Source organism: Ochotona curzoniae, unplaced genomic scaffold (genome assembly GCF_017591425.1).
Source record: "Ochotona curzoniae isolate NIBS_2020 unplaced genomic scaffold, NIBS_Ocur_1.0 contig_3819, whole genome shotgun sequence".
Taxonomy (NCBI): Eukaryota; Metazoa; Chordata; class Mammalia; order Lagomorpha; family Ochotonidae; genus Ochotona; species Ochotona curzoniae.
Window position 1 is genome coordinate 54,651,562 of NW_024466004.1, and position 60,948 is coordinate 54,712,509.

Here is a 60,948-nt window from a genome sequence, read left to right on the forward strand (position 1 = left end):
AGCAAAAACTGTAAATGTGGTGTGACCTAAGGATAATTTCTATTTTCTTCATTGCACTTATTTTGAATTATTTTTTAAAAAATAAGTGTTTTATTGGAAAGGCAGGTTCACAAAAAGGAGAGATAGAGAAAGATTTTCTGTCCACTGGTTCACTCCTCAAGTGGCCGTAATGGCCAGAGCTGAACTGATGATCCAAAGCCAGGATCTAGAAGCTTCTTCTAGGTTCTCCCATGTGGGTGTAAGGCCCCCAAGGACTTGGATCATCCTCTACTGCTTTCCCAGGTCATAAACAGGGAGCTGGAAAGAAATTGGCAAACAGGGCGTAAACTGGTACCCCAATGGGATTCTGGTGATTGAAGCGGGATGAATAGCCAATAAAAATATGTATTTCTTTGTAGTTTCCTTTTTCATTCCTCATCTCTTGTTCAGAGTGTGCTGAGTGTTTCACAAACATTTCATTTGACTTTTGAGACAACCCAGAGGACAAGCATTTCAGGAACAGGGTCTGGGGGGATCATTTGGGAAGCCAACTATGCCCAGTGAGAGGCTCTTGTGTTCCTGGGAGAAAGCTGCTCTCAGGACATGTGATGAAGTCTGTCCCCCTAGCCCACGGCTGCTCTAGTAGACACCATTGTTTCGATCTTGTTTCCTATGAAAAGGGCCAGATAAGAAGCAGTTGAGATATTCAAATATATGCACCGTGTTTCAGGTAAGAATGATGTTACAGGAGGGATGGTGCTGTGTTACATCAGGTGATCCACAGGTGTTCACTGTAACTAATTGTGTGTCCTCTATACAATATGATCTAAAAGAAAACAGTTAAAGGTGCCTGAGAAATCCATTCTTACTGGAAATTACAGGCATCTTAGAACTGTCCACAGAAAATGTGCATTGTGGAAAAACTATGTGAGAATTTCAAAATCTTTTGCATGAAATCAAGCTTACTTGTGAATTCCCCCCCCCTTTTTTTCTGCACATTTTCATAGTACCCTCTTATGCTTGTGACTCAATTGAAGGGCAGTCCTTGGTCTTTTAGTGCCTAGATCCTGAGACTCTGATGGTTTATTATATTTTAAGGTATTTACCAGCATGTGCTGTTACACAGATCATTCTTTTAAAATTGCATAAAGAACATGCCTTTTGTGTTTGGTTCTACATGAATTAAAAGGGTGTTTTTTTGACTACTTCACACTGAGCACATTTTAATTTTCCACTTCAGCTACACTTTATAACCAGGCAGGAATTTCATGATGCTAATTAGGATATGCATGCAATCCAGGAAGTAGAATAAGAAATATTGTATGCTATGAATTTCAAATTCCTTCTGGTTTTATCTTAATGGCCTTTTATGCACAAGGGAAAAAAAAAAAACCAACTCAGGGTTAGTTATCTCAACTGTAAAGCCAATTAATTCAACCTGATTGTTATCTTTATAAGAAGATAAAAATGTTAGGGGATTGGCCAGTTTACATCTAGAGAAGCATCCTGGTTATTCATTACTCATAACTGGGTGCACAACTAAATATTGGTCAGGAAATAAGGAGCATGCTTGACTTGGGTGATTGGGGAAAGTAGTAAGGACTGTTTTCAGGTAGGAGCAAGATTTTAGGGACCAAGAGGCAATAAGAAAGTTTAAACTTCAGTGTCCTTTACTCCCGTGGCTTATTCTAAACCTCTAATCCAGAAGTTTGCATTCCTTTTCAGAAGGAAACCTCTCAAATCACTGTACCCAAAGCTTAGCCAAGGCTAGGAAGCACTGCCCAGCTGCCATCCGTAGAGATCTTTCCCCATTCTGGACCCCAGGGGCAAGAGGAGGAAACTGTTACAGGAACCTGGAGGCAGGTCAGATTACAGCTACAAGAAATCCTGGTCAAATCCAGCACCCCCAGCCCGGGGTCCCATCTCTGGGAGAGCGAGAGAACAGCGTAAACATGTTGCACACACTCCTACCGCTCCTGTGTCCTGCTAGCACCTCTCACTGCTGATCATAATCTGAACCCAAGAGTCCAAGTGATAGCAGTATGTTCATTCCTACATGGCTGGTGGCCTGGGGCACCAGCAGCACAGAGGCAGCAGGAGCTAGCAGAAACGACCCATTTGTCAAGTTACCCGAATTTCAAAGCCAGTGTTCCATGTTAACTTTATGTTCCATCATTATTGATGGAATGAATGAGTAAATGATCCTATTATTCAGACATCCCACAATCTTATCTTCCTTTCCTTTGTGAAAAAAAAAATTACGTATTTTGAAAGAGTTACAGAGAAAGAGGGTGAGACAGAGTTAACAAGACCTTCCATCCTCTAGTTCTCTCCCCAGATGACCACAGCAGCCAGTGCTGGCACAGACCAAAGCCAGGAGCCAAGTTCTTGCAGATTTCCCATGATGGCAGGGGCACAAACACTTGTGCCATCTTCTGTTCTTTCTCAGGCACATTATTGGAGAGCTGGGATTGGAAGTGGCACAGACATGCATCAGTGCCTATAAGGGTTGCCAGTGTCATAGGGTTGCACCAGGCCCTTTTATCTTCCTTTTTGATTGATCATCAATCAACAATGGTTTTGATTTCATTCTCTATCAAAATATAAACAACCTAAAGATAACCGTTACCTGAAACTGGGAATCTTTTTTTAAAAAAAAAAAAAAAAAGAAGCTCTGAAATAATGAAAATGTATCCTTTTCTGAACAGCGGCTTTCGTATTCAATTACGCCTCTTTTTCAGGACACTGATAAAGCTTAAAAAAAAGTCTGTCACTGTCTTTCCACCCAATAAAATACCTTGGATTTTACACAACAGGGTAATACTGTTTAGCTTGAACTGGCAACCTGCATGTGTACCTGTGCACGCATGCACACACATAAACTCTAAGGCACTGTACAAAAGTATATGTTACAAGATGTTGAGAGAGTGATGGCACTTGTGGTGACAGATATTAGCAACAACACAAGGACAGCCAGGTTCATTCCCCCTGGGGAAACAACGGGGAGAGAGTAGAGACTGCAGCCTGTTCCAAACGAAGGCTGCACTCTCGGGGTCCCGCCTCTGCAGCCTACGTTGCACCTGTGTGCCTCAGTCTGGGGCTTCCGCTAATGAGATGCTGTTCAGCCATATGCTGAAAGCAGATGTAATTTTAACTTTAAAGTCTTCAGAATGAACATCCCACAAGTTCTAAGAGAGATGCCACCTTATGAAAGTCTTGTTTTTTGTGCTTTTCTGCATCCCGTTTCCTACCCAGCTAAAACTATTCCTCCCTACCCCTAATTTGTTCTGTGTTAAGCTGTCACATGGTTCTAAATGATACCTTGCTTTTATCAAACCATATCTTCTTTACAGTAGATTTTCCTTTTCACAACTGCAGTATGAAGTAGCTAAAATTCCTATATATTTTTCTCTTTACAGTTGAATTTAAGTTTAATTTAGCGCATGGATTTATATTTGTCTTTTACATGTAAAGGATTTGTTCTCTTGATTTTAATCCAAAACACTTGAGGGCATTTTGTTTCTACTCTATATCTTTCTGTTAACTCCCTCTTTTGTTTTATTTAAGATCTATTTATTTTATTTGAAAATGGGAGAAACAGAGGCAGAGTCAACAGAAATTTGCCACCTATTGTTTCATTTCTTAAATGACTGCAATAGCTGGAGCTGGACCAGTCTGAATACAGGAGACAGGAGCTTCTCCTGGGTCTGCCACATGGGTGCAGGGGCCCAAGGACTTGGGCCATCCTCTTCTTGTAGCTTTGCCAGGTTACAAGCGGGGAGCTGGATCAAAAGTGGAACAGCCGGGACTTGAACCAGTCCTGATAAAGGAAGCTAGCTTTGCAGGCAGACTTTGCAGCTTTAGCCTACTATGCTATGGCACCAGCCCCAAGTACCTGTTTCTAAAGCTACACAACTAGAATTATTTAAAAAGAAATCTATTCAGAAAAAGTTCCATCACAGGCACATACCTCTTTTGTCAACTGAAGGTATTATCAAAGTTAACCCAGCCTATCCTCTCTTCTCATGGTGCAACTTCAGTTTAAAACGAAGATAGCCTTCAGAAGGAGGCACAGGTGGAGACATGCAGAAGATCCTCATCTGGTTTCCTGAGGCGGCTTCGGGCTAGAAGCGAGCAGTAAACCAGCAATTGTAGTGTGTGTGCCAGCAGCCGTGTCCATGTGCAGAATCCCTATATGGGAAGAAACAGCAAATGCTTGACCGCAAGATGTTGGGTAGAAATGATTTCCATGGTGTTTTGTTTAGAGCTAACTATGATTCTAACTATCTACGAGAATGTTGATTATTCCCTTTTCCTTGAGAGACCAAGGCAGAGACAGAGAGATTCCTGTTTGTTGGTTTGCTCCCCAGTTGCCCGAAAAGGCTGGGGTTGGGCCAGGCTGGATCCGGAAACTCAGAAAGCAACCCAAGCTCCCACTTGGGTCATCAGCAGGTACCTCTGAGGGCCTGTGGTGATGGGGTCCTGGGAATGAAACGCCAGCACTCCAGTGTGGGACGTGGAAGGCTTAATGACCTAGTGATCCCTCCTCCAATAACTCCCTTTTCAACAAGAAAAAGGGGTGCTACTAATTCTTCAGTAGGAACAGGCACTGTGTTCACTCTTGCTGTAGTCCCATTGGGAATGTAGAAAGGGCAGTTTTTCCTCTACTTTCATGAGACTTAGATTCCATAGGGAGGAAATGGTAGGAAGAAAATATTGGAAAGACTTATTTTTAGACAGGTTGTTACATTTTCAAATAATACACCCAATATTTTCCTTCATTCTCTAAGCATGATTTCAGGTGAAATACTTCTAAATTTGAAGCAATGATTTCCTAGTTATCTGAAAAAATTTCCAATAAACACACCGTTTTGCCAGTGTATCCAGACAATTGGGCATATTATAAGATATTAACAACTTATCCTGTAAGTCCTTGTCTTTAGTTGAGATAGCATAAAAGCTCTGAAATTATGTGTCACAGTACTGGTGGCAGTCAGTAGGTGGCACCTATTAGTGATGCCACTGGGTTCAGAATCCTAGAACAACATAGCAGTCAGCTGCTGGAATGATGATCTACTTTCTGTCATGTATTGAGTTGCTTATGCACATTACCTCATGAGCCACATTGACTAGCTGGCCAACAACAATACCATAAGCAAGTCTCTGCACATCACCCGTGGATCATCTCCAAAACTGTTCCGTGGTGGACAGCTCACACCCCAGCAAGGCATGGGGGGATGGGAGGACTGCCAGCACAGGTTCTGCACCCTGAGCATGCTGGGTGCTTTAAGAAAGGTGAGCAGGCAACCAGGTAGGCACCATGGAGCTCCAGGAAGTGTCGGGGCTCAGAGAGTCAGGGTGAGAGAGAAGAAGGAAGGATGGGGGAGCATGTAGAACTTAGATAGGCCTGGTGGCCTCTCTGGACTATACCACCATCCTAAGGGATGATCAAGAGAAGAAGGCATTAGGTCTGTGGTCTTCCATGCTAGTTTTAAGACTCCCAACCCAAAGCTCATACCCAAGCAGGTGATTTTTTTTTTAAGATCTTTTAAAAATTGTATTTGAGAGGCAGAGAAGAGTGGAAGTAAGGAAACAGATCTTCCGTTCACTGTTTCACTTCCCAAATGGCTACAGTGACCAGAGGTGGCCAAATGCAGAAGCCAGGAGTTTCCCCTGGATCTCCCATGTTAGTGCAGGGACCCAAGCACATGGGTCATCCTCCACTTTTCCTTGGCAGGGAGTGGGTCGAAAGTGGAGCAGCCAGAACTTGAACAGGTACCCATAAGGATGCCAGCATTGTAGGTGGCAGCTAAACCTGATGTACCACAGCACCAGACTTCCCTCCCCGCCTTCCACTTCCCTCCCCACTCCAACGTAGGTGCTTTTCTAGAAGGTAGCTACAGCTGAAAATGAGGGGTATGGATGCCTGTATGAAGGCAACAGATGAACACTGCTGAGGCTTCTCTCTGACAGCTCTCAGCCATCTGGGGTTTCATTCTCCATCTATGTGATTTCATCACTGACTCAGTAGAAAGAACTCCTGACTGAAAAGCAACGTAAATCTTGCTTAGGTACAGGCATTCTTCACAAATGTGACTGAGAACTTTATTTGAGTGGTTGGGCATTCCTAGCTCTGGACAAGAGTGTGTTTGGTGAGGCAATCGCTGCATACCCATGGAAATGAGAGCCCATCCTTGTGAGTGAGCCTGTAGCAACTGTGAAGTGGTACCCAAGGCACGGTGCCATGCTCACATTGTGTTTTTCTGCTCTATTTTACTGGGATGGGGAGGGATCTCTATTTTTTTTTTAAGTTTTATTTAGTTTTATTTGGAAAGTCAGATATACAGAGAGGAGGAGAGACAGAAAGGAAGATCTTCTGTCCAGTGGTTCACTCCCCAGGCAACTGCAATGGCTGGAGCTGAGCCAATCCAAAGCCAGGAGCCAGGAGCTGCTTCCGAGTCTCCCATACCTGTGCAGGTTCCCAAGATTTGGGCTATCCTTGACTACTTTCCCAGGCTTCAGGCAGGAAGCTGGATGGGAAGCGGGTTGACTGGGATTAGATCCGCCGACCATATGGGATCCTGACGCATTCAAGGCGAAAACTTTAGCCTCTACGCCATCGTGCTGGGCCCCGGAAATCTCTGTTTTAAAAACAACTGTATGAAGATCAAATCTACATGTAACAAACTACAGTACAGGTATTTTAAGCATCTGGGTTGATGCATTTTATAACCACCACAAATATCAAGACAAGGAATATTTCCATTACACCCGGAAATTAGCTTGAGCCTCTTCCCAGTTATTCCTCTCTTCCACCTGTTGCCCCTGGTCCCTGTGGCAATCTGATCTGCTGCCAATCAGTATAGATTAGCTGTTCTACAATGACATAGAAATGCAGCCACGCTGTGTATATCTTTGTGTCTGCCTTCTTCCATTTAGAAAATGCCTTTGAGCTTCATCCACATGGCTGCCTGTCTCAGAAGTTTCTCCTTGTCCTCGAGTAGCAGGCTGTTGTGTTGACTACCATGATTTGTTTATGCACTTATCAACTGATAGACATTTGTGTTGTTTCCAGTTTTCTTTCTCTCTCTTTTTTTAATTTTGCCTATAATGAAGTTGTGAAGAATATTTGTGTTAAACAAACAGAACTCTGGAGTTCTCGGGAATTCAATAGGGCAGTCTGGCTGGCCCGGGATAGATTGCCTATCTTTAGGGCAAACAGATGGGGGGTGAGTTTAGTTGATGAACCAACTTGAAGTAGCTGGGTCTGTAAAAAGCAGTATTAAAAAAGATTTATTTATTTTTATTGAAAGGCAAATACAGAGAGGACAGAAAGATCTTCCATCCACTGATTCACTTTCCAAGCAACTGCAGTGGCCGGTGCTGAGCTGATCTGAAGCTAGGAGCCAGGAGCCAGGAGCCAGGAAGCAGGAACCAGGAACCTCCTCCACGTCTCCCACATAGGTGCAGGGTCCCAAAGCCTTAGGCCATCCTCTACTGCTTTCCCAGGCCACAAGCAGGGAGCTGGATGGGAAGCATAGCAGCTGGGATATGAACCAGCACCCGTGTAGGATCCTGGCCCATGCAGGGCAAGTACTTTAGCCACTTGGCCATCGTGCCAGGACCTGTAAAAAATAGCTTTAGCCAAGAAAGAAAAAAAAAAATTAGACCTAAGTTTACAAATGACTGCTGACCAGGCATCTTTCCCACATGGGAAAAACCGGTTGTAGCATCCGCAGGAGGGCAGAATAATGTACACAGTTGGCTGGTTTATTTTGACAAGAGCTGGAATAGAGCCAATGGACAAACCTAGGTTCCAACAACTGTGTCTTCAGGATGAGTTTGAAAGCCTGTCCAGGCAGTCGAAACAAAGAGCTCTGTATCCACAGTCAGGTAGACGTTACTGGCTTTGGGGCCTTGCACCCAGATGAGTGATCTTGGCGTACATTAAAGACTCTGGGGAGGGTAAAATGAAGACCATGGAAGTCACTCTGCAAGGGCCAGTGAACAGGCTCAGTGAGGATGGCTATCTGCCACAGTGGCTACCCGGTGGCTTGGGATGCTGGTTCCAGGCTCCCTAGTCCTGCTTCCTGCTACTGTGCCACTTGCTTAGCCCAAGTGGTTGGGGCCCTACTATCCTTGTGGGAAATTGGGATTAAGTCCCTTCTCCCCCTGCTTCAGCCTCTGCAGCTCCAGCTGCTGTGGGTGTTTGGGGAATAAAGTAGTGAATGAGAGATTTCTCTCCTTCCATGCCTCTCAAGAAAACAAATACACAATGTAAAAAGGCAGGAGGGTTCAGCCAGCACCTGGGTTTGGAACCTGAGAGTTAGCTCCTAAGGGACAGTGGCCACTCGCTTGAGCCTGGTTTCATCGGGGGTCCTAAACCTGGGGCACACCTTCCCTCCTTCCCTGGCCCACTTCCCAGCACAGCCGCGCCCATCAGCTCTTTTGCTTTTATTGATTTGTCCTGAGCTGGCTCCAGGCTTCCAGCGTCAGCCACCTGGAGCCGGCCGTTTTGCTCCAGGCGAGGAGAAGCGCAGGTTTTTTCCCTTTCCGGAGTCTCACGCTCCTCCCATGGGTGGCCCGGCACCCTGGGCTCACGCCTGTGCACGCAGCGTGCGGCGAACAGCCCGCTTCGAAAGTGGCATCTCCATTAGCCCGTGCCTTCTGGGCCCGGAGCAGGGAGGCGGTGGCCCCTCGGACTTGGCCGCCTTTTCCTACGCACGGCCGGAGGCGGGTAACCTCCAGGTGCACCCAGAAATGGCGCGATGGGCCGGCGGGTTCGAAGCCCGCGCGCTTCTCCCATTGGAGGAGCGGGGCCGCCGCCCTGTCGCGGGAGGGGCTAGAGGCGGGGCGCAGGTGCGCGGTCCCTCCGAGTTTGGGTTTTGCCCGCGTGTAGGAGCCAGCTGGCTTCTCCATGTTTTCCTGGGCGGGAAGGCTGCCAGTGTTGTTCCTTTATCCCTTTTCTCTCCTCCAAGAAAGTCATGGCGGTGTCTAAAAAAAAAAAAAAAAGAAAAGAAAAAAGACATGTTGTTTGCTGTTCTGTCACTCATGGCCGCTTTGGAATTAAGTCTTTATTGAAGAAAAAGGTAAAACAAAACAAAAAAAAATCACAAAACCAAGACTCAATAGAATTGGGCATTGTTTTTGTACAAGATTATCGGGACCTTTCGAGTATTCCTAAAAAAACAAAAAAATGCAGTATATATATATTTAGGAATGCCCAGATTCAAAGTGTTTGATACATATTCAGAGTAAAAGCATAGTTTATCGTTGTCGGATGTAACAGACACAGATTTATTTTTCAATTAGAAACTCAGGTTTTGTCATCTTTGTTTTTATTAATATACTGCTACTGTGAGGGAGAAACTCGGCTTTTCATGGTTTTTTTATTCCCCCAAATCCTTTCTATTTTTCAGTCCAGAGCGCAACCGCCAGAAGAGAACAGAAGGAAGCCCGTACTGGGAAAACTTGGCACGCTATTCACGGCAGGGAGGAAAAGAAGCACCAGCTCAGACGCCAAATCGGTTTCTCCCAAGGATGGAGCAACTTCGAAGCTGCCGGAACGAGAGGGTGGGAAGAGTCCCTGTCAAGGCAGCCAACCAAAACCGACTGCGGACGCCAGCCCGGAGGGCTGCGCGCTGGAGGCGGCGGGCGAGCGCTCGGAAGGCTGCGGTGCGGCGGCTGCCGCGGGGCGCCCGGGCCACGAAAGTGAATCACCCCAATTAGAACCTCCGCAGGCAAGGGGAGAGACTTTCCCAGATGCCACCGCTGCTGCCAAGCAGCCGCATTCCTCACCAGGGAATTCCTCCGGGCTAGAGAGCTCAGAGACGCCCGCCCACAGTCCGGGGGAGCGCGCGGCGCCCGGCGCTGGCGGCGAACCTGAGCTCGCCCCGGGTGCGCGAGGTGTCCCGGGGTCGCCCACCCGCGAGCGGCCCGCGGGAGGACTAGGCGAGGTCCTGCACCGAGCCCCCGGCGCGTGTGCCGAGGGCGTCTCTCCCGGGTCCCCAAGAGCGCGCAACCAGTCCCGCGAGGACGCATCTGCTCCGCCAGGTGAACCTATCGCAGAGCGCGCTGGGAACAGGGGTGGCCCCGGGCAGGAGGGCAGCGCAGCGCGGCCGGGAGAGCGCGCCCACCCCGCCAAGGTGCTGACTTTGGACATCTACTTGAGCAAGACTGAGGTGGCGCAGGTGGACGAGCAGGACGTCCCAGCACCCGAGGCAGAGGACGGCAGCGACTGCGACGACATGGAGAAGAGATCGGGCGGCCGCAGATCGGGCCGGCGGAGAAGGTCGCAGAAATCTACCGACTCCCCGGGCGCCGACGTCGCGATGCCAGAGAGCGCAGGCCGGGACGACGCGGTGTTCGACGACGAGGTGGCGCCAAACGGGGCCGCCGAGAGCCAATCTGCGGAAAAGAAAGTGAAATCTCCGCGGGCTGCCCCCGACGGGGGCGTTGCCTCGGCAGGGAGCCCGGAGTCCAAAGCCAGCCCCAGTCCCAAAGGGCAGCTCCGAGGAGAGCCGGACCGGAGCAAACAGCCGCTCCCTGCCTCGTCTCCCACCAAGAGGAAGGGCAGGAGCCGCGCCCCCGAGTCCGTGCCCACCGCGCCGGGCAGTGTTCTGCGCGCAGCCGCCAAGGAGTCGGTACCCAAGAAGTCGCCCACGTTGGACCCCAGCCCCGCCGCCAAGGGCGCGGCGGCCGAGAACTCGGAGGAGGCGACCCGGGTCATCCCCCGCGAGCTCACGGTCAAGAGCAGCTCGCTGCTGCCGGAGATCAAGCCGGAGCACAAACGAGGTCCGCTTCCCAATCACTTGGACAGCCGGAGCCGGGAGTCGGCCGGCAGGCAGGCCGGAGCTGCGGACGCCGAGGGCTTGAAGGCCCGGAGCCACCTTGGTGCGGGCAGGTCGACGGTGACAACCAAAGTGACCCTGTAAGTAGCCGCGGAGCGGTTTGCAAAATTCGGGGTCTCTGCATTGATGGAATAGTCCTTGCACTGCTCCCCTTCCCCCACACACGTACACTCCCAGTGCTGAAAGGAGCAGTTTGTAAAAGGCACCGTTTGTTGAAGCCTGTGATGAGTCGTTTGTGGATTAATTCCAGAAAATAGGCTAGCCCTCGAGGCTCATAAAAATTCAGGGCTTGAATGATTTTCTTACTTATTTCAAACGTGGAAGACCAGTCCAGGTTTTCTAGAAACAACAGGTGTGTTAAGAAGGTGCGGGGCGGGGGTGGAGCGGATGACTTACAGCGGGGAGGATTGGCAAAGCTTGCCTGAACAGTGTGACTTCAGTAGCTTTAACGTGAGTGCGTTGGTAGAGAATATACAGGCTCTGGTGCGTGGTTGGTCTAATTGGGGGAAAAAAGAGCCCTAATACAGGTGTTCAGTTGGCTTCCTCCCCTTTATCCTGTTAGGAAGTCTGGTTCAAAAGTAGCTTACTGTGATTCAAAGGAATCACCGGGGATCTCCCTGAGGAGGGTTGCTTGCTAAATCAATGCACAACAAAATACTGGCCCTGGCTCTACACTTGCTGTGAAGTGTATTAATTCTTGGGGAATGTGTATTGAGCAGTGGGCACAGATGTTCCAGGACTGTGATTCAGCATGTAGCCCTGGCACCGGAAAAGCGCATGAGTCAACTGCGTGAGGCCCCATCTGATCAAACAGCCAGAGAGGGAAGAACTGGAGTCCCAGGGGGAGCTCGTTGGAGGATGGGACACCTGTGCCTTGGTGAGAAGTGGGATTGGTGGAAATGCTGGGCCCTGTGGAAAGGTTAAAGCCCTGGCTTCCCACGCTGCGGGGTCCCTCCCCCACCCGCCACGCCCCAGGTTACACAGGTGAGAAATGAGTATGGAAGGGATGCAGCCTCGCCCGCATTCACCCTTCCTCAAAGAGCTGGGGTGCTCACAGACAGGGGACGGGGGCGTGTTTCTGATCTCGTGGGGAATCAAGCACTGGAGTTAAAACTCTTCTATTTCGCGAACACTGTGCCGTGGTGTGGTGGAGGTTTGGGGCTGGGGCGTTGAGCTTCGTAAATCACCTGGGCACTGCCCCAGCTGCCAGCCTTTGATGTAACGGGCTGTTTGTTCTGTAATGGTAGTGTAGGAGAAGGAGCCCCTGTGAATGGTGCCCTTTATTTGCAGAGGACTGGGGTAACTGCACGCTGAGACCTGCTCCCTTGGGAGCCCCTGACTGGCGTGGCTGTGGAGGAGGCTTCCCTTGGCTTCCAATCAGAAGGCGCCAGTGGAAAAACCAGAAGAATTGCACTATGAAAGGCGAGAGTAAACAGGCAGCAGGAGCCCCGTGTCACCATGAAACACTTAGTCACGTGCTGTTTCCTGTACTAGAGCTCAGCCTCCGTCTGTTTCTGGGCACTGGTTGTTTCCTATCTCAGTATTTTCTTGGCCACCCAGTTTAATGTTTTTGCACAGTGCCTTGGCGCACCACAAATTGGCAAACCAGTGGGACAGAACATAAATTTAGTGCTTTTGACCCATTTCTGTCTGGTTAATGGTTTTTTGTTAAAACCTTTTATCCTATGAACTAATCTCTTCAAGTAAAGGGATTAACCAGATTAAAGAAAACAAAAACTCCAACGCTGAGAAAGTTTCCAAAATTTGTGTGTTCCCTGGAAAAGCGTGACTTTGAAGCAACGTGCCTCTTTATGCTTTTAAAGTATTCGTATTCACAAGCTGGCCGTTGAAATCCATCAAGTGGTGGGTCTGAAAGAGCATTTTTCACAGATGCAGTAGCTAAGACTTTTGAGGCTCCCAGGTCTCCCCTCTCCCATTATGATGAGGGCATTACAACATGAATTATAGGAACCTACCTTGTAATCAGCCTGAACTAGGTTAATTGCAGCGACTCTTGGTAGCAGGACTTAATAACACAGAAAGTTGGGTCGTAAAACATATCTTGATCTTCGTGAGGATCTTTCAAGTACACTTGTGTGTTTCCTGACCCAGGCCTAGCTTGTGGGGCCAATCTGTAGCGTTTTTCCATTTATATCGTAAGATGCACTTTGATGAAGACCTTGAGCTATCTGAGAATTCTTGTCATGTATGTCTCTGGTATGTGAGCATCCCACATCAACTTGATAGGACTGGTAATGGTTATCCACTGATTTTAGAATTTAATCTTTAAGGAGTTAGGCGTACAAGTTTGCTTTAAAATTTACAGTATCAGCTTGTAGTCAGGGAAGACCAGGTTTCTAAAGGAGATGTTGGGGAAAGCAAGGGCCCATCTCAAACTTGGCATTTCCATACAATGCATAGGAATGAAAATATAAGTGCTGAGTTGTGCATCTGGGGCAGACATGATGGGGTCCAGCCCAATCTGCTCACTGCATCCAGAAGGATGAGCCGTCTCACTCACAGTCATTAGGCCTGCACCTTCTAGCAGCTCTTCACACACCTGCCGCGTGAAGGCCAAGTCTGTGAAGGAGACAGAACTGACAGTCTCTGTGTGTGTGTGTCACGAGCAGGAATATCTGGAGGCTGGTTGACCATGTGGATCTCATGATAGTTCTGAGGGTTAATGAACAGCAGAGCTGGCAGGAAGCAGAGGCCCACTCTCTGGCGAGCGTAGTCTGACCCTGCCTGGAGTAGCGGCGCAGGGTGCAGTGGTCGGGAGTGTGGCGCTTCTGAAACCAGAGCTCCTGGCTTTTTGTTGTGCTCCCCATTTCCCCACCCCCACCTTGTGGCTGTGTGCCCTCAGGCAAGTTATTTACCTTCAACTTCCTCAACTTCAATAGAATGCACCAGGACCATGCTGTACTTGAACACTTTGCAAGAGCTTGGCACCAAGCCCTTGGTGGCGATTGTTTTTCTCACTCCCATTCTTTACAAGCCACTAGACCACTGGTTTAATTTTTATTTTTGTTTTAGCTTTGGAACCTTTTTTCTTTGTGTGTGTGTGTATAGGTTTATTTATTTTTATTGGAAAGATAAATTTACAGAAAAGGAGAGACAGAGAAGGATTTTCTATCTACTAGGTCACTCCCCAAATAGCTGTAACAGCCAGAGCTGAGCTGATCTGAAACCAGGAGCTGGGAGCTTCTTCCGGGTCTCCCATGTGGGAACAGGGTCCCAAGGCTTTGGGCCATCCTCTACTGCTTTCCCAGGCCACAGGCAGGGATCTGAATGGGAAGTGGAGCAGCTGGGACACTTTTTTCTAAGAAAGTTTATATAGAAGAGAGGTACAAACAAGGATGTGATTGTGGTTGAAAGGACTGACAGTTCCATTCCTTTATCCCTGTCCTTTTCAGGGTCTCAGGATTCTGTGTCTGCTGTGAATCACCCAGGGTTCCCCTCCCCCCCGCCCTCTCCCAGCCCACAGTAACTTTACCAAGTGCATGTGGATAATGAGAGTCAGGACCAGAGCAGGGAGTGCCATTCAGAACGCCCATTAAGGCAGAATATTCCCCAAACTGTAACAGAGAGGACAGTTTCTCTGGTGACAGAAGTCCTCATTGGGGGGTTGCTAGGTAGATTATGGTATCTTTACATGATGGACTTTTACGCAGGCATTAAGAACTTGTAAACAAATTCTGATAACCTGGAAGTTGACTGTAAGGTTAGGTAATGTTAAAGAAAAAAAAAAAAAAAAAGAAGAAGAAGAAGAAGAGAGAAAACACACAAGAAAAAAAAAAAAAAGGCACCTGTGGGCAAGCTGTTCTGTCCTTACATTGGAGTGTCTGGGCTCAGCTCCTGCCTGACCCTAGCTGCTAACTCAAGCTTTCTCACAGGGCAGGGCCCTGCTTCTGCCTCATGTGGGCATTTAGGAGGAAACCAGTGTGTGTCTGCCTATTAAAGACACTAAACTGGGCCCAGCATGATAGCCTAGTGACTCAAGTCCTCACCTTGCACACGCTGGGATGTGATATGGGTGCTGGTTCTAATCCCAGCACCCCCGCTTCCCATCCAGCTCCCTGCTTGTACCTAGGAAAGCAGTCGAAGATGGTCCAAAGCCTTGGGACCCTGCACCTGTGTGGGAGACCTGGAAGAGACTCTGGGCTCCTGGCTTCCGATTGGTAAATCTCTGGCCTTTGCGGCTGCTAGGGGAATGAATTGATCGATGGAAGGTCTTCCTCTCTGTCTCTCCTCCGCTCTGTATATCTGGCCTTCCAATAAAAATAAAGTAAATCTTAAAAAAAAGACACTAAACTTTGTGCAGAATAATTTTGATTCTTTTAAATCAGTTTATGCTCATAAAAAGATTAGAAATGCACTAAAGTGTTAGCAGGAATGTTTCTGGTGGTCAGATTGTGAATGATTATTAAATATTTTCCAATTTTTTTGGACTCCACCCTACTCGGAAAAATATTATGGCTTAAAGGTGAAGGGAATGAAATATCCAGAAATCCATAATGAATATTTGTATATAGTCCAGCAATTTTGAGATAACTTCTAAAAGCTGTGATAAGAGGAAACATCTACGCTTGCAGAAGTCGCACATGGAAGTAGAGGTACACTAAGCATTGCAGTCTGTTCCAGGGGTCTCAGGCCCTTCGATGTCTTCACATGAGTGCTTTACACCGTGAGCGCATGTAAGCACATCCTGACCCTGCCCTAGACATTCTTAGCTGTGCTGCCTTCTGCTATGCAAGCAGAACAGCCCTGAAAATTGATGATCATGTCCTTACGATTGCTCAAAAACAGGTGTCTTAAATGATAGTGTATGCCCAGCACAATGGCTCAAATGGCTGATTCTCCCCTTGCAAAGGCTGAGATCCCATAAGGGCACAGGTCTGTGTCCTGACCACTCCACTTCCCATTTAACCCCCTGCTGTGATCTGGGAAAGCAGTTGAAGACAGCCCTAAGCCTTGAGAGACCGAGAAGAAGCTCCCGACTCCTGGCTTCAGATGGGCTTGGCTCCGGCTGTTGTGGCCATTTGGGGGAATGAACCAGTGGATGGAAGATCTTTGTCTCTCCCTCTCTCTGTAAATCTGCCTTCCAATATAAATACACTTAAAAATAGCAGATCCATGTGCAATTTCCCTTAAAAAAGATATTGTATGACATAAATAGAGCAGTTTTTCATGGTTTCGTGATGTGCTTGTTTGTGAGGTTGTGTTTTTCCAGCTGGGTCAGTAACTTCCCACTCTTTTCTCACAGCCCTGCCAGACCCAAACATGTGGAACTAAATCTTAAAACACCCAAGAACTCTGATGGTTTGGGAAATGAGCATAATCCATTTAGCCATCCAGTTCATAAAGGAAACACCGCCACGAAAATCTCCCTATTTGAAAACAAACGGGCCAGCAATAGTAGCCCGAGACACACTGAGGCTCGAGCCCCACGGAACATTCCTGCCTCAAGCAAGACATTCGTCGGGAGAGCGAAGCTGAACTTAGCCAAAAAGGCCAAGGAGATGGAACACCCGGAAAAGAAAGGGGCACCCACCAGTTCCCAGAATGGAGTGCCTGAGAAGGAAATGCCAACAGAACCCCTGGTCTCTGTCCCTGGAGAGGAGAAGGTGCCAGGGGAGCCTCGCCTTGGTGGCAAGACAGTTAACCACCCCTCGGAACCATCACCACCTCCTGCCAAGGATCAGGGGCCCCCAAGTGAGGAAGCTCCGCAGGCTGCTGACAGCCAGACGGCCGAGTTGGACAGGACGTCTGGTACAACTCAAGGCAGCCCTGCCATGCTTGACACCAAGGATTTGCCTTCAACCACCGTACCAGGGCCGCAGGATGAAGCTTCTGCCTTACAGCCCCCAGCCGAGTCATCTCATGGCCCTTCTCTCCCCAGTGACACCTGTTCTCAAGTCCCCCTGACCAATTCGCTGCACACCGAGCTGGAAGTGACAGAAAGCCGGGATGGGGGAACTGTGCCTGTGTCTCATCGTAATGGTGACAAAGTGCCACCCCCTGAACTTGGAGGTGGAGAAGCAAACCCCCGTCTGTCCCCAGAGCCAGAGGGAAAGGGAGGACCATCCAGAGTCCTGGTGCGGTCTTTTGTGCTACCTGTGGATAGCGCGCGAGACGTCAGCTCCCATCTCCTGTCGGGAAGCTCGGAGGTCCGAGAAGTACAGTTGCCAAGCTGTCACAATAATGAACCTGAAGTGGTTTCCGTCACAAGCTGCAACCCACAGCAAGAGGAAATACCAAACAATGAGAGCCCATCACCCACACAGACTCCCTGCAGAGGAGAACATGTGGCAGAATCAGACCCACAAGTCTCACTGCCCAACTCAGAGACGGCCGTACCTGCTCTCCAGGCCCAAAGTCAGGGTGAAAGGACCCCTGTGAGGTTGGAAGCCAGCCCTGCCCCAAGGCCTGGCGGTGAGGCCATGAATGGTCAGGATTCCCCTGCCAAACTTTTGAATGTTTCTGCTGATAGTGATGACAGCGTGTTTGACTCTTCCTCTGATATGGAGAAATTCACCGAGATCATCAAGAACTTGGACAGCACGGTTTGTCTGCCCCAGAAGAAGAAGAAGGGGAGGCCACCGCACTCGCCAGCCCCTCGCTTTGCCATGCCGCCCATCCACGAGGACAACTTGGAGAAGGTCTTCGACCCTAGCGTGTTTACCTTTGGCCTGGGGAAGAAGAAGGAGAGCCAGGCTGAGATGTCCCCTGCTCTGCACCTGATGCAGAACCTGGATGCCAAATCCAAGCTGAGACCCAAGCGCGCATCTACTGAACAAAGTGTCCTCTTCAAGTCCTTGCACGCCACTGCCAATGGCACACGGGAGTCTGGGGCTGGGTCAGATGTCACTGACAGAGAGGCCAAGGAAGTCCCCAGTGGGGGTGGGATCAAGAGATCGCGACTCGAAAAAAGCGCCCTTTTCTCCAGCATCCTGTCATCACTGCCGCAAGACAAGGTCTTTTCTCCCTCCGTGACGTCAGTCAACAGCATGACCACAACATTCAGCACGACCCAGAACGGTCCTTTGTCTCAGTCTGCAGGGCCTCAGCCTGCCACAGAAGGGGCCCCACCCCATGGCTCACTCCAAGAGCCGCCACCGCCCAGCACCTCTCTGCAAGTCTTCAACTTCAACTCGAATCCGTCTCAGGCAGGCTTGAAAAGCTCAAACGCCCTGGAGAAGCGCTTACCGAAAGAGGAAACCAAAGAAGATCTGACTTCACGGGGCACCTTGCACTTGCCGGAAGCCAGACTGTCTGAACTTTCAAAGCTGAAGAATCACGAGGATACGGAGAGGACCAACCATCCCGACAGTGTTCTGAAACCCAACGTGGGCAGCTACAGCGCTGGCGGCAGCGGGGACACCGACTTCATGGAGCTTTTCAAATCTGGCCGGTACGACCCCAGCACAGCCTTATCTGGAATGTCGCTGTCAGACTCAATGGTGAGCAGCAACCTGTTATTCATTTGGGGTAGAGTGGGGCTTATAAAGCGAGATGTGGTTGGGAGTCATTGTGAAGCAGTTTCTGTTACTCTCGGGGGAAATGGCGATAGCTGTGTGAGGGAGTTTCCCATTCACTCATACACCACGTACATGCAAATTTAAAAGGAGCTCTCTGTATAAGGGACAGTTCGGGTCCAAGGACAAAGGTACAAGGATTCTGGTGTGTAACCAAGAGAGAAAGTTTTCAAAGCATGTGAGAACCTACCCCTTTGTGTTATGGTAAGGCTGGATAGGAAAGGTGCGTGGAGAGGATGCAAGCAGACGAGGAGCTGTGGCATGGCCGTTCTGGGTGGAAGTGCTCTGTGCTCTACTTAGAATTTTGATTTGTGAAGCTGCTTCCTCTATTTGGAAAAGTCCCCCACCCCGCCCAGGAAACTTTTTCTTCTTCCCTTCTCTCAGAGCTATGAGGTTCACCCTTTCTTCCCCTATAATACTTTTGGATCCCATGCAGTTGGGACTGAAGTTTCTGGCTCCTAGGCGTTCATTCTCACCATGGGAATTTCTTTTTGCTCCTTCAGGAGTGTGAAGAAGGAAGGTGCTGGTTTAGGCTGGGTTTTTTTGTTTGATACTAGAGAGGACACCAAGATATGACATGGGGGAGCAATTGTGATTTTGTCATCTTATCTGATGGCTGGAAGTTGCTTTCTTTGCTTCATTTTGTTTTTAACATGAACATGTGCCATTTTGGTGAACAAGCTGGCCACTCATCTGGAGGCAGGCCACTGAGTGAGTAAGGCAGAAAAACAAGTTTAGAGACCAGCTCTGCTGGCCTAGAAACCTGAGCGGAGCTTGCATTTCCATGGCCCAGTTTGTAAGCCAGGCTTCCTGGCGAGAGCAGACTCTGACCCAAGGCAGTTAACCAAGGCAAGGGTACTTTGCACCCTTCTTGGTGGCATTCAGGGCATGGCAGTGTGTTCCACTGTGTGACACTGGGGTCTGCTATATGCCTATTACTGAAGGTGGGTGTGACAGCTCTCTGTAAAGGTGTGGTTGGGTTTCTAACAGCAGAATAAATCTTTTTTTTTTTAAATGATGAATGCTTTATATTCATTTGAAAGGCACACACACACACACACACACACACACACACACACACACACACACACACATCTATTAATTCACTCCTGAAATTCGTGTATCAGCCAGAGCTGGACCAGGCTTAAGGCAGGAGCTGGGAACTCTCTTACAGGTGGTAGGGACTCAAGTACTGCTGCCATTACCTGCTGCCTCCCGTAGTGCACCTTAGCAGGCATCTGGAGCCAGAGCAGAGCTGGGATTCAAACCCAAGCACTCTGATAAAGGATGCTGGGATCTTAAACCTACATGAAACTCATGTGCCCAGATTCCCCTCTTTCATGTGATTTTTGTAAGCCTGTGAGTTTCAATTCTGTTTTTCTTTGGATACTTTTACATGTAAAAATTAGAATCCCAAAGAGCTCTGTAGTTGAGGTGTTGGTTATCCCTATTAATATTTACTGTATTAGAAATTAACACTGAGAGGTCCCCGGTGTGATGGTTCAATGGCTAAATCCTCACCTTGCAGGTACCAGGATCCCATATGGATTTGTGTCCAGGCTGCACCATTTCCCATCCAGCTCCCTGCTTATGGCCTGGGAAAGCAGTGGGCAATGGCCCAAGTATTTGGGCTCCTACCAATCATGTGAGAGACCCGAAAGAGGTTCTTAGCTCCTAGCATGGCCTTACCTATCCCTGGCCGTTGTGACCACGTCAGGAGTAAACCAGTGGATAAAAGATCATTCTTTTCTTCTCCCTCTCTGTAACTTTTACTTTTGCGTAAAAATCTTTTTAAAAAGTGAAAAGAAACACATAGTTAACCCCAACCCTGGAGGAATCTTGGTTTACCTGGAGGGGTCCCTGGACCTCACCTGGAAAACCCTGCTGTGCACAGGTAAGACTGAGTCATCCTCAGGCTCAGAAGGGTCTATGATTTTAAACCACTGCTCCATGGCCCAGGAGGAATCCCCATGAGGCTACCCTCCTCTCACCATGGCCTGTTATTTGTGGCTGTGTGTTTCTGTATTACAATACTACAGTTTCCCTAAGAAAACCAAGCAGTTGGAGTAAGTTTGAGGGAGTGAGTCTTCATATATATTTTTTGAGATTTTCTTAGGATTGAAAGTTACTGTTATTATTATAATTTTTTTTGCCTTTAAGTCTTGGCTTTCTTGACTACAAATGCTTTCTAATATTCCAGCTGAATTTTGACTTGATATTTATGCTCTTTCTTTATTTGATCTGTGAATGTGTGTGAATGGGTTTGTAGAGGGGTGCATCTCTGTTTCTCAAATTGAATGTATAAAATTTTTTAAAAGTCAAATCTAAAAAAAGTTATAAATTCACAAAAAATTGGTGTCATGAAAAAAGGTGTGGATTTAAATTTTTTTGTTTTCAATATTATTTATTCATTTGAAAGGCAGAGTTACAGCGAAAGAGACAGAAGAAAGAAAGATAAATTTTTGATCTATTGGTTCACTCCCCAAATGGCCACTACAGCTGAGGCTGAGCTGGGCTGTAAGCAGGAACTTCTTCTGGATCTCCCACATGAGGGCAGAGGTCCAAGCACATGGACTACTCTCCCAAGCCATAAGCAGGGAGGTGGATTAGAAGTGGAGCAGCTGGGACTCTAATAGGGTGTTAGCTCTGCAAGTGCTATCACTTAGTATGCTGTGCCACAACATTGGCCCCAATTTTAAAAAATGCACCCAAAGAAACTTACCTTTTAATTTTCTTTCCCTATGGTGGAATTATGGCATTGTCTGTTATGGTGCAAGAGCCATTAGATCAAAGACAGTTCTTAGACTAGGCATCCTGGTCAGCTTTGGAAGTCGTCCACGTTTTGTAATGTTTTTACACACATAATTACTATTTTTATTAGGCATTTCTGGTTTTACCTGTCTTGTTGGACAGTCTTGAAAATGATTTGTTTTGGAGGCATGTACAATAATATTTTGTCCACCACAAAAAAGGGGTTTAAATATATCATGTTCAGTGTACACTCTGAAAAGCCAGCATTTTCATTTTAGTAGTTAATATGTGAGGGTAGATACTTCTATTAGTATTACAGTATGGCTAGCATTGTGGTATGGTTAAACTGCAGCCTACAGTGCCAGCATCCCATGTGGTCATTGGTTCGAGTCCTGGCTGCGCCACTTCCAGTCCAGGTCCCTGCTAATGCACCTGGGAACGCAGCAACAGATGGTCCAGGTGCTGGGGCTGCTGCCACCCAGCTGTGAGACCTGGGACAAGTTCCAGGCTCCTGGCTGCAGTGTAGCTCAGTCCTGGCTGTTGTGGCCATCTGGAAAGTGAACCAGAGGATGGGAGATCTCTTTATCCCCTTCTATCTCTGTAAGTGTGACTTTCAAGTAAGTAAATACCATTTTTAAAAGCATTAAAGATATAAATAGCCTGTGTAGTTTCAAAAAGAGTATATAGGGACACATAAAATTGACTCGGTTCTTTCTACATAAGTAGTTAGTACATTCGCTTTTATTTTATATGTTGGAGATTATAGTGAAATTATGGAAATTATAATTCCTTCTGTAGGTTCTTGTTCTTTGAACTTGGTATGTAGATCTGACTTTGGGAGCCTGCATTTCCTGACATTGGTGGGAATAGCCTAGACATTTAAGTTTCAAATTCAGCTAGTTCAGTAGAACAATCTCAACGAGTTTTAACACAGCTTAGGCATGGGACTGGGTGGTGCAGTTCGGTGCCTAGGGAAGAGCATCCAATGTTCCTTCCGGGACCCTGGGTGGAGCCAGGAAGGCTGATTGGTGCAGCTATAACTGTGTGTTACGTTTCTGTATATCTGATTCCAGGCGCTGAGAGGAGGTGTCCAAAATAAACTCAATCCCCGCCCGGGCAAGGTGAGCCTGTTTTTGGTCTTTGGTCTGGGTTGTGTTTGGAGGTGCTGGAATACCCCTCAGCCTACCGCCCACCTCCCATTTTGTAGGTGGTGATCTACAGTGAGCCTGACATCTCGGACAAATGCCTGGAGGTGTTCAGCGATGTCCCGGACTGCAGCTCTTGGAGCCTGTCCCCAGTGATCCTCATCAAAGTTGTCAGAGGATGGTGAGAACGATGCCTTCCCTCCCTGATCGCGGTATCTGTAATGGGCATTCCTCATGATGTCCTCAGTGGTCCTCACTGCTAGCTCACAAATGTCTTGGGCAATGCCAAGCTCAGAAAATACTGACTATAGTAAGATAAGGTTTCATATCTAAGGAATATGGCTTTGATTCGAGTTTCTGATTATAGGAGTGACTCATCTGTAGTAGAGCTATGAGAGTGAAGTAGAACAAACTTCTCTTTCGCATATCTCCCAATGCTTTCTTTGGGATGACTGAAGCATCAGAGCCCATGACATGCTTTTGGTTGATGTATTTTTTAAAGGCGGGTTTGTCAAGAATTGCACTTGTCATGTTGACCAGCCAAATGTGACTTAAAGAAATCTATGAAGAAATGTATTTTTGCTAATTTTTAAATGATAGTTCAGTGAAAGACCAGCCTAAAATTCAGTTGACTTTCCAATGTTGCTGTCAAAAGATAGTTTTGATTAAGTAGAAAAACTGGTAAAAATGGAAGTACTGTGACAATTTCTGGCTTGTTTTGCCAGCGTCAGTACCTTTTAAAAATACACAGGAAGCTAAGTATAGAAATACAACTTTAAAAAAAAAAATCACTGGTCTGGCATTAATACTTACCTTTGGTATTTAAGAAACTTGCTTGAAACAAAGAAGGTGGAGTTCCAGACCTTTATTTTTTTAGGAAATTATAAAATGTCCCTTTTGGTTTCTATTTGACTAGGCATAGCAGATTTACTGTTAGCTGCTTAAATATCTTAAGATATCTTTGGGCCCGGCGCTGTGGCCTAGTGGCTAAGAAAAAAGTCCTCGCCTTGAAAGCACAGGGATTCCATTTGGGCGCCGGTTCTAATCCCGGCAGCTACACTTACCGTCCAGCTCCCTGCTTGTGGCCTGGGAAAGCATTAGAGGATGGCCCAAAGCCTTGGGACCCTGCACCCATGTGGGAGACCCAGAAGAGAATCTGGGCTCCTGGCTTTGGATCGACACAACACTGGCTGCTGCAATCGTTTAGGGTGTGAATCATCAGACAGAGGATCTTCCCCGTCTGTCTCTCCTCCTTGTACATCTGATTTTACAATAAAAATAAATAAATCTGTAAAAAAAAACTATTTTCTAGGTAGTTAATATATTATCTAGAAAAAAGAATTTGCTTTATTCATAAATTGAAAGACTGAAAATTGAATTGAAATGTATCACAATTCTATGTTAGATTTTTATTTAGTCTTATTTGAGAGGCAGAGAGAAGGAGAGGGTGACAGAGTGGACTGGAGAGAGAGTAGGGGGAGAGAGAGAGAGAAATCTTACTTTTCCTGGTTCTCTCCCCAAATGTGTATAAAAACTGAGGACAGGCCAGGTTGAAATCAGGAGCCAGGAGCTTCATCCACATCTCTCATGTGGATGTAAATGCCCAAAGACTTGGACCCTCTGCTGCTTTCCCAAGGGAGAGTGTTAGTAGGGAGCTGGAGCAGAAGTGGAGCAGAATGCTGGTGTCACAGGTGGCAGTTTGCCCCACTGTGCTACAAGGCTGGTCCTGCAATTTTGTCTTTTGTGACTTTACTTTGTTTTCTTGGAAGCATAAATTGTTAGTACACCTGTATTGACTTGAGGTCTTGTCTTAGTACTTATCTTAATATCTTATTATTTGGCTGTTTGGGGGTGTGTATTTTTTTAAAATGCTTTCCATGTAGTCCTTCATAGTAATGTCCATTGATAGGATTCTGCCATGTAAGTTAAAATCCTTCAAAGAGAAATATTCTCTGCACACATGTAGGGGTGTGTAGGGAGAAGCACTTTGACATAGCCTGATTTGTCTACTGCATTCCCACTCACAGGTCTCCACCCATGATTATGCCTGGAACACCCACAGCACTACAGTGTTCATTTTGATCACTTGAATGTTCTCTAAGATCCTAATGTAATTTTTGGATTTTCAGACGCTTCCTTAGACTCAGTAATATTTTAGTCTTAGGGAGAGTGTGATTGTCTTAATTGCTGGAGAGTCTGTCACTCACAGAGTTTTATGCAGTAGAAATGAGTTGGGATATCTGAATAATCAGAAACCTCTTTCATCAAAAGTGGCTAATGCTTTTGCTGTTTGTTATTTTTCTTAGCTGGATTTTATATGAGAAACCAAATTTTGAAGGCAACTCCATTCCCTTAGAAGAAGGGGAATTGGAACTCACTGGTCTCTGGGGTGTAGAAGGTGTTTTGGAAAGAAACGAGGAAGAAGAGTCTGCCAGTAAGCCTGTGGTGATTGGCTCCATCAGACATGTGGTCCAGGTGAGTTGTCCTAAATCTGGTTTTCATTCATTCTATAGTACATTTTCTTAATGCTGGGAAGGAATTGTAAGATGTATTTATTCAAAATTATTTTAATTTTTAAAATTTGTTGACGATCTGCTTTCAAGTTTATGAAACAGAGAGGGAGGGGCCGATGAAGCAGAGATCAACAGTTGAATGATTGATCTATTGATTGGTCTTCTGAACATTGATTCACTCCCCAAATGCCTGCAACCACCAGGCCTGGGCCAGGCCAGAGCCAGGACCTAGGAATTCTGCCCAGGTCTCCCACATGGGTGGCAGGAACCCACACCCTGGAGGAGTCTTTTGCCCTACCAGGTACATTAACAGGGATTTGGCTCTGAGGGAATAGCCAGGACTTGAACTGGCACTCTGGTGTAGGATGCCAGCAACGTAAGTGGTGATTTCATTTACTCTGCCACTGTGCCACGCCCTCCAAACAGGAAGGAGTCTTATTAAAGGGAAATGTTCATTTTATGAAATGGTATACTTTAGAATGATTATCTAACAGAAGAAGTGTGTTTTTCACAATATGTTTGCACTGTGCGTCTTTGACTCCTGGCTCCTGTTGTCCTCTTCCGAATGTGACCTGATTGTGCGGAGCTCCAGGGAACATGTTTTCCATTCCTTAGTATTCTGGTTGCTAGTGATTTTCAAGTGTTCTGTGTGGCTTGTAGATTGTTCGGCTTTGGAAAAAGAAGCAATTGAGGAGTGATTCAGTCCATAGAGGGCTTTGTGTAGGCTTAAAATGCTATTATTTGAGACATCGCAAGCCACTGTATGGGTTTGGTACAATTTTGTGGCTGCTTTTCCGTTGACAAGAAAGGTAGTATAGAATGTGTCTTTGTAGCTCATGAGATGATTAGTTCTTCACCTTTTGAAGCACAGTTAGTGACCTTGGCCTAACAGTTAGGGGGCCGGCCCGCTTTGGATGCCCACCCCCATGTGGAAGACCTTGATTCAGGTTCAAGCTCTGCTGTTGATTCCAGAACATCCTAGCAGGAAGTCCTTGAGACCTGGATTGAGTTCCTGGCTCCTGCCTCGTCCTGGGTCAGCCGTAGCTATTGGGAGCATTTGTGAAAGTAATCAGCGGGCAGGATAGTTTCTCTGTCTGTGTCAAGTGCATACGTATATTTTAAACATTTAATACAATCAACGGTATCTTCCAGTGGGAAGGTTAAAATCCCAAGTTTGTGTTCTAGAGATGAATGCTGAGAAGCAATGGAGGTAAATTGAAGATTCCAAAATGAGGACAAATGAGTGACAGTTTCTGGCAGGGGAAAGCCTCCCTTATTTCCTAGGCCAACATTTCTGTGTGACTTTAACTGATAATTGACTTTTTTTTCAAATTTATTTTTTGATAATCTTGACATAATTAGGATAAAAAGGTTCAAGTGCTACAGGAAGATGGGCAAGACAATTAGTTCCATATTGTTTCCTTAATATATTTGATATAAAAGGGGATTTTTAGGGAGAAGTCCCACCTGGTAATTGACTTTTAAAGTGGTTGACCTTTTAGCAGTTTTAAGCACATAGGTGATAGGATGTAAGGAACATTATTTGAAAATGTTCACATTAGTGAGATGATTCCACAGTTTTATATTTATTGACCAATCACATTGGTAATAAGGCAGTGCTTAAAAATACCATCTGAATGCCAGCTTGAGCAGACATGCTCACTCTTTGTTCTCTGTCCTTTCTTAGGGCTATATTCATTTTTTTTTAAAAAAAGATTTATTTATTTTTTATTACAAAGTCAGATATTTTATTACAAAGTCAGAGGAGGAGAGACAGAGAGGAAGATCTTCCATCCAATGATTCACTCCCCAAGTGAGCGCAATAGCTGGTACTGCGCTGATCTGAAGCCGGGGAGCTGGAAGGGAAGTGGAGCTGCCAGGATTAGAACCAGTGTTGGGGCTGTATTCTAATCTGTCCTCTCTGTAGCTGTAATTATGCTACAAATGTACATACATAAAAAATATTTGAGTCCAAGAGATAAAAGGATACATAAGAAGGGGCATCTTCCGTCTCCTGATTTACTTCCCAGATAGCTGTAACCAGAAGTCTGCCACTCAGCTGTGTCTCTGAGGGACCCAAGCACCTGAGCCATGCTCGACTGCATTTGCATGTGCATTAGCAGGGAGCTGGATCAGAAGCGGATCCAGAAGCCAGGAACAGAACCAGCGTGCTGATTCAGGCTGCTGGTGTGGCACAGCTCCAGCTGCTGGCCCACTGGCCAGTCCCTCTACTTTCATACTCACTTCACACAGTAGTTCTCAGTGCTTTTTCTGTCTCCATCCCATTTTCCTGAAGCTCGCACTCTCGCTGGTATCACTTCTCAGGGAAGGGTCAGGATGCAATGTGAGATGGGGGAGGAGTAAGCATCTGGGTGCAGCCAGACAGGTGGATGAAGGCCCTGGAGCATGCTGACTGACCAGGCAGGTGGATGAAGGCCTGGAGAGCTGATCCTCCTGACAAGGACAGAGCGTGGCCAGTGCATGTATGTCACTGTCTGGTCTGATGCTTTGCCGAGTGCCCTACTCCGCTGCAGGGCGTTTTCTTACTGCTGTGCACATGAGTGAGCTGCTGTCATATATCCATTATTTCATCTTTCACAAGGTCTTCAGATTGTTCTCTAGTTCACTATTTTTAGTAAGCTGCGCAAACATTTTTAAATTTTTCATCATTTATTATTATTTATATCTTCCATTTATTTTCTTGGGTGAGATTTTTCTTAATGATGACATGATAAAGAGTAGGCCCCCTGATTTGTCATGAATGATGTTGTCTCTACAGACTGGTTGAATGGAGCCTTAAGACCTTGCTCTTGTTCCTTTGGGTAGATTTTGGCCTGAACAGACACAGTTTGCTAATATGTTGTTTATATCGTGGTTCACTTAGCTCAGGAGCATGAAGAGGGTTGGTGAATGCTTGGTTAATGCTTGGGTGGTAGTGAGGAGATCTGCAGAGTGGGAGATGGTCCACAGACACACAGGGCACAGAACAAGAGCCATGGTGCAGAGGTATCAGAGTCACCAGGACTGCATGCCTTCACAGTGTGGACTGGAGACCTAGTCACAACCCAGGGAGTTGGCGCAGGAGGCCTATGGGCACAGGAAAGAACCCAGGAAGACTTGGCAGGGTCCTTGCACCTGCACGTGGGGCGGCCTCATACCCAAGGCTGCTGTGGCCAAGGCAAGCCAGCTGGGGGTGAGAGGAAGAAGTGTGTATCGGGACTCAGGTCAAACCTGTTTCTGATGATCTTCACTTGAGTGCAGCTTGGATTCGTTGGACTAAGCAGCCTGTCTCCCCCAGGGAACTGTGTTCTGAAACAGGGAGAAAGGGATGAACTCGCAGGTGCTGTGATAAATGTGACAATTGGAAGCAAGAAAGAGAATGATGAGGCTACTGTAGCGTTAAGTGCCTGGTATAACATTATGTATGCATGTGTATTCCTCTCCCCCCCCAGGATTACAGAATTAGTCAAATTGACTTGTTCACTGAACCAGAAGGATTAGGAATCCTGAGTTCCTACTTCGACGATACTGAAGAAATGCAGGGATTTGGTGTCATGCACAAGACATGTTCCATTAAAGTACACTGGGGCACGTAAGTATGTGATCTCAAATGCAGTTTTCACAAAGTCTTCTTTTGTGAGTGCAGTCCTAGAAAGGCTATATATACATACGTGTGTGTGTATATAATATGTACACGATTTGTATATATATATATGTGATTTGTTGTCTTGTTGATTAATTATTAACTGAACTATATATATTTTTTATCTGGCACATAATGTGCTGATTCTCTGATTCCTCTGTAACTCAGACTCACTTCTCAGAAGCAATATGGATTTATGAGAGGAAGTGTTGGGGGGGTCGAGGGGGGAGCAGCGGGGGAGCAGCTGCCACTACAGTGGAAGGCTTTCCTTATCACAGAGGAACCTGATTCATTCAGCGTTTGTGGTCAGTTCAGGGCACTCGCCCGAAGCACGTGCCCCTATGTGTCAAGTGGGATGGAAGCCAGTACACCTGGGAGTGCAGCTGCTATTGTCACACAGTGCTGTCCCCAGGTTCTAGGAGGTAGGTTTCATGTATCACAGGAGACGGTGAGACCCTGGCGAAGGAAATGGGAAAAGCTCAGATGGGGAAGAGTTAGGCCAGCAGGTGCGGTCTGCAGTACTGCAGAGTGTGGTCTCTAATGAGGTGTGTGCAGCTCTGGACATGGCAATGACATGCACCAGAGGTACAGACAGAACATGACAGCTGCTCTGTGTTTTTGTTAAAATATTCCCCCTTTTCAGATTTTATTTTTGGGTATGTTTTCTAATAGGCATAGTGTGTTAATTTACTGGAAATATGTACAAGGCATATTTGGAAAACGTTCTAGAGTTTTCACTGTTGGAATATACAGTGAAAAAGGTTTGTAGCCTTGCCCCCACCTGTGACAGGGGCTGTCATTGCAGTGAATAACAGGGCGTTCCTTGATTGTGTCCTGTGTATACTATTGCTTACTCAGAGTCCTGGCTTGCTGCTCTTCTTATCTTGGAAAAAATGACTTGATTGTGCAGAGTGTCAGAATTGCATAGATTAACACTGGTAGAATCTGACTTGTGGTCCTCTGAAATAAGGAACTGAAAAGTGCTGTCTGAGTGTCATGGGCCTGGCAGTAGAAGGGTTTGCCTCACGTTGTTCCAAGGCGTGCTGTGGAAGGGAAGCAAAGTCCAGGGAAAGCCAGTGAGATTGCAGAGGGGGTGGATTTTGACCTGACAGAGGAGCGACCTCACTCATGGTTAGGGTGGCTACAGGGCAAGTAAGCCGACAGGTCAGGGAGAGAGTTTCTCATTCCAGAAAGTAATTAAGTAGAGGAGAGCAGCAGCTGACCTTGGTCAGCAGGTGGGAAGTGTTTGTAAGTCAGGTGTGATCATGTACTTGTGTGCTCACGTCTCACAATTTGAACTATAAGGAAGGCTTAGGAAAGCAGGTGCCAGACAGTCCATGTGCAGTTAAAGGGTAGGGTGACACCTAGTAGGTACTGCTCAGGTCAAGACCTAGAACATGACCAGCTGAAAGTCCCAACTCCTCTCTGTCTGTGCCCACCCCTCTCCCAGCTGAGTTAGGGAACAGTGAGTGGGGATGGTGGCCAAACTCTCTCCGCTCACGGGGGCATATTCAGCTGTGCAGGTGTAGGGCAAAAAGAACAGTACTCATCCAGATGTCTCCTTCGATGGGCAAAGTTGCTGTCCAAGAACAATGGACATGGTGCTGCTCTTAACCAGCGTGCAATTTTTAAGTTGTGTCAGTGGATACCTTCCAGAGCTTCCAGATATCTAAAGGCATACATTTGTTAATTTATTTGTATGTATTTATTGTTAAAATTTTTTAAAACCTTTTGGACAAATTCAGTGTGATTTGTAGATTTATTTCTAAGGACATAATAGAGCATTTTTATTTATTTAAGGGGCAGAGAGACAGAGAAAGAAAAGAGCTTTCTGACTTGCAGGTTTAGCCTCCCAGCCCTGGAATAGGGGACTCGGGGGACCCAGGTCTCCCATGGGGGTCTTCTATAGCCATCCAGTCTCTTGAATCTTGCCTCCAGGATCTGCCTTAGCAGGAAGTTGGGACCAGAGTCAGATTTCCAACCCAGGTGCCTGCTCTGATATGGACCATGAAGCATCCTGACTGGCCTCTTAACTGCTAGACACGCTGCCTACCCCAAGGTGATTTATTTAGGAGGAATTTAAAAAAGGTTTTTTTCTCTGCATTCCAAAAACGTGGCAAGGCTTTCCCAAATATGCATTTGAGATGATACCACTGGTATGGATAACACAAGGACATACGTAATGCATCAGATGGCAAAGGCTACAATGACCTCAATTGCTGGGAGGGGCAGAGGCAGTGCTCCTGGTGACCAGGGGTGGGGGAGGAAAAATCCCTGGTGACGTTTAAGCTGGAGCCTGAAGGATGTGAAGGCTTGCACCTCCAGGGCTGTTCAAGGAGAAAGGGCAAGGAGAGGTCAGGGCAGGAAGCAGATGGTTGGTCAGAGCCTTGCTGTCCATGCTTGAACAGCCTTGGGGAGGTTAAGCCCCAGTGCAGGCCAGAGTGAGCTATGCAGAGAGGGAATAGAGGAGAGAGGGTCTCTGGGTCACGGCCACCTTGAGGAAGAGGAGATTGGCTGCAAGTAGCATAGGAGGAGGTCCCTGGAGAATTTTTGGTCTTGCCTGTAACTTAGGATACACACTCCCACACCTCCCCCATGATGGGAGTCCAGGGTGAGAGTGAAGAAAGCAAGGGGAGATGGTGGCTTAGCCGTGTCTCATCTTTATGCCAGTTTCTTTGGCTCCCACAGAAATGCTGCTTGAAAGCAGAGATAGCCAGACTGTATGCAAATGATTAGGGTTTTTTTAAGGAGACAGGAAAAAACCCTAAAATCATGTGAGTGTGGGCTGCAACACACACACAGAGATGGCCATCATGAGTGGGTCAGAGGAGGAGAGGGGGAGCCCAGAAGAGTCCCAAACAAGAGCAAGAAAAAAGAAGCATCTGGTTCCTGTGTTATCAGCCCCTTTTATGAGGTAGGAGGTGGTGCCTTAACTGAATGTACAAAGGAGGTGAGGTCTGGGTGGAGTTTAGCCTGTGTAAGACTTTTGGGGATTTTTATGGCACCTCCTGTGTGGGGTGTAACTTCCATATAGCATCTCCTTCCTGGTCTCGGAAGAGAGCTATAGGTGTATCATGGGAAACTGGGAGTATCAAAGTGACAGGTGAGGAGATAAAGTTCCAGTGTAGGGTTGGCAGCCATCCCCCATCTAAACTCCCTGCCCGCTTCCCCTGTGATCAATAGTGGTGGCAGGAAATGGTCGGACTTGGATGCATTTTGAAGAGAGCTGACATCTGTGCATGTGTGGTGGAAAGGGCAGTAAGTGCCTGGAGTTTGATGCCAGAATGTTCTGAGGTGGAGACATCTTGGAGGAGCCAATGGGGAAAGGGAGAGATTCCGGAGTTCTGTTTAGGGTTTAGGACAGGGTCACGTATGATAGGCCAAATCTGGCAGGTGGTTGGATGTGTGAAGCCAGAGTTCAAGGGAGAGATGGATATATAAATTTAGGGCTCATCAGCAAAGAAATAGTGTTTATAACCAGGCACAAAATGCAGCTGTAGAGCAGAGAGAGTGTTGCTAAGGGAAAAGCAACCACATGAACCTCTGGCACTTTCATACAAGGATGCTTCTAAAGGAACAAGGAGGAATGAAATGGAAGGTTTAGGAGCAGGTGATGTGGTGCCGCTAGTAAGACCACTGCTCAAACACGTACAGCTCATGTTGGGGTGCCTAGGTTTGAATGCCACCACTGTTTCCAGCCTAGTGTCCTGTTTTTGCGCCTAGGTGCCTAGGTTTGAATGCCACCACTGTTTCCAGCCTAGTGTCCTGTTTTTGCGCCTAGGTGCCTAGGTTTGAATGCCACCACTGTTTCCAGCCTAGTGTCCTGTTTTTGCGCCTAGGATGCAGCAGCTGATGGCTCATGGGCTTGGTCTCCTCCTCCTCCCCACGTAGGTGATCTAGAGGAATTCTAGCTTCAGCGGGCTGTGACCCAGCTGTTGGGGGCATGTGGTGAGTAGCTAGTGGATGAGAAATTTCTGACACTCTGCCTTCCAGTAAATAAACCATTTTTAAAAGATAACTTTAATTTGGTTTAAAAATTCTTGAAATCCATGAAGTATTTTTTTTTTCCCTTCTGGAAGATGACTTTCCAGAACTTTCTGAAATCCCCTTATATCTCTGATTGGGACGAAAAGGAATCTAAACAAAAGAAATGCCTTCACTTCTTGCTTGTTGCCTGTAGTGATTTTGCGTGGAGGGAGTTGATACCTCTTTTAATTTCCTCCTTTGGTGGTGAGAGGCATCATTTTCCCTTGGAAAAGGTCAACAAGGCACCTGCTGTACTGTGTCCATCGCAGTGCAGGGAGGACTCAGTGACTCAAGGCTGGGCTAAGTTGAAGCCTCACTTAACTCAGGTTTCTGCCTTTGCAGGAAGTTTAGCTTTGCATCATAGGTGGTAGCTCGCAGCTGTCACTGCTTGGAATTTATGATGGGCTTGGGTTAAACATGGATGTATTTACCTGCGGTTCATTTCTATTCTCATTGGGATAAGGGAAAGCTGCCTGGGATGGCAACTCTGTGTTCCCTGAACTTATTGGTGAGTTTGGGCTCGAGGTCATTTAGCACTTAGACAAGTCTCTAAGAGTCGTCTTAAAGATGGTAGGGGACTTAACTGATCCTTAGTACCTTGGCCTGATGATGTTGTTGTATGCTGTAGTGAACTGGTCCCCTGAATAGGTGTGGAAGTGTGTTGTGGGTGGAGGGGGGATGCTTTTGTAGGTTGATGTATCCCAGACCCATTCTACACACACATACACACAAAGGGTTTGTCTTATTGAAGTCTCCTGAGGAAATGGATAGTTTCTAACCCAGTTTGCTTTTCTGATTCATTTGAGTGTGGTTTAAGTCTGTAAGCAGCTGGCCACTCCCAGCACCCACAGATTTCAAATGAAAACCAAGAATTGTAGAATTTCCCTAGGATGCATGAATAGGATCTGAACCCAGACCAGCCTTTAACCAAGGAGAGGCAGTGGTCACTTTATGCAGACCAGGGGTTGGGGAGAAGGGAGTGGAACCAACTGCTCTGGAGCCAAGGGAACTTTTTCAATGGCCACAATTCCTTGGAGCATTTCTGCCATGCAATATTTGCTATGTCTCAGAGAGTTGATGCTCATGGCTGTGAGTTCTGAAGCTTAAGAAGCTGGCAAACTCCTGGGCTCCCCCCCCCCCACAGAGACCTAGACCCTCCCACGCTGCTGTGGGACCCTGTGTGGCCCAGTCTGTGAGCCCTCTGCACACAAAACTGCTTGCCTAAGGATTCCCCATAATAACCACTACCACTGTATTGTATTCTTTTGTGACTGCTATTTAATGTTTGCTGTGTATACTTCTTAAAGGGATCTAGCATTCATATCAGAGCCCGATTTTTCTTAAAGTTATTTGTATTTGAAGGGCAGAGTTGGAGGGAGAGAGAATTTTCTACCTGCTGGTTCACTCCACAAATGGCTATAACAACTGGGGCTGTGCTGGTCCAAAGACAGGAGCCAGGAATTTCTGCCGGGTCTCCCATGTGCGTGCAGGGGCTGCCCTCCCATGTGCAGGATGCTGGATCAGTAGTGAAGCAGCCAGGTCTCAAACAAGTGTGCATCTGGAATGCTGACGCTGCAAGTGGTGTTTTACTTGCTATGCCATAGTGCCAGCCCCCAGAACCCAGTGCTTTGAAGTTAAGGTTTCAAATGTAACCCTCGCCACACAAAAGTAGATTAATTCAGCCACTGCCTATGTATCAGCCCACTTGTATTCCATAGTCTAACGTTAGCATTCTGCCTTATTTCTTTTATCTCTGAGAGGAAGCATACCATGGCCTTTCAGTCTTACGTCCTTTAGCCTGACTCTCCTGAGGATGACATTATCGTGCCTGTCATTATTAAACCTAAGCAAACTAACAATGTGCCCTGATAATAGCTACCCTGTTGCCCATTACCAGAGCTTCTAATTGCCTCAGGTGTGCCTTCTTTATATTTTTTTGCGTGTGTTTTTGTTTTGTTTAGTGAACAGTGTCCTGTCAACATTTGTGTTAATTTCATTTGGTTGTTCTGTCTCTTTAGGTCTTACTTTTTTTTTTAATCTCCAAAATTGTCCCATCTTTGCTTCTCATATCCCCTGGCTTTTTGTGTGTGTGTGTATTTCTTTATTTTTATACCCCCTTGGTTTTTTTTAAAGAATTAGGCCAACTGTCTCAGAGAAGCTACACTCTCCTGGATTTGCCTGGAATGTTTTCCTGGTGATATTCCAGTTGCTCTTCCATGGCTGGAATCTTCCACACCCTATGGGTGAGGTCTGGAGGTGTGGTCAGGTGCAGGCTGGACAGTCCTGGTGCAGGAGAGCTTCCTGTGGGTCGTTCTGTGTGTGTGTGTGTGTTGCGTCACCGCAGCGTGTGCTAACTGGTCTGTGCGTTCATGAGACCAAGTCTGATTACTAGCAGTCGTGTCTGCCACAGTGGTCCCTTGTGAAATACGTGTTCCCTTTGAAATCTCCAGTCTCCTCACCCCTGAACTACCTCAAAGCCAGCGTGTTGCTAGTTCATCTTTCAAGAATCCATATGGATTTTCTCAGCGGCCAGTGTTCATGTACAGCCATGCCTGGACTGCCCAGGGAAGGGAGGGGATTGAGACTCGGGATGTGGTGGGAGATGCTGTTTTGGGTTTTAAGGACAACCGAGCAAGATGAAGGCTGATTTTTCTTGTGTGACTCGAAAGGTATTTCCAAAAGAGGAGTTACAGGATGTTTGTAGTGAGCATGGAAGCCATTGTGAATTCAGTATTTGTGTGTGTGTACACCTTGGTTGGAAACCCAAGATCTGTAATGCTGGACTCATGGTTTTGTTGTTTTGGGGGGTTTTGTTGTTTGGTTGTTTTTTGTTTTGTTTTGTGTTTTTGATACCTGAGTATGCAAACAAAGCTCATTCCCTGGTGTCTGGGAAACTAGAGCCTTACTTTAGGAGCATACGTGGCCATACCTGGAGCTGTTTTCTTCCTCTTCTGGGGGGTCTCATGAATAATGATCATTGTAGGAACAGAACTTGGGAAAAGTCAGTGAAGCTGTGTGTGTGTGAGATTTTAGGTTCCAGACTCCACTCCATACTTGAAATTGTGAAGTGCCTCAGCAACCCTGCACTTGCCGGCACTTGCTGGGCAGTACCCACTGAGCAAACCATTGGACCCCATTTGTGTGTCCACGGTTTTAGTTAACTCTCCTTTGCTCCAAGTCGCCTGCCTTCTGCAAATGTTGGGTGACTGTAGCACATGCTTCCAGGGCAGTGCCATGTTGGTGTTTGATGAACAAGCCCATTCATAACTCAGAACTACACAAGGGGAGGGTCGGCCCCTTGGCACAGTGGTTAGGCTATCATTTGGAACGTCTGAATCCCACATTGGTGTGTGCCTGGGTTTAAATCCTTGCTCTGTTTCCAAGTCCAGCTTCCTGCGAATGTGCATCCTGGGAGGTAGCTGGGATGGCTCAAGTCCTTGAGGTCCCTGCCACTCTCATATGGGAGACCTGGATGGGATGTGGTGCATGGAAGCTATCTCTGTCTTTCTGCCTTTTAAATATTTTTGAAAGAATTAATAGTAGTAAGGATTTAGTGGAAAGGACCTTTTGAGGAGCATCACTGTAATGTTGGAATGGCGTGTTCCTGGCTGTATATTGTTTATGAAACATTTGGCCTGTTCACCTGTGTGGAATGTGCCTGTGGTAGCCTTGTCGCAACCTCTCACTGGACTCCTGGTACTCAGTTACAACACAGCTTCGCTGGGACTGTGCCTGTTGCAGCTTGGAGCTTCAGAAGTTGCATAACACATCTTTAACCGTCGTACTCTAAGCATGAGGAAGTAGAAGGAACGTTAATCTTAGCCTGTATCCTGTCTTTTTTTTTTTTTTTCTGGGAAAGACCTTGAATGAGTGGAGTGTTTTGTGCCTGTGTGTGTCCTTTTCTTTTTTAAGGAATTGATTGCTACACTGGATTCTCAGGATTACATCAGATGCGTGATAATTAGATACATGATATGATCATTACTACCACACTGTTCTCATGTGACATTAATACAGAGAACAGCTTCAATGTAGTTCAGATACAATCTTAAGAATATAATGGGTCTCTTTCTCTCTGCCTTCTTCCTCCTCTTCTTCCCTCCCCATTTTCTTTCTTATTTCTTACCTGTATTTGTTTCTTCTTTTTTTTTTTTTTTGAAGATTTATTTGTTTATTTGAAAGGCAGGTTTAGAGAGATGGAGAGAGCGAAGTCTGCTGTTTTAGTCCCCTATGGTAGCAGTGACTGGGACTAAGCCAGATCAAAGTTAGGAGCCAGGTGCTTCTTCTGAGTCTCCCACATGATTGCAGGGGCCCAGTTACTTGACCCATCTTTTGCAGCTTTCCCAAATACATTAACAGGAAGCTGGATTGGAAGTGAAACACATGGGACTTGAACTGGTAACCGTGTGGGATGCCAGCACTGAAAGCAGCTCCTCTGCATACTGTGCCACAGTACTAGACCCTCTTTTGAAAATTTTTGAGATAGCATGTTTTTAGTTGACATATAATCAAAGGCTTAATGTTCCCTTGAATAACGAGTTCAACAAGTAAAACAAGAAAAGACTGTAGAGCAGGAATATAGACCAGAGCTGTAAATAGTGAAATAAAAAGATGTTCATTTCACTCATATGCAGTAAATGTTAAAATAGTCACCAGGGATTGCAATTATAATGATATAGTCTCTGTATAAACTACCACAAACAGGAGAAGCCACATAATATTTCTCTTTATTTTACTAGTCTCTAGTTGTATGCATTTTGCTGCAAAGCCTGCATAGCCTGCTCTTGTGGCTGGGGGTCATTACAGTGATATCTAACAGACAAGGTTTTGTTTTCCTCAGGTTTTTCAGAAATACTACATTTTTGCAACAATCCTATGCATATATGCTGAGCAATTTTTGCCCAGTGAACATACACATGCAGCTGTCACCCTGGTCAAGAAGAAATAGAACATTCCAGCACCTTAGATGCCCTCTTCCAGGTCTTCCACCACCCCCCCACCCCCAACCCGCATACCACTTCCAGGGGTGTGACTTGGCCCAGTAACTGTTGATCTGACTTCTAATGCTATAGCTTAGTTCCTGTTCCACACCTGGCCTCCCAGCAGTTTTGTGAGTGAGATCTTCAGTAGGATTCTGATTGTAAATCCCTGGATAATTAAGTCTAAAGAAATTACTGATTTATCCAGGGGGATCTTAAAGAAAACCCTTCATCAAAACCTTGTAGGGGTAATTGTTTGGCATAGCGGTTACCAATGCCCACATCTGATATTGAAGTAGCTGGGGTGAGGTCCTAGCCCTGCTCCCAGTTCCAGCTTCTGGTTAAGTACACCTGGGAGGCAGCAAGTAGATCAACCCTACTGCTCAGGGGAGAGAATGGGACTGAGTTCTTGGCTCCGAGTTGCAGCCTGACTTGGGCTGGCTTGGCCTGGCTTGGCTTGACTTGGCATGACTTGGCTTGGCTTGGAGCCGGTAGACATTTGGCAGAGGGAGCGATTGAACCGGAGTTTGTGTTTTCTCTCTCTGCCTCAGTTAGGAAGAAAGATAATGTGCCTTCTTAAAATTGGGAGTGAGGGAAATACAGCAACTTATTTCACTTAGTATAAGAGCAGCCCCATTTGGCTTGAAGATTTCATCTGTAGTCATCTTCTTCTGGGCTTGGCATCTGGAGGTTGAGCTAGAAAGAACTGGAATTAATCCCATGCACATTTACCAAGAGAGCACATTCCCACCTCTGGGTCGGAGGCTGCTGCACCCCGGCAGTCTCACCTTCCTGAGGGGCGAGATGTGAGCAGGAAGACTGCAGTCCTCGGTGGGCTGGTTCTAACAGGCATGATTTTCTGCATTCCTGCTTCCAGCACCATACAGGTGGGTGGGGCTGCTGGGGCCCTTGAAGCAGAAGTGACAGCTGCCAAGCCCAATCAAGGGGTGTGGTATTGAAAGGGCAGAATTCAGAAGCAAGAACACAGCCCTGCAGCCTACCTCAGTGCCCCAGCCACTGTGCATTAAGACACCCTCACAGTGACAATCTTGAGTCATTGTGCGTGAGTGGACTCTGACAGTGCGTGCCCCGTCAGGAGGAAATGCATCATCACCAGCCGGTTGCGAGGCTGGGTCTGTAGCTGGCTTGCATCAGCCCTGCTTTGGCACCTAGAACTGTGTGTCCTTGTGCAATTTCCCCGACTTCATCTGCAGAATGGGAACAGCGGCCTTCCTTTCTGGTAGCCTGGCTGTGAGGATGCCATGGAATCCAGGATGGCAACCATGAACTCTTGGGAAGAGCTCTGCTGTTGGCAGATTTTGACACCTTGACCTGTGGTTCAGTAGCACACATACTCTTGGATGGCACAATGTCATGTTGCCTTTTAAAACGAGGTTTGCGATTTCCTGGCTAGGGCCTCTCTCAATACATATCGTACAACAAGATTCTTTTCTTAATTAACTAATTTGAAAGGCAGAGTTGGAGAGAGGGAGAGACAAAGAGATCTTCCATCTACTGGTTCACTCCCTAAATGCCTGCTAAGGCTGGGTCAGGTTGAAGCCAGGAGCTCCATTCAAGTCTCCCATTTGGATCTAGGAGCCCAAACTTGGCCTATATCCTTCACTGCTTTATAGTCAGGTTAGGAGGGAGCTGGATCAGGAGCAGGGCAGCCGGGACTCCAGTAACAAATGCTGGCTTCGTCATGCTGCTAGCTACCATAACCGTGTTTCTTAGTTGGAAGTAATAAAGGCATTTATACTTAGGAACAATGAATATGAATTAAAATCGGTGAGCAAAGCCAGGCATGGAGCACAGAAGAGAAGGGAGCACAGAATGCCCAGTTCCCTTTTGCATCTGACTTCCTCCTGCATGTCCCAGACAGCAAGAGGGCTTAGGTTCTTCTCCCCTCTCACCCGCAGGGTTCTGCATACCAGACAGGTGACAAAAACCAAGTGTATGATGAGCTCTGTGTCTCTTTTCTCCTTCCCTGATGGGTCTGTAGGTGGCTGATCTACGAAGAACCTGGATTTCAAGGTGTTCCTTTTGTCCTGGAGCCCGGCGAATACCCTGACTTATCCTTCTGGGATACAGAAGAAGCCTACATTGGATCCATGCGGCCACTGAAAATGGTAAATGCCAAGTCAGTGGAGGCACTCGCTGCTGTTGAAGGTGGTGGGACTTTGTCAGCCTGACTTCCATGCTTCCAGGGGTGTGACATGGCAGGAATGTCGGCCGAATGCTTCAAAACAGCTGTAGTAGATGGCGTCTCTTACTTCACAGACATGCTAGAGGCTGTGGCTGCCAGGTGCTGCGGGCAAATGAGAGGTTGTGACTCTGCCTGCCAGACCATGGGAGCCTTGCATTGCAGGTGTGCATACTAAGCCTCAGCCCAGTGCACACTGCCTCAGTGAGGCACTGAGGCCATCCCTGGTCCATGGTGGGGAGGTAAGAGGGGAGGAGGGATGCCAGTTCCAAAATGTGGGTGATGTGACAGACTATGGAGTAATTTTTGGGAAGCTTCATGATAAACTGGATGTTTAAAAATGAGCAAGGATGGAGGTGGGGTGTTGGTGTCAGATGCAGCAATTTAAAGGAATTCAGTTAAAATAAAAACAAGCTGGGTTGTGGTTCATTCATGGTAACACAGATAGGAATGAGATGTTAGGAGGCTATGGGAATTCTTTGCGTTACTCCATCATACTTTTTTTTTTTAAATTTGTAAATTTAAAGCTATTCTGAAGTGAAAAGCTTAAAAGATGACATAGAGGAAGAGGTCCTGTAACCCAGGTGGGACACCCAGATTGAGTCCCTGGTTCCTGGCTTCAGGCTGTCCTAGCCCTGACTGTTGTGGGCCAAACCAACAGATGGGAGAGCACTCTTTGCCTCTCTCTTGAATAAGTAAAACAAACTTAACCAAAAGAAAATTTAAAATGCTCTTATTTGTTAAAACATTTTATTTTTATTGGAAAGGCACATATACAGAGAGGAGGAAGGACATAGAGGAAGGTCTTCCATCCCTAGCTACATTGGCCAGAGCTGAGCCAATCTGAAAACAGAAGCCAGGAGCCTGTTCCAGGTCTCCCACACAGGTGCGGGATTTCAAAGCCCTGGGCTGTCCTCGACTGGTTTCCCAGGCCACAAGCAGGGAGCTGGATGGGAAGTGGGGCTGCTGGGATTAGAACCAGTGCCCATATGGGATCCCGGCACATTCAAAGTGAGGACTTTAGCAGCTAGGCTATCATGCCGAGCCCCAGACTCTTTTTAACCACATGCTTTGGAAATTTACATAGCATCGGTCTTCAAAATGCGTTTAAGACAAGTTAGAAACTTAGGAAGTTTTTTAGCCCTCCTAACAAAGCATTTGGCCTCATTGTCTGCAGGTTGGCTGGACTTAACAAGAAGGATTTGGGCTTTTAATTTTTCCAAGAGGAAACCCACTTTGAGAGAGCAAAGTTTTGTTAGGCTTGTGAATTTGTAGAATTGTCCCAGGTTTTGAAAAAGTTTGGAATAATGATTTTAAAACCCTGAGGTTTATGGTGTTTGAACTTGATTACCATGGCCAAGGAGGATGGTTTGATTGTATAAGCTCTGGTGTGCTGATAAAATCAGCTACATTCCTTTGTAATTCCAGCTCCTGGGAGGTGCTTGCCTGTCTTCAGCTGCACTTTCTTTAAGCTGTCAGGGCGTTTGGGCAAAAAACACTCTTCTGACTTTATATCTGTCAATTCCAACTCTTGACTTATTTATTGTTTTTACTTGATGCCTCTTCTCTGCTTTATTTGTGTAGTTTCATCATTTGTTTTGAAAAGGTTTTTGTTATAAAAAAATATAACCATCCTTCCCCCTGCCCCCAGTCCCAGGCTTTGGGATGTCTGACATTTGCCCACTTTTACCCATCTGATTATTCCCAGAAGCCTTCAGAGCATACTGTATGTGAACCCCAAGAGCTCTGTAGGCAGTTGGTTGCAAAATCAAATACCTCCTGCAGCTGGGCTGCAAGTCCAAGTGGGCGAGGCTGGCACAGAGTTAAACCGAAAGGTGCAGTTTGTCGAGGCCAGCTGGAGCCTGTGCCAGGCTGAAGGCTGAGCTCAGTATTAGAGGGTCAAATGAGAATCTGGTCCCCAAGATGTTTTAGGATCATCTCTCAATAGCAGTGAGAAATTCCAGATTTTGATGAGGGTATTTTGTGAATTAAAAAGAACCATGTCAAAAACAAAAACAAACAAACAAAAAAACCCTACACCAAACATGTAGATTTCACTTACACAATAAATCACCTGGGCAGGACTGCTCTAAATGGCGTTTCTCCTGTGTTTTCATGTACCTGCTGGCAATTTTAGAACTGCTGCACAGAAATGAAAACAGCCTGGGAGGGCTGGGGTTGTGGTGTAGCAGGTTATGCTGCTGCCTGCAATGTCAGTATCCCACATGGGTGCTGGTTTGAATCCCAGATGCTCCACTTCTGATCCAGCTCCCTACTAATGCACCCAAGATAAGCAGTAAAAGCGAGCCAGGTGCTTGGGCCCCTATACCCATTTGGGATGCCTGGATGAAGCTCTTGGCCCCTGACTTCATCCAGGCATCTGGGGCGTAAACCAGCGGGCAGAATATCTGTCCATAACTTTGCCTTTCAAATAAACAAATAATTAAAAAAAACAACCAAACTGGGGGATATTTACACTGTGAAGTTCATCAGTTCACCGTATGGTCTGAGGGATGCCCGGTGGTAACGTGTCTGAGGAAGCCTGTTTTTCTTAGTGTGTTATTTTTCTTTTCAGGGTGGCCGTAAAGTTGAATTCCCTACAGATCCAAAGGTAAATACACACATGTATGCACATGGGCACACACGTGCACACTTCAAATGTACGCCTTCTCCATGAGGATAATGACTGTGGGGCTTACACGCCTCCCTCAGTCATGATTACAGCCAAAGGAAATTATCTCCGCTCGCAGACGCCCTCCTGCGTCACACTAGCCATCGTGAATGGGAAGTGTAGCCGTGGCCCAAAGGATTCACTGGCGTATTGCATCTATAACTTGTGGTTACATTTAAAATTCCAAGCACCAGCTCTAGACAATGAACAAAAATAATTAACGGAAAGCCATCTTTTTCAAAACTTTGCTTTGGGCTGTAGCACACCAGGGAAAAAGAGCTTGACTGCTTTTTCTTTTCCTCCCTTAGCATACATCGGTATTAGTTAATTTCCCAAAAGGTGATTCCGAAGTTGTAAGTTGTGTTCCAGGAGTTAAGGCTATTTCAGCGGCTGACTGGGTGTGTGTCTGCTAGGCTCTTTAGCTTCTTACGGCTCACACGTGCATCTTCATTTCTGTGGCAGGTCATTATTTATGAGAAGCCTTTCTTTGAAGGGAAGTGTGTGGAGCTAGAGACAGAAATGTGTAGCATCTTGACGGAAGAAGGGGAGACGGGAGAGACGACGGGAGACGACTGTTTGCCGCTTGCGTCAGTGGGGTCCATGAAAGTCCTGAGAGGCATGTAAGTGGCCGGGGGTCACCAGCAAGGACCACTTCTCTCCTGTGAGACAGTGCGTGTGCCCTCCTCCCCCTCATTCCTGGTGACGCTGGGGGAAAGCGATTTCTACAGCTGTCTGCCCGTTCGCCTCTGCTGGGGGGACCTGCTGGAGAGAGCGGTTAAAGGGATGGGTGTGGGGGCCGGCCAGCAGCAGGGGCAAGGAATTGGCCGTCCCCGGTGGATGACACATAGAATTCCGATTATTAACATGATCTCCCAAACTACTGAATTGTTCATTGCCTTTCCAGTTTTCACATTTTTGTGTTTTTAGATTATTTTTTCCCCTCTCATTCCCTGTAGAAGCACACACAGATACAACCAAACATTCATGAGATTTTAATGACTATTTGCAGAAAGTTGATCCACGTTGACTTGCTGGGATTCTTCTGAGTCAATGCTTGTCCAGCGTACATGCATGCAGGCTCATGCTGCACACACATTCCCACACTCCTTGGCAGAACTCTGATGTAGGTTTCATAGGCCGTTTTCTTGAGTCCATCCTATTATTATTCTGAATTTTAGACTATTCACTTGGTAGTATGTAAATTCAAATCTAACCTTATAACTGTATTGGGCAATAAGACTGAAATGGACATGGGAAAATTTTTGAATGTCTGAAAATCAGCTATCCCTCCCTATTCTGTCTGTCGCAGTTGGGTGGCATATGAGAAACCTGGATTCACTGGTCACCAGTATTTGCTGGAAGAAGGAGAATACAAGGACTGGAATGACTGGGGAGGCTACAACGGAGAGCTCCAGTCTCTACGGCCTATATTAGGCGTAAGTTTGTGAGAAGCTAGTGGCTAATCCAAGGTCTTTAGTGGAAAATCAGTGACTGGCTTTTGAATGTTGCAACTTTGTTTTTTGTCTCAATAGGACTTTTCAAATGCTCATATGATAATGTACAGTGAAAAAAACTTTGGCTCCAAAGGTTCCAGTATTGATGTGTTGGGAATTGTTGCTAATTTAAAGGAGACCGGATATGGAGTGAAGACCCAGTCCATCAATGTCCTGAGTGGTGTGTAAGTGAAATAATCCCATTGGGATTTTCAATATAGGTTTCACCTAAAGAGTCTGAAGCTGATAGTCTTTGTCACAAAGTGGGTTCTCAGTGAATAAATATCTCAGGAAGTAAGTACTAATTCAGTCATTTAAATTTAGTGTCACAATATTTTCATAATTTTATTGAGAAACCTTTCTCACACAATGTGTTTTTTAGATGTAGTGTAACATTGGGGTAGGCTTTTGGGTGTCATGATGGAGATCCCCTTGTTGATCTACAAAACCTCCCTCTTGCTCTCTCACGCGCTCACTCTCTCTCTCTTTCTCCATAATGGGAATCAAGTCACAGTAGTAGCTTGACCTAAGCCTAAGACTGGGACAAAGTCTCACTTGATTTTCCTGTGTGGCCACACCTGTTCCAGCGCATTTCCTCACTATCATTTTGACATAAGCCAGAGTTAGCAACTGAATGCTTTATTAGTGGCAAGGCAAGCTTATTTGAGAAGGTGATCCATGAAGATTCTTTGGCGTGCCACGTGAAGGCAAGCCACACTAGAGCGGCTCAGGTGCCTTATGGAACCAAAGTATTCTGGAGAAGAGCTGGCTTCTGGCCTGGCCGTGTGCAGGGGACCAGAGTCAGTCCTCTGGCCTGGCCGCGTGCGGGGGACCAGAGTCAGTCCTCTGGCCTGGCCGCGTGCGGGGGACCAGAGTCAGTCCTCTGGCCTGGCTGCGTGCGGGGGACCAGAGTCAGTCCTCTGGCCTGGCCGCGTGCGGGGGACCAGAGTCAGTCCTCTGGCCTGGCCGCGTGCGGGGGACCAGAGTCAGTCCTCTGGCCTGGCCGCGTGCGGGGGACCAGAGTCAGTCCTCTGGGTTTGGTCTCTGTCTCTTGACTGGTTTGGCTTCTGTTGGCTTTACTTCAGGCAGGCTTTTTTATATGGTAGTCTGTAACTACATCTGACTTTTGTTCTCTCAACTTATGGCTCCCAAAGCAGTAAGGGTTGCTCTCAAGTTTGACTTTGAGTCCCAAATCAGCTGCCCATGACTGAACCAATCACCTGAGTCAGAGCAATGACCATGTTTGGCTATGTGCCCAGCCTTGGGAGCTGAGACATAGGCTTGCCTGTGGGGGAGCCACAGCCACGAGGGAAGGACAAGGACAGGTGGGTCCCCAGAAACATGGGAGGAGTAGAGGTGAATACCAGCTGGGCAGGACGGGCCTGTGGGGAAGAAGTTACTATGGTATTCCTACAACCCGGGCTAGTGTTGCTTCTAACTGCTTCAAAGTGAGAGTCTTCTGACTTAGATGAGATCATCTGACATTAATTCTGTTGAAAGTGCTTGATGCCATGGGTGATTGGGCTGATTGAATCACTGTGTTGTGCTGCTTGGAGCTTCCCCCAGTAGCCTGGACATTGGAGAAGCATCTACAGTGTCGTAGACCTTCACTGCTGCTCATGCTTGCCACGGAGATGCATCCACTCCGTGATCGCCACCAAATGCAAGCAGCGTAGGCTGCTGCTTGTGGTGACGCCTTCCAGCAGAATGACATCAGGTGACTTCTGAGTCATCCATTTTCTCTCAGGACCTCCTTTGAAGCTAGCCCTAACATTGCAGGATTGGAGTTGATGTGTTACAGCAGGCCTGGGTCATCTGAGATGTTGCCATGGCCCTGTGGTATTTTAGATCATCTTTGGAGCATATTTCTTAGGAGGCAAATGGAGCAACCCATTCATTCCAAGGAAAAGAGCACTGTCTGGGTCATCCAGCCTAGCCAAGGAAGCCAAAGGATGCAGATTAAAATCCCCTTAGGGTGACCGTGTAGCCTATTCTGCTAGTGTAGGTGGAATTCTCGCACCAGCAGCCAAGTTGTCTGCTGGTCTTTTGCCCCAGCCTTTGCTTAGAGGAGACCAGTTTCCTTTGGAAAATGTTGCCTTCATGGGAGTCATTTCTAGTTGTTCAGAAACGTCAGAACACTTCCTGGCTTAGGCATTCTGGTCGTAGCAGCTGGGTTTCATGCTGGGGGAAGTTGAAAGTGCCCATCCATGAACACATGGCACATGTGCATGTACACACACACCCCATTTCCTTTCTTGATCTTTGGAGGCTTCTGCATTCATTAGGGCTGGCTGCTTCCATCTATTTCAGCTTGTCATCTGACGATTCTGTTTTGTCAGAGGTTACAGTCCCCCCTTACCAAGGCTCCTCTGCAGAGAGAAGTGTCCCAGCTGGCCACAGGGAACACTTCCTAGGGGAGGTGGCACTGGAGTCAGGCCTCACAGGACAGAAAGTTGAGATGACCCACCATTTGAGAGAGGGAAATGGGTCTTCAAGACTGTGATTTCATTTTAACAGCCTTCGTTTTGATAAACAGCATTGTAGTTAGTGTCTGTACTCCATAGCCTGCATCTCCGAGCTAGAAAAGAACCCTTTGTAGTGTGGGTTCTGGGACAGTGGCTTCCCAGTGCCCCAAGGTGCATGGACAGCTAGCTCCTTCCCAGCTGGCAAGCAGTAGCCCAGCCCAGGGACATAAGAGTGGAGTTTCAGGGACCACTTTCCATGGTCCTGCCACTTGCCAAACTTTTATAGCTCAGAGCCAAGTGAAGCAGTGCTGGAGGGAGAGTGCCAGTTCCTGTGGACAGAGTCCACTTGTTTCTGTTCAAATGCAGGACACACGGCTCCTGCTGTGGTTGCTGGAGCCATGGTTGCTGGGGCTGCTTGTGGGACTTGCAGAACCTCTGTGGGTTCTGGTCGCCCCTGCTCACTGGCTGTTTTCCCTCCACACCCGCAAGTACCTGGTGTTTTTAAGGAGGTCTTGCAGGTCTGATTTCCGGCTTCCTGCCACTGCACACCCTAAGGAGACAGCAGGTGATGGCTCAGGGAATTGAGTACCTACTACCCACATGGGAAGTTAGACTTCAGCCTTGCCCACTACTGGCCGTGGCAGGCATTTAGAGAGCCTTTGGAGACATGCTCTAGGGGTAGATAAAGAAAAAAAAAATGTTTTTAAAATTGCCAAGGTCCTGAAGTGATGGAGTAGGCAGTGTTTCCCCCAAGTTGGTGATGGGTGCTTGTGGCAGCTTCTGCATTGATGTGGCCAGCTGTCCCAGCTTCATTTCAAACACCTGAGGTTTTTTGCAATGTTCTTGCCTTTCTCAGTGGCTGTTCAGTTCCTAGTTATGATTGTTCTTGTTTAAATCAGTCCTTTAGATGATAAAATGATCATCTGGTCTGATTATCCAGTGTAGGGACTGTTTGGGGGTATTGTTTGGAGAGAGTGGGAGAGGCAGGTTTTCTATTTGGTGTTTCACTCCCCAGTGACTGCAATGGCCACAACTGCACTAAGATTCTGCAGCTTCATGCAGGTCTCCCATGTGGGTAGCAGGCTCCCAAGTACGTGTGCCACCTTCCAAGGAGCTCTAGCAGGGAGTTGGGTTGGAGTGGAGCAGCAGGAACTCAACGTAGTGCTATGACAGGGGATGCTGGTGTTTTTGGGGTGGCTTAACCCATTGTGCCAGAACACTAGCCCCACATTTGGTTTTCTAGAACAATAAACAAAAGGAAACTCTCTGGGCATCTGAGAGCTCGGACCACCAAGTGAAGAAAAGAGAGACCAGTGAGCCTCAGAAGAGACAAACCTGTTCTGGCCATGAGTTGATTATGTCACCTGCTGAGGTCACTTCCTGTCCAGGATAAGCAGAATTCCCCTAGCTCGCTGGCTTTCTCACCTGTGAACCCTGGAGGTCCAGGATGCTGTCTTTTTTCTTTTTGCATTTTCCAAGTATGAGCACAAGATACATGGGCAGTGTCGGTTGAGTGTAGATGGTTTTCACATGTGTACAGCAGGATCCCCGGCATACCTCCTGATGTGACAGTGTGATAACCAATGTCAAAGTACCTTAATTCCAAGTCCCTTCCCCCATCCAGGTCCCGCTTCTGTAGGCTGTGGGCTTCCTGGGATCAGTCAGTTGAGTTGAGGCAGCATGGAGTACTCCATACCCTAACAGACAGAAAAACTTGCCTCCCTTCAGAGATGCTGTTTTTAGACAGGAAATAGCCTCATCATGTGGTTTTGTCAATTCCCCACCCTCTGAGTGCAGATCTCTGAAAAGAGAACATTTGGAAGCAACCGGGAGGGCCTTGCCGTGTTGTGGTCTGTGTGCTCTGTTATGCTGACGACACTGATCGTGTCATGTTGGAAATGCTCTCTGAAGCAGCTCTCGAGGTCCTTGGCGGCATGTTTTGGGCGACATTTCCTCTGCTCATGGTTCTCCCTTGCCGTGGGTGGTTTGTTTTGTAACTGGCAGAGTGGCTTCCTGTTGAGCATTTAAGGCAGATAACAAAAAGGAGTCCTTGCTCCTAGTCCAGTTTGTCTGCTTCACAGAAGAAGAAAACAGCAGAGAACCCCCCCCCCCCCCCGCCCAGAGTTTGCTTGAGGGAGAGGATTGGAGCAGGGAGAACCCCATGGACATGACATTTTCATCCATCCCAAGAACAGGCCTGTCTGCTCACAAGGGTTCCTGGAGAAGCACAGAAATCAGGGAGACCGATGAGTCAAGCAAAGGAAATGACGTGGCTGGGGACGGACCCACATGTGTGACAGTTTCACATGTTACAGGTGAACCCAACCAAGTCAGTGTTTGTTTTTCCTCAGGTGGGTGGCCTATGAAAATCCGGACTTCACAGGAGAGCAGTATGTACTGGATAAAGGCTTTTATACTACGTTTGAGGACTGGGGAGGCAGAAATTGTAAGATTTCTTCTGTTCAACCCATAAGTCTGGTAAGAACTTACATGTCCATACATTCCACACTTCTCCATGCGTGCTTCTAGTTAGTGTACCACTAACCGTAACAAAGAGACTGAGTTTGTTTGTAAACAGAAGGTGTGATGGTTTTGGAGTAAAGCAAACGTTTCAAACATCCCTATTCCATTCATTTCCTTTTCCTTTTCCAACTTACAGGATTCATTTAACGGCCCAAGGAGACGAAATCAGGTAAATATAAAATATTCTTTATAATTGGGAGCCTTCCCTCACGGAAGCTGAATTTATGTGGAAAATGTCAGAGATGTGAGACACGTTGCTTGCTTTATCCGTGGAAGCATAATTTTATTTTTTTTTTAGTAAAAAAAAGCAATTTAAAGTTACTTTAGTGCTTCTTTGAAAGCAGTGACCCATGTCTAAATATTTCTTGTAAGATGCTCATTATATTTAGACATGATGTCAGAGTTTACAGAAATGCACTAAAATGAATATTTCAAACAGTGGTATGTGGTAGTTTATGTAGTAAGTAGTGAAGCAAATTTTCTTACTGTTTCTGCATGAGACAGGCAGTTTATGTGGTCTCACTCAAGTCCTTTGAATACTGACCCTTTAAATCAACTGAAGTATTAACGTTTGTTATGTAGGCCTTTTAATGGAGTGTTCAGCCAGTGCTAATTACAGAGTCCCACACACCACCGAGGCCTCCTTTATGGGCATGTACAAGATTCTTGGTCAGTCAGCAGGTATCTTTGGTGGAGGTGGAAGGAAACATTGCTACACATTTCCAAAATAGAGATCACAATGTTAGGACTGGTGAGCTATCCCTTGTGGCCACAAGAAAGCTTTCAAGTGCCTCACAGCTGGTTAACAAAAGGCTGTTCTGCAGAAATCAGCCTCTGTTGTTGACTTTTCCTTTGATGTCTCTAAATTCAAACAGTCGTGAATGGTACAGCCAACGTGCTTCTGACTGGTCGTTAATGTAGACATGATTTATTAGAACAAGAGTTAAGGCCATTGTTTGAAAAGCTGGATGAGTTCACAGATTTAGGAGGATAATTCTGCATGTGTTTACTTTCTTGAAGATTCACTTGTTTTCAGAACCACAGTTTCAAGGTCACAGTCAGACTTTTGAAGAAACGACGAGTCAAATTGATGACTCATTTTCCACCAAGTCCTGCAGAGTTTTAGGAGGCAGGTAAGCAATACAGTGGCACGACAGAGCCAGGTGGCTGGGACAAGAGAGAATTCCTGAGTGTGTGGGTGGAGGGGAGATGGTGCCCATGGGCTTGGTGCTGGGGAGGAGAGCCAGGGTGGACGGGAGGGGATGGTGGGGCTGTGCAGACTCCTCCTGAGCATGTGGGTCTCAAGGGATGCCACAGGCAACAAGACCGGACAGAGGCCGTGGGCTCCGAGGGCCTTGCTGAGAACCACGGTGTGACAAAAGCTGCACTGAGAAGGAATAACCTCAGGAAAGCCTTGGACAGTTGGTGCAAGGAGTGATGCATTGATAATGGCAGTAATAATTAGTGGTTTTAATCATGGCGTTCTTCTGTTTCAAGAGGAGCAGGAGAGAAACAGAGCCCATCCACTGGCTCTTTCCCCAGCTGGCTGCCATAGCTGGGGTTGGTCCAAGCCAAAGTCGGGAACCTGGAACTCCATCTTGGTTTCCCATGTGGGTGGCAGGAGCTCAAACACTTGAGCCAATTTTGTTGCTTCCTCAGGTGCATTAGCAGGGATGGGGATGGGAAGTAGAGTGACCCACAATACCAGGTGTCATCATAGCTTTTTATGGCCCACCTGGCCTTGTCCCATTGTTTAACATTGCACAAGGACACAGTACACTGATTTTGCCTTTTCACACACACAGCAGTGGTGCAGTCTCATCTCTTCTGCTTCCCATCTCAGCTCCTCTCTATTCCCTGCTCTGCACCATTTATTCTGACTAGTCTTACAAACTTCAAGCAAGCAGGGACTTTGATTCATTCTCTGGTAAATCCCCAGCCAGAGTCCCCAGTGAGTCCTTGATAAGCATTTATTGGGACTGAAATGACAATGAAACATGGGCCCCTGTAGGGACACATTACAGACCTCCCCCCCTTCCCTGTAAAGCTAAGCTCCTGGGATGCTGGGAGCTCCTGGCCCAGTGCAGAGGCCCTTCCTGGGAATAGTCTGCACAAAGAGAAGTACCAGGAGGTGGCAGCTATCAAAGGGAGAGTAGGTGATTGTTGAGTGGACTTGAAACACTGCTGGGGTGGGAGGAGCCAGGCAGGCTGGGGTGGAGCAGTAGAGCAAGTAACCTCGGGGAGAAAGCAGCCATACATCCCCAGTGCAGTTATGTTTTCTGCATGGTAATTTGTCTCCAGACAACATGTAGTATATACACGTCTTGAAGATAGAATACCGAGTCACCAGTGCCATGCTTATTCTATAGTGGTTGTCCCCTAAGATCTCCTATGTGTGTCTGCCTTTCCTCTCATAGCTGGGTGGCGTATGATGGAGAGAACTTCTCGGGCAATCAGTATGTGCTAGAAGAAGGCCACTATCCATGTCTCTCTGCCATGGGATGCCTCCCCGGAGCCACATTCAAGTCTCTGCGCTTTATAGATGTTGTAAGTATGTCACTATGAGCAGGGTCTCGTGGCAGTGTGTGCATCATGGAGTTGATGGTTGGCATGGGGCCCCTGCAGGGACAAGCTTCCCGGGATCCCCATGGGAGCTTCCCACCCTACGATGTGAGGTCTCTGTTACGTTCCGGCCATGGCTATGGTCTCAGGCCCAGGTGTATGGCGTTGAGTTAGTTTTGACCCCCGATTTTGGCTGCCTTTTCCACGGTCCCCACTTTCCATTCCTCTTCCGGCCACAGGCACCTCTTCTGATGTATTTGGGATATAGCTTAGATATTCTTGGAAAAATATTCTCTAAAAGAGAATTGAACCTAGGCTTTGATTCCCATAAACATTATGCTACAGTTTTTAGTGCATTAAGAATGTAACTGAATACTTGCATCAAGAATGTGCAAGTTCTGTCTTTTGCTCTTTGGGCATCTGGTTTATTGAGTCTGACACAGTACTTCGTCATCCAGACTTACTCATTTCAGTCCTCAGACTCATAGCCAGCAGGACTGTGGCTGGGAGTCTTGTGGCTGTGGGGCTGTTGGATTTGGTGTTACAAACAGGCAGTTTCAGTGCTGTCAAAGCCAACTGCGGTAGACTGCCAGTGGTGGCTGCGTGTGCGTTCCTGCTTCCCACATTATCTCTGTGACAGAGTATTCTGTCCCTCTGATTTCTGTCAGTTTGATGAATGAGTATCAGATGTCACCTCATCACTGGTTCCATTTGTATGGAACTATTAGAGGATTGTTGTCATACTCTTGCCTACTTCTCTCCCTAGAGGGTTGCCTGTTTATATCCTTTGCCCAGCTCTGTATCCGGTTTCCTGTATCTTTTTGTTGTTTTTACTGATTTGCAGAACACCTTCATAGGTTTTGTGACTTGCAATGAGAGAGCACCTTCCGATTTATCACATGTGTGCTAATGCAGGTTATGGTGTCCCCTTTTGGAAGAAAGGTTTCATTTTGATAGTGTCATTGCAGAATTCAATAGAACAACACTGCAAGGTGGGGCTCAGAAATTGAGGTCTAGATTATGTCTGTGGCTTTTTCATTAAAAAATAGCCAACTATTAACAGATGTAGTTGGTAGTGTTTAAGAATGCATGCACCTGCCTGTTTAAATAACTAAACTGCTGCTAAGATAGGGAAGCAGCAGTGATACATGGGAAGATGCACTCGCTTATCAGATTGCAGTAAGACTGTAAACATTTTTCATTTAATTTTGTTTGAAAAGCCAAATAGGAGAGACACAGACATACAGAGAATTCTTCCATGTACTGGTTCACACTCCAGATGCTTCCTACAGTTGGGGCTGGGCCAGGCTGAAGCTGGAAGATCAAACACAGCCTAGGTCTCCACCATCAGTAGCAGGAATTCAACTACTTGAGCCATCAGGTGCTGCTTCTCAAGGTGCATATTACCAGGGAGCTGGAACTGGAAATGGAGGCTGGGGCCAAATCCAGGAGCTCCAATAGGGGATTCAGGCACCTTTAGTGGCTTCTTAGCCGCTGCACCAAACACCCACCCCAAAACAGACTTGTTGCTAGTGACACTGCCTAGGATTCTGCAGGCAACCTGCAAGCATGCATTTGGAGTTCTCAAATGCCTTCTCTCAACAGAACTTGGCATGATGTTGCTGCTCATGTCAGTCTGGTAGAGCCTTCTGAAGGGTGGCTTTTCCAGCGTCAGGCTAGGACATGAACATGTTGCTCATCTCACAACTGTCCATCCTTTGACATGAATACCTCACAATTATGGAACTGGGTTTTGGTGCCCACCCTGAGCATCTGGAACATTTCTCACATGCCGTCTGTGCGAAGAGCGTGCAGGTGTACAAAGTGGAAGGCCACCATGGATTTTTGTTCTGTTCCTTCCATGTGTGCTCTGTTTGACCTGATTCTTTGCCCATACAGGCAGGTCAGTACCTTTTCACCATGTCAGGGCACAGGTGCCTCAAAGAAGCGATAAACCACCACACTCCAGCCACGAAACTTTTGGCAAGTGAAGGGAGCGCCTTGTAATCTCCTGTGCTTCCTGTTGTTAGTGCTGTTGGGAGCGTCATCGTTAGGGTCAGAAGGGTCTGTCATTTGAAAACACAAATGGCCAACTTTTACTTTTTCTGAGAACCAGTGAGCTTTTGATGCCAGCGTATTCTTAAAAGGTGGGCAGCTTGATCTTGGGACTCCTGCTGTTTGTTATTTTCCCTCCTACCTGGACAGTCCTCCAGGTTTGTGTGGAAGCATGAATGTCACAGAATGTTGCCATGAGTCTGGCTTTTTTTTCCCCCTAAAAAGAGCATTTGAAAATACATACAGGGGAAGGTGCCTTGATCAGATACCACCACTCTACCTCTAGGTCACCAGACACAAGACTGCCACAGCCACCTGGCCTCGCTGCTCACGTTTACAGATTACTAGCCTCTTTGTCCCAGTGGGAACGGCCAAGTTAACAATTCCAGTGGAGTTCCTCTCTTCATGCTGAAGCAGCTTGGCTGTTAAGGCTAGGTGGGGGCAAGAAGCAGCAGAGAGAAGCTGGCTTGTTTGTTCTATCTCATTCCTCCATTCCTCCCCTCCCTGTATTATGCCCTACTTTTAAAGCAATCTTTAAAGTAAAAGAAAAAAAAAATCAATCATGTTGGAAGGATTGATGCTCCAGGCACACACCCATTTCTTGTGTCTGGACTGTTTGATGTGCCGTAACACAGGTGATGCACCCCTGCCTTCCTGTCCAGCGGGAGAGTTCCCTGCCCCTCTGTCCTCCCGCTCTCTGGCCTTGGCACCGCCGGCGGCCCTGGGCCAGGAGCACAGGCATGGCTGAATTCGGGCGGATTTTGTGCTCTGTTCTTACAACAGGATGATTTTTCTCCTATGTTTGTATTAACATTAACCAAACTGAATAACAGCACATCACTTTTGCTCCTCAACAGGAATTTTCGGAACCAACAATTATTCTCTTTGAAAGAGAAAACTTCAAAGGGAAGAAGATCGAACTTAATGCAGAAACGGTTAATCTCCGATCCCTGGGATTCAACACACAGATCCGCTCCGTTCAGGTCATTGGTGGCATGTGAGTGATCTCATTCCTTGTTGAGTCAGTACAGTAATTTTTTAAAAATCTCATATGATCAGATTTCTCTCGCTTGACTTTAAGTGAACTGACACGGAACACCTAGTTTTCTGTAATAATCACTCTTTATGCACTTTCGTAGTAGAGTTTTTCCACTGCAGAAAACCAGGTTTAAAAACTCTACTATCCTTATTCCAATTTCTAGTTTATTTTGGGTTAGAACCTTGTCTTTAACATCTTCGAAGTCTTTGGGGGCAATGCTTTGTACCCAAGTGCTCAGCAGATTTACTGAGTGCTCTTTTAGCAGATAAGAAAGGGAGTGCTTATTTTACAAGTTCTTTTGGAAGCTTAGTCCTTGGATTCTGCAGTCGGGATTTCCCTTTGTCAAGGAGTCAAGGCTGTGCCAATGATTAAAAGTCAACCTGGGAAGATTTTTTTTTCCTTAATGTTAAATGATTCCAAAATGGAATAAAGTAGAAAGATGAGCAGGTACTATCAATGTAACAAGTGTATTTAAGAAAGTTTTCTTTTACTTGGAAAAAAATTAAGGTATTGTCTGCCTGTATTCATCAAGTGTTGGAGAGGGCTGGGCCATTTAGGGTAGCAGGTATTGAAGTCCTTTTCCCCAAATGACCACATAGTAGAGCTTCAGGATGAAAAACAGCGCCCTCTCCTGGTGTGTGGTGTGTGTGCAGGAGTGAGGCCCACAGTCCGTTCTGCAACACACAGCCCTCAAGGGTGTGACAGCAGCACTTTCAGGGGTTGTCTGGATTTAAGAAAGATTACTCTCTCTTTAAACACTCTCACACACACAAAATACTTTCTTGTGGTCTGTATTTTCATACACTGAGAGCTCTGCAAATGTGAACCATTTAAATAACCTCAGGATCCACTGTTAACAGCTGAAGGTATTTCATAACAGTGTCAAGCAGTCCCAGTAAGTCCATTTCAGGTGCATTACTGAAAAGACTTACGAATGGATCTTTCTGGCATAAGTACTCCTACACCCACAATGTGTTATCTGTCCAGAGCCAATGGCTCTAAGTGTTCTAGAAGATGGGGTTGTTTCATCTGCCCAGCCCCAATGGATGTTGAAACTTCAGTCTAGAATTGGAGAGCATTCTGTTTGCACAGTTGGGGGTCTGCTGTGAAGGGAGGCTGGCACTGACTGTGGTCCTATTTTTTTTTTCCAGATGGGTCACTTATGAATTTGGTAATTACAGAGGTCGACAGTTCCTGCTGTCCCCGGCTGAGGTGTGCAACTGGTATGAGTTCAGTGGCTGTCGCCAAATAGGTTCTCTGCGACCCTTCATTCAGGTATCCCCTCCTCCTCTGGGACGTGAAGAGGGCCTCGTGGAAATGTAAGCCAGACGGGTTGATGCAAACTTGAGATTGCCCTTGTCTTCCCTTCTCCATTGCTTCCCCCTCCCGCCACCCCAAAAAGGGGCTGTTGCTGGTGCAGGGGGGATGTGGCTGCTCCCCAAACACTCTCAAAGCCAAGGGAAGACACGGTGTGTCCCAAGCCCTGGCTTGTCCATAGGCAGGCTGCCCGACCCAGGCCCTTGGAAATTATTTGTCAAACGCACCTTACCCGGTACCCTCTGCACCTGCTGGTGAGAGCGCTGCTGATCTCTCACCTACACGTGGCAGGAAGTCAGGGCTTGCTCAGGGCGTGCCTCCCCCAGCATGACCCCTCTGTGACTGTCTGCTGTACTTTCTGTCTTCTAGAAACGGATTTATTTCCGACTTCGCAACAAGGCCACGGGCTTATTCATGTCCACCAACGGGAACCTGGAGGACCTGAAGCTGCTCAGGGTCCAGGTCATGGAGGATGTCGGGGCCGATGATCAGATCTGGGTGTATCAGGACGGATGCATCAAATGCAGGGTGAGCTCCTGGGAGCCTGCGGGCTGTGAGAGCTGGCGTGGCGGGGGACGCTGACTTGTCCTATCTTTCTGCAAATAATAAGTGCTTTTGCACAATTCCTGGCGTGCATTCAGAGAGAGAGAGAAAAAACACCTTTCATACTCTGATAGAACAAGTCTTAAGAAATTCAGTTAGGTTACTCGAGCATTGATCCTAGTTGGAATGGTTTTTTAATCTGTTCTTGATTTTGAGGTAATCATAGAAAAATCAAATTTTCTGTGTTGGGCTCCTTTTTTCCTTAGCCCTGGTGCCATGAACCAAAGGCACTCTGGGTTGCCTTGTGTTTCGGGGAAAGCCCAGGGCAGGGGATGACAGGCGAAGGGATCCCCAGGGGCCCAGCCGTGCCCACTTCCCTGTGCTCCCGTGATGCAGCGAGGTGGGGAATGCCCAGCCCCTCGGCTCCTCCAGTGCAAGTCCTGCGGAGAGCCAGTGAGAAGCTGAATGAGGGCAAGCTGCACGAGAGGACCCTGTGCCTCCACCAGGCACGTCTGCTTTTACCCCCCAGCTTCTACACACTTGCCCTGGGGCTCCTGATATTTTTTAAAAACATGCTTTCCCCCATCCTCTCCCCTGGTGTCAGTAACAGGGAGGCAGCCTTAGCGAGAAGCGCAGGTTGGGGACTGCTTCTGACCGGGCTGGAGGGAGAGACAGCCTGGCAGTAAATACAGTTACTGTTCAGACATGCACAGGAGAAGAGGGGTGATTGGAGGAGACAGTGCCAGCCTGCAGTTGCTCGGAGGAGGTGTGCTGCTTGGCCACGCGTGCTCGTGACGGGGAGCACCGGATGGCCGCGCGCTGTGCCCACCCTCAGGTTAAGGGTAGATGGGCTGCAGGGAATGACTCGGAAACTGTTCCTGAGACACCCCCAGGGAGTGTATTTTCTTTTCCTAGCTCAGTAGTGTGCCTTTTCAGGGAAATTCAGGTGTGATCTCCAAAGGAAAGGCAAGAAATACCAAAAATGCAACTTGAATCTGCTTACCTGCCTGTTGGCCACTCCGGGGCTGCACAGGTTCTGGAAGTCGGGCCTGGCGGGGGTGACACGTCTGGCAGAACTTGCCCTGGAAGATTCCGTGAGGGAAGGCCTTACCATCTCGAGGCTTTTCTCACTACTAAGACAGAGGGTCTTACACAGGGCAGAAGTCTCTCTTCCTGATAGATAAGAATCAGGAACTTTCCATCCAAAGCACAGGGCATAAACATTGGATGTTTGGTTCTAGTTCTTTTGGCTGAAAGCTGAAATGCCTAATGTGGGGCAAATGAAATTCAGAGAACTGCCGTGAGACTTCAGCATGCACCTGCATCTCTTGAGCTATCTCCTTGTTTTCTCTAAGCAGATAGCGGAAGACTGCTGCCTGACCATTGTGGGCAGCCTGGTGACGTCTGGTTCCAAGCTGGGCCTGGCCCTTGACCAAAACGCTGAGAGTCAGTTCTGGTGTATGAAATCCGACGGCAGGATCTACAGCAAGTTAAAGCCAAATCTGGTTTTGGACATCAAAGGTAAGGATGAATTCCTTTGTTTTTTTCTGTGATCATGTGTCTTAAGAAAAGCCTTTGAAAATGGTTACCCCTGGCTGTTTGCAGAGTGAGCCAGTGGGAGACATTTCTCTGCCTTTCAAATAAATACAAAGGCAACCCAGAGCCTGCATCCAGAGCCAGGTTCTCTGCTGTGCGATGTTGGTGTCTTTAACAGCTAGGTCCAGATGCTTGCCACTGGGTTTCTCGTAGCAGGATGTGCCTGTGTCTCCCCGTGAGGCTGCCTTAGGTTTATCGGCCACGGCGGCAGGCTCTGCGCTGGCCGCTAGGGGGACCCCGTGAGAAAAGCTGCTTTGGCTTCCAAGAAGAGCCGACGTTGCAGAGGCTCCAGGCATATGAATGCCCGGTGTGGGTTGGCAGTAAGGACATGTTTTCTGGTCCTGGCTCCCACATCATGGGTGGGACTGTCAGAGGGCCCTCCTCACGGCTGCTCGTAATCCTTCAGTCCTAACAGCCTTGTTGAGTAAGGCTGTGCGCGATGACTGCACTAGAACGCCGGAGAATGCTGCCACCTTGTGGACGTGAGGGAGTAAGGTCACACAGGAGGTTGAATCTCACATATTGAAATTGACGTGAGGTGGTTGTTCTCCTTTCTCCAGTGTTTGGGTAATGAGTTATTTTGGCAAACACATATGATCCCAGACCTCATACCTGTTAACAACAGTAGAAACTAAGAAACAAAGGTCTGTGATGATTTGGATTCTTTCCTGAAGTGAAAGAATGAATCATGATTTCTCAGGAACTTTCTAATCTTCAGGGTTCTTCTTGGAATTGATGCTAATGTACTCAAAAAAGTACACGAAGATACCATAACCCTGAAAAGTAAAACAGGGGACACTGTTCCCTTTAGATAATGAAGATACATTCTTAACTCTATTTTCCACAACCTTTTGGCGTTCTGGTACAAGAAAAAAGTTGAAATTCATGCATATGAAGGGCCTTGAATAAGTTCATGGAAAACTGGCTTTAGGAATTTGAGACCCACGCAGTCTTCTCATAAGATGGGTGTTCCATGAACTTTCTGTAGAATCCTCACTCATACCTCCTGTAAACCGAGTGTTGTATAGGGTGTGTGTGATGTTAGAGTGTGGGGTTTCTAGTCCCCCCACTGGAAACTTGCATGCGAGAGCACCCCAGCACCTTCACCTACCTGGATGGAGGCAGCTCCTACATAACCTGATAATAAACCTGTGAGTCACAAAAGGGTGGGATAGGACCGTTTCCCTCTGCAGCTGGAGGGCTCGCACACCATATAGTGCTGCTGCTTGCCGGAGCCGGGGTATCCAATCCCAGTCACGCCTTGTGTCCTTACTTGGGGCTTTGTGGGGGTCCTTGGCAGTGTGCACGTAGAGACAGTACCTGGAAGGATGCTTACCTCACACCAGGAAACAGTTCAGATCTGACGTGTCCACTGCAGGAAGCCCGAGGCTGACTTCAAGGGATCTGAAGTCCGTCTGACTCGCAGGCAGGAGCCAGTTGGGGAGTTCTTGGTACCCCATTTCTGGCGTGGTGGCATGTGGCATCTCTCCTGCGAGGAGCTTTGCTTCTACACTGGAGCAGGAGTCTTCCTGTCCCCACTGCAGCCTCCTGGCTGGCATCCCACGTCCCCTCTGATTTGCTACAGCCACGCTGCGTTGCTAGGACAGCCCTTCAGCCAGGCGTCTGACAGCTGCGCTCCCCGGGGCATCTTGGTCCCTTCTGCTCCTTTTTCCTTCTCTGTGCTGTCCTCTGTCCAACTTCTGGACTGGAGTCCCGTGATGGATTGGAAGAGACCCTCTGGGGCCGGCTGGTCCAAACCACCGTCTCCCTTCATACTCACACCTTGTTCCCTCTGCTCCGCTGGTGCTGGGCTGGCGTCTGCCGCTGCCCCTTCACCCCAGGCACATGTCCTTTTTTGATCATTTCTTTCCTTCCAGGGGGTGCGCAGTATGATCAGAATCACATTATCCTCAACACCATGAGCAAGGAGAAGCTAACGCAAGTGTGGGAGGCCATGGTCCTGTGAGCTGCAGTACGAGCCCGGAGGACTTCCCGTCCCCTGCAAGCCGCTGCCAGGGAAGAGCGTGGGGAAGGCGGCTTCTGCTCCGGGGGTCACGAAGTGGCTCTGGGGTCGGACTGCCACAAGAACCAGCTCACCTTGGCAAGGACTGTCGTGGTCTCCAGTCCTTCGTTTGTCCTCCTCTGACTCCTCGTCTCTCCTTGCAGCAGCTGTCAGGGGTTTTGCCAAAATGTTGTACCCAGAATTCAAGACCATGGACCTTGGCAGTGACTTCCCAAGACAGGGACTGGGGAGAGCAGGCACCTCAGCAGCTGCGTGAGCCCACAAAGCCCCTCAGAGGAAGGCAAGAGCGCAGCTTGCCCGGCACAGGCATGTTTAGTATGGGAGAGCAAGTGCCTTAGAAGGCCTGTAGTCTGGGTCACTGGCCTTAATGTTTACTGGAACCAGTAATTATGTTGTATACTCGTAAGGAACTCAATAAATCCAACAAGATATTATCTTCTTTCAGGTAATATTAATGAGCAGTAAGTTTACAAATGTTTATGCCCATGGCTGCTGAGATGGACGAGCAGGATTCGGGTGGCCAAGTCCCCAGGGGTGCCCAGCATGGCTCCTGTGGCGGCTGCTCCTCCAACAGTATTAGCACGGCCTAACTCTGTAGTCCGTCTTGACTTCCCCATAGGGACCCAGGCTGTGATCGACCAGGAATTCCTCAACTTGGATCTCTCTGGGCTGCCTTCCTGCCCAGGCTGCCAGGCTCCCTGATGGGAGGTGCCCCCTGGTGGCACAGCCCAGTAGGCCCCAGAATCAGCTCCGGAAAATTAGGGAGCAATACACATGGGGTGTGTGGAGCAAACCTTGGGGCTCTGGGTCCGGAAATGCAGTTAGCGATTCCAGGATGCTGCTCTACTCTTACCTGTGGACAGGACCCTGGCTTGGCCGTGGCTGTGCACATGGTGGCTGCCAAGCCTCTCCTTGCATGCCACCTTCCTCTCTTGGGTCTCATCTTGAACATGGGTGCTGTTGTCACAGGTGGGCCAAGTACTGTTTCTTTTACTTGGGTCAAGCACATCTCCAAGTCCTAGAACATGGAATCTCTG

At 47.3% G+C, this 60,948-nt stretch overlaps 1 protein-coding gene across 1 annotated transcript; it reads left to right on the forward strand.

Moving 5' to 3' along the window:
• Window positions 1–10,138: 10,138 nt before the first annotated feature.
• CRYBG1 (crystallin beta-gamma domain containing 1) lies at window positions 10,139–60,350 on the forward strand. Its single transcript, XM_040983841.1, has 20 exons — window positions 10,139–10,909; window positions 16,093–18,289; window positions 22,189–22,236; window positions 22,323–22,441; window positions 24,567–24,735; window positions 28,226–28,365; window positions 39,424–39,550; window positions 42,200–42,235; window positions 42,758–42,915; window positions 43,605–43,731; window positions 43,828–43,973; window positions 48,605–48,731; window positions 48,913–48,945; window positions 49,797–49,909; window positions 51,194–51,323; window positions 54,251–54,390; window positions 55,584–55,707; window positions 56,119–56,277; window positions 57,651–57,813; window positions 59,766–60,350. The coding sequence occupies exons 1-20, from the start codon at window positions 10,227–10,229 to the stop codon at window positions 59,852–59,854; spliced, it is 5,028 nt and encodes a 1,675-aa protein (XP_040839775.1). The 5' UTR covers window positions 10,139–10,226; the 3' UTR covers window positions 59,855–60,350.
• The last annotated feature ends 598 nt before the right edge of the window (window positions 60,351–60,948 follow it).

Coding starts and splice junctions, on each gene's coding strand:
- CRYBG1 (XM_040983841.1), top strand. CDS start 10,227: ATGGAGAAGAGATCGGGCGGCCGCAGATCGGGCCGGCGGAGAAGGTCG. Junction 28,366..39,423: donor ATTAAAGTACACTGGGGCAC/GTAAGTATGTGA, acceptor ATGGGTCTGTAG/GTGGCTGATCTACGAAGAAC. Junction 39,551..42,199: donor CCATGCGGCCACTGAAAATG/GTAAATGCCAAG, acceptor TTTTCTTTTCAG/GGTGGCCGTAAAGTTGAATT.